At 39.9% G+C, this 72089-nt stretch overlaps 2 protein-coding genes across 2 annotated transcripts; both read right to left on the minus strand.

Annotated features, from left to right (window-relative positions):
• Nucleotides 1-8728: 8728 nt before the first annotated feature.
• On the minus strand, nt 8729-14023 carry LOC125935339 (protein RoBo-1-like). The gene is made up of 4 exons (XM_049648953.1): nt 13924-14023; nt 13319-13468; nt 10799-10930; nt 8729-9011 (listed from the first exon to the last, which is right to left on the minus strand). Exons 1-4 carry the CDS (start codon nt 13985-13987, stop codon nt 8878-8880), a joined length of 480 nt encoding a protein of 159 aa, XP_049504910.1. The 5' UTR covers nt 13988-14023; the 3' UTR covers nt 8729-8877.
• Nucleotides 14024-46430: 32407 nt separating this feature from the next.
• Nucleotides 46431-55085, minus strand: LYPD8 (LY6/PLAUR domain containing 8). Its single transcript, XM_049648952.1, has 5 exons — nt 55031-55085; nt 54526-54645; nt 52528-52695; nt 50691-50828; nt 46431-47409 (listed from the first exon to the last, which is right to left on the minus strand). The coding sequence occupies exons 1-5, from the start codon at nt 55083-55085 to the stop codon at nt 47120-47122; spliced, it is 771 nt and encodes a 256-aa protein (XP_049504909.1). The 3' UTR covers nt 46431-47119.
• Nucleotides 55086-72089: the final 17004 nt, after the last annotated feature.

Genomic DNA, 72089 nt, shown 5'->3' on the forward strand with positions numbered 1-72089 from the left:
AAATGGGATTGATTCCTTGGTATCTTTTTCTGCTGCTTCATTATTGGTGTATAGAAATGCAACAGATTTCATGTTAATTTTATATCCTATGATTTTGCTAAATTCATATATTCTAGCAATTTGTGGTGGATTCTTTAAGGTTTTCTACACAGTGTATCATGTCATCTGAAAATAGTGAAAGTTTGACTTCTTCCTTGCCAATTTGGATGCTCTTTATTACTTTTGTTGTCTGATTACTGAGCCTAAGACTTCTAATACTATCTTAAATAGTAAGGGTGAGAGTAGATATCCTTGTCTTGTTCCTTACTAGGGAAAAGGCTCCCAGTGTTTCCCCATTGAGTATGATGTTAGCTGTGGGTCTTTCCTATATGGCTTTTATGAGGTTGAGGTATGTTCCATCTATCCCTACTTTCTTGAAGGTTTTTATCAAGAATGTATGCTGTATTTTGTCAAATGCTTTTTCTGCATCTATTGTCAAGAGCATATGGTTCTTATCCTTTCTTTTATTAATGTGGTGTATCATGTTGATTGATTTGCAAATAATGAATCAGCTCTGCATGAAAGGAATAAATCCCATTTGAGCAAGGTGAATAATTCTTTTGATGTACTATTGAATTCTATTTGCCTGTGTTTTATTGAGAATTTTTGCATTCATCTTCATCAGGAATATTGGCCTGTAATTCTCCTTTTTTGTGGTGTCTTTGTCTGGTTTTGGAATCAAGGTAATACTGGCTCCATAGAATGAATTTGGAAGCTTTCCTTCCATTTCTATTTTTGGAACAGTTTGAGAAGAATAGGTGTTAACTCTTCCTTAATTGGTAGAATTCCCTTGGGAAGCCATCTCGCTTCCAGGACTCTTGTTTGTTGGGGGATTTTTGATTATTGATTAAATTTCTTTGCTAGTTATGGATCTCTTCAAATTTTCTATTTCTTCCTTTTTCAGTTTTGGTGGCTTGTGAGTTTCTATGAATTTGTCCATTTCTTCCAGAGTGTCCAGTTTGTTGGCATATAATTTATCTTAGTATTCTTTTGTAATTTTTTATTTCTGTGGTGCGGGTTGTGATATCTCCTCTTTCATTTGTGAGTTCATCTATTTGGGTCCTTTCTCTTTTTCTTTTAAGAAGTCTGGCTAGGGGTTATTCAATTTTGTTTATTCTTTCAAACGACCAGGTCTTGGTTTCATTCATCTGTTTTACTGTTTTTTGTTTGTTTGTTTCTATATTGTTTATTGCTGCTCTAATCTTTATTGTTTCCCTTCTTTTGATGGTTTTAGGGTTTATTTGCTGACCCTTTTCTAGCTCTTTTAGATGTCAGGTTAGGTTGTGTATTGGGGACTTTTCTTCTTGAGATAGGCCTTGAGATAGGCAATATACTTTCCTCTTAGTACTGCTTTTGCTGCATTCCCAAGGGTTTGGACTGTCATATTTTCATTTTCATTTGCTTCCATGTATTTTATTTTTCTTCTTTAATTTCCTGGTTAACCTACTCATTATTTAAGTTGGGTGTTCTTTAACCTCCATGTATTTGAGGGGTTTACAAATTTTTCTCTTGTGGTTGACTTTAGGTTTCATAGAGCTGTGATCTGAAAATATGCATTGTTTGATCTCAATCTTTTTGTACTTGAGAGCTGTTTTGTGACCCTGTATGTGATCTATTCTGGAGAATGTTCCATGTACACTCAAAAAGGATGTGTATTCTGCTGTTTCAGGGTGAAATGTTCTGAATATATCCATTGAGTATATCTGGTCTGGTGTGTCATCCAAAGTCATTGTTTCTTTGTTGGTTTTCACTGTAGAAGATCTGTCCATTGATATAAATTGGGTGTTAAAATTCCCTACTATTATCGTATTGTTATCAATGAGGGTTTTTTTTTTTTATGTTTAATATTAGTTGATTTATATATTTGGGTTATTCCAAGTTGAGGGCATAAATATTTACAATTGTTACATCTCCTTGATGGATAGACCCCTTAATTATGATATAATACCCTTCTTCATCTCTTCTTACAATATTTGTTTAAAAGTGGTTTGTCTGATATGACTACTCTGGCTTTCTGTTGACATCCTTTAGCATGATAGATGGTTCTCCATTCCCTCACTTTCAATCTGTAGGCGTCTTTAGATCTAAAATACATCTCTTATAAGGAGAATATAGATGGATTTTTTTTTAATCCATTCTGATATCCTATGTCTTCTGATTGGAGCATTTAGTCCATTTACATTTAGAATGATTATGGAAAGACATGTGTTTAGTTCCATTATGTTACCTGTAGAGTTGCTGTTTCTGGTGATGTTGTCTGGTCCTTTCTAGTCTTTGTTGCTTTGGTCTTCTTTTTTCCTTTTTTTTTTTTTTTTTTTCATTTTCTTCCTGAGGTAGACCTGTATTGGTATATACTTCCCTCTTATGAACACTTGCTGCATCGCAGGGTTTTTGTACTGTTGTGTTTTCATTTTTGTTTGTTTCCATGTACTTTTTAATTTCTTCTTTAATTTCCTGGTTGACCCATTAATTCCTCAGTTGGATATTCTTTAACCTCCATGTTTTGTGGTCTTCCCAATTTTTTTTCTGTGATTGACTTCAAGTTTCAAAATATGCGTGGTATGACATTCTGCTTGTACTTGTTGAGTCCTGATTTGTGCCCTAGTATGTGATCTAATCTGGGGAATGCCCCATGTGCCCTTGAAAAATATGTGTATTCTGCTGATTTTGGATTAAATGTTCTGAATATATCTCTTAGGTCCATCTGGTCCAGTGTGTCATTCAAAGTCATTGTTTCCTTACTGATTTTCTATTTAGATGATCTATCCCTTTATGTGTGTGAGGTGTTAAAGTCCCCTTTGTTACTGTATTATTATCAGAGAGGTCCTTTATGTTTGTTATTAACTGTTTTAGATATTTGGGTTCTCTCAAGCTGGGGGCATAATTATTTACTATTTTTAGATCTTCTTGATGGATAGACCCCTTTATTCTGATGTAGCGCCCTTTTTCATCTCTTGTTACAGTTTTTGTCTTAAAATCTGTTTTGTCTAATATAAGTATGGCTACTCTGGCTTTCTTTCGATACCATTTGCATGATAAATATTTTTCAATACCCTCATTTGAATTCAATCTACAGGTATCTTTAGATCTAAAATGAGTCTCTTGTAGACAGCATATAGATTGGTCTTATCTTTTTCATGCATTCTGACACCCTATGGTGGTTTGTTTATTTGTGCTTTTAGTTTTTGAGGAAGTGAGAGAGAGAATGAGTGGGGAAGGGGCAGAGGGAGAGGAGAGAGCAAATCTTAAGCAGGCTCCACACCCATCACAGAGGTCATTGTAGGGCTCTATCTTTGACCATGAGACCATGACCTCAGCCAAAATCAAGAGTCAGACACTTAACCAACTGAGCCACCCAGGTGTCCCAATTCTATGTGTTTTATTGGAGCATTAATCTATTTACATTCATAGTAAGTACTCATAGATACAAATTTAGTGCCATTTTATTACTTGTTTTGACATTATTTCTGAAGATTTTTCTGTTCCTTTCTAGTCTTTGTTGCTTTGGTCTTTCCCACTCAAATATTTCTCTTTATTATTTCCTGAAAGACTGGTTTAGTGGTCATGAACTGCTTTAGTTTTTGGTTGTCTGGGAAACTATCTTTCTTCTATTCTGATGACAGCTTAACCAGATAGATTATTCTTGGCTGCATTTTTTTTTCCCATTCAGCACATTGAATGTATTATGTCACTCTTTTCTGGACTGCCTAATTCCCATGGCTTGATCTGGTGCTAACCTTATTTGTCTCCCCTTATACGTCAGGGAGTTCTTTTGTAGCATTTAGGATTTTTTTCCTTATCTCTATATTTTACAAGGTAACTACAGTATGTCTTGCCGTTTGCCTGCTTTTGTTGATTTTGTTGAGAGTTCTCTGTGCCTCTTAGATTTGGATGTCTGTTTCTTTCCCTAGATTAGGGAATATTTCAGCTATCATTTGCTCAAATAAACCTTCTGCCCTCTTTTACCTCTCTTCTTTTCTGGGACTACTGTGATACAACTGTTATTATGCCTTATGGAGTTGCTGAGTTCCCTGAGTCTACATTTGTAATCAAATATTTTTCTTTCTCTCTTCTTTTCATCTTCATTCTTTTCCATAATTTTATCTTCTATGTTATTTATGCATTTCTCTGCTTATTCCATACTAGTGGTCATTACAGGTAGTCATTTTAGAATCTCAGTTCTTACATTTTCATTTTGGCCTGAGTAGTTTTTCAATCTTTTATTTCTGCAGTAAGCGACACTCTGGTGTCTTCTATGCTTTTCTCAAGTGCAGCTAGTATCCTTATGATTGTTGTTTTAAATTCTGGGCCAGGTGTACTACTTTAATTTTTATTAGACACCTGGCCATGACCTTTTCTTGTTCTTTCTTTTGGAGTGAATTCCTCTGTCAGCATTTTATCTAGGTCTCTGTCTTCTTCTGTGTGTTAGGAAAGCCTGTTGTGTTTCCTCCTCCTGAGAGTAATTGCTTTATAAGGAAGAGGTCATATAAGTTCCAGGGCCTGGTACTTCAGGAAGTGTCTCTGTTGTATGGTATGTGCACAGTATGTGCTGCTGTGTTTTAGTTGCTCTTTTCCTCAGGTCAGTAATCTGCAGAGTTTCTCCTTCTCTGCAGTGGGAAGTGTTGAACCTTGGCCAGAATGTGTCAAGTTTTAACTAGGTGTGCTTTGGTCTGCTTCTTAAAAGAGATGTGATGCTGTTTTCACAGGAGCTGAAGCTTTGCAGCACTGCGTGGTTAGTACACTTTGTGCATACTGGGAGTTTGTGCTTGTCTTCTGGTGTATGGGCCCTCTGCCCTGCTTCTCAGTCACACTTAATCAAGAAATGCAGCCCCTGCAGAGCACAGGGGAGCAGAGTTTGATGCCACTGTTGGCATTGTGCTGATTACTGAAGTTAGTTTAATATGAGGGATGGGGGAAAGAATTGATGTCAGCCCCCTCTCTCATCCCTGGAGAGGGGATTTAATGCTTGTTGCTGTCTGGAAAATCCTCACAGAAGATTGAGCAATCTCCTCTCATGTGTCTTAGGCATCCTTCACATCATTGCCTTCACCCTGTCTGTGTCTGGGCCTCTGGGTAGCACAGTGCACCTTAGGGTCTCTCCCAGGCAGGCTGTCTGAGTTTTAAAACTCCAAACTTTAGGGACCTGGCATGGTAGGACCTACAGTGGTCCTCTGGGGGAGTGTCTTGCTGTACTGGGACTGATGCATATTTGCCTCAGAATGGCATTTGCACCAAATTGCAGGGACATGGAGTTTGGAGTAAAGTGCAGCAAAGAGTCAGTGTCCAGATTAGCTGCCCTCAACTGGTGTTTCTGTGCCTATGCTGGGAGGTGGGGGAGGAAAATGGTACCCTCCAAGTCTTTTGTCCAAGGAGAGGTAATGCCACTTCTCCCAGATGTGCTCTTATAAGAAGTTGGAACCATCTTTCCCAGTATATGTCAGGTAATCCTCAGATCGTGCCACCTGCACTTCTGGAGTTGTCTTTTGCACTCCTCTCCACAGGAGCACTCTCAGGAATCCCCACCAGCCATGCCAAAGACCTCTAAAACTCCAGTCTTAGAACCTTCTGATTGTAAAACTCAGAAAAACCAGCCCCTCTCATTTTCCCAGTCAGTGGTTTTGGGAAAGTGTTTTCCTTGTATGATCCCCTGGGCACTTCTCCCCGGGCCCCTCTCTCTTGTCCCTCTTCATGACCAGGGCTCCTTCCCCTCCACAGCACCCACAATCCATTTCTCCCCAGTCGTTATCTCTGCACCTTTTACCTTCTACCTGGCAGTTTTTTTTTGTCAGTCTTCAGATCAACTTGTTGGGTATTCAAAATGATTTGACATTTATCTAGCTGTGTTCAAGGAATGAGGCAAGCCTAGGGTCCTTATACTACTCCACCATCTTAACTTTTCTCCCCATTTTCTATCATGAAGCAAAGGACAAGTCTGTTCTTTCAGGAGGCCCTGACCTCACAGGGGCTTCCTCCTGGAATTCAGAGACTGCTCTCTAGCCCCATATTCTTACCCCTAGAATATGGTGATCGATTGCCTCACTTATAACTGCAGTGCTCTCTTGGAGACATGATAATTGGTTATCTATATTGCTTATTATTCTTAGAGAAAGAAGTACATGGAAATATTAGCAATACTGGGAAATAATTAATTGAAGAATGAAAAGAAAATATGGGAAAAAAGAAATGGGAAGATAGTGGGTAGAGATGAGAAGGATGCAGAGAAGAAAAAGAATAATAGGTCATATCTATTAAGCATATACTGTGTACTGACACTATGCCAACCACTTTCAACTGGAACCATAGCTGAAGAGCATTTCTTGATACATAGAATCATTTACTCTATAACCCTTTGTTATGGGTTGAATTGTGTCCCCCACCAAAATTCATATGTTGAAGTCCTGACCTCTAGTACCTCAGAATGTTGCTGTATTTGGAGACAGAGACTATTTGGATGAGGTCACTAGGGTGGGCCCTAATCAGTCAAAGTGGACTAGTACCCTCATAAGAGAAGATTAAGACACAGATACTATCTTAGTCTGTCTGAACTGCTATAATAAAATAACACATACATGGTAGCTTATGAACAACAAATATTTATTTCCTACAGTTCTGGAGCCTTGAAGTCCGAGACCAAAGGACCAGATGATTCAATGTCTGGTGAGGATTCTTTTTCAGGTTCATAGACAGCCATCTTGCTGTGTCTTCACATAGTAGGAGGGATGAGGGAACTCTCTGGAGCCTCTTTTATAAGGGCACTAATGCTACCTCCTAATACGATTACTTTGATGTTAGAATTCAGATATGAATTTGGGAATATGGTGCGCAAACATCCAATCTGTTGCAGACACATACATTGTGAAGACACAATGAAAAGACACCCAAAGAGAGACGCCTCAGAATAAAACACCCCTGATGGCACCTTGGTTTCAGACTTCTAGCTTCTAGAACTGTGAAAAAATATATTTTTTGGTGTTGTTTAAGCCACCATGTTTGTGTTAGTTTGTTATGGCAGCCCAAGCTGACTGTTTCTAGGATATGGTGATCAGTTGAGAGGCACTACAGCACAGAGAATAGGGCACAGTCTACAAATTGACCATTTGGGTTGGAGTTCCCATCCTGTTGCCACTTTTTCTCAATAAATTGTATGTGGTGATAACAGTAACACTGGCCCACTAGAGCTGCTATGACCTCTTCAGGAGTTGAATCAGTACAGAGTTCCCCATTATTACATCAAGAGTTTCCTTATAAAAGGTCTCTTGTGCAAGTTCTATCTTAATATACTGCCTCTCTGGTATTTTGCTGCTGAACCATTTTCTAGCCTACCATTTCCCAAATGGGGACTTGACTTGCATACACATTCCTTCCTCAAAACTTGCCTCAGTTTACCATATTTATATACCAGCATTGACTCTACCTCCTTTTTCTTCCCTAAGCTTTCTTTAATTATTTGTGCTTAGAATCCCATGCAGTTACATGCAACCCTGTCATTGTTCTCTATGGATTAGCTCCTTATCCCTGAGGGAGGGCCCTGTGTTTATATCACTGTGCTGAGCACACAGTGGGAATGCACATGAAATATGAGGATAGGGAGTCTTGGGCAGATAAACCCTATTCCCTGTGTTCTCAAAAGCCTAGGAAAGAGAAAGTGGAAGTAGGATTCAAGAGTCTGTACCTTACTCCCTGGAGAGAATCCCAAGGAGAAGTCAAGGCCACAATCCATCAATATAGATTTCATGCGCAGACAGCCTTATAGAGTTCTGGGCTGCAGCATCATGCAGACAACAGATTGCTTCCCAGAGGTAATCACTACATGTGGGGCTTTTTTTTTTTTAAGTTTATTCATTTTGAGAGAAAGAGAACATGAGCTGGAGAAGGACAGAGAGAGAGAGAGGGAGAGAGAAAGAATTCCAAGCAGGTTTTGCTCTGACAGTGTGGAGCCCAACATGGGACTCCATCTCACAAACCATGAGCCAAAATCAAGAGCCAGACTTTTAACCGACTGAGCCACCAAGATGTATGTGGGGCATTCTTTTCTTTTACGTAACTTACTGCACCCTGTAGGAAACTGAATTTGGAGAATCAAGAGATACATCTGAGCAGGCTACCAGGTCTCTCAGTTGTGTTCAGCACCACAAAGACATCATACAGTTTGGATCCTGTAATGGCTCTTCCTGGCATTACATGCAGTATGGCTGTGACCACCCATGAATTGTGAGGACACAGCCCTCTGGACTCCTGGTACACATGCCTACCTCTTCCTTGGCATTTAGAATGAACTTCACAGATCACATCTGTCTGTATCCTTCATCCCAGACACATTCACCCTGAGTATATGTTGTGTTTCCCAGGTAAGAGAGAGTCCATTATACTTAGGATTTTACAAGCTGTGGGAAAGGAACTTTCTGAGCCCGAATTGTTCATTTGAAAGCATTTTCCTTAGCAGTGGGCAATTAAGGGTCAACAGTGGAAACTGAGAATATTAGGAAAAAGGTGTGTTCTGGAGCAAGTGTGAAGGTATGGTTGAGTGACAAAGATGAGATTACAACAATTCTTAGAAATTCTGTCTCAATTTCCTTACTTGCTACTTGGGGTGAAGAAAGAACCCATTAGAGGAATGAATAAGATTTTTTTAACCTAAAGTACTAACGAATGATTACACACATACTTAAGGAAGTTATCAACAATTTAATTCTGCATTGTCTTGGGAATGCTGGGGAGGGGAGTCATCTGACTCCAACCTTTTCAGGTTTGTAGGATTATGAGCTTGGTAACACTGGAAACTTCAAAGCAAGACTTGGAACAAGAAGGGATTATTCAAGATTGATGAGGTGATGAACATCAGCGGGGGTCTCCAGCACTTTGTTCTACACAGTAGGTACGGATTTTTATGTTATTCAATATACTTATATTCTTCAAGTTGCAGGCAGTTTCAGTAGCACAACCCATGGCAAAAATCAAAAATATAGGGTTATCTGCCAAAAGAAAAATCCAGCAGTTAGTCTTTTCTCTCATCTTGTCTCCCCTTTTCAACTACATCCTATCCTATCTGCCTCTCTTGGAGAAGAAAAGGATGCTCAGGATGCCCCAGAATCCCCTTTTGTCTTTTGTGAAAGAAGCAACAACCACAGTTCCATCTCTGTCCAGGGACCAAGCCTATTTCCCTCTGCCTCCAGTATCTCCTCAATTTAAGAGGGATCCCAAAGGGTCCCCACCTGTCTCAGATGCATGGCTGAGACTGGAGCCCCTGTGTCCTGACTAGGGAAGAGATGGCTGGAATAAAGGAAGAAGGCTGAGATCAGAACTCATGTATTCAGCTAAAAAGTCCCTGTGGTACCATTTATTTTCATTACTTTTGTTTCCTGGGGGAAAACAGAGGGAAGCAATACAGATCCCTTTTGAGATAAGATCCCTTTTCCCCAAGGCTATGAGTTCAATAGTTGTTATCACTGTGGAACCTCATCACTTGTCTGTGCTTTCCTTGACAATTTGGAGTAGAGAGACTGCCTCACTTTCAACAGCCCCATTGTTCCCCTGTATCCTTCATGACATCCCATTTTCCTTACTCGTCTCCACTTCACCTATGCAAGGGCCCCTTCATGTGATAGTCCCAGGCTCTATCTCAAAGTCTTCTCAAAAAAAGCATAACCTACTTCCATTCTCACCATACTCTCTCTCCCACCATTTAATAAGCTCTTAAAATGCCACTAATTTCATGAAACCTTTTACATGATCAGTAAAGAAGTGACAATACCCTTTCTGCATGGTCCAATACTAGGTTAATTTCCCAATTTCTATCTGAATAGTACATATCCTTCTTATTACGAATATATACTTTCCTCCTACTCAGGAAAATGGCAAAACCTTCTGCAGATTTCAGAATCACATAATTCAAAAATTAAGTGCTTAATCATGGAGTTTTGGTAATAGCAATAATGGTAGTGATGATGAAAACCAGAACTGAGGGGCCATCCTCTTCATAGCCAATGGCTCAAGGTCCATTCCAGCATATGACATGTTCCCAAGTCTCAAATTCTGGTATAAGAAGAAGTTGTGTACTCTTCTCCTCCCCTCTCCTGTGCTTTCTTCCCCTCTTCTCTCTTCTCCTGACAGATAGCTCCCTCTAAACCTTGTAGGGATAGCCAGTACTTGATCCTGTATCAGCCTTTGCTGTACATGGTGGTCAGTCTCTAGGATGTCCTGAAATAGCTCCCACCTCCTAGTATCCATATCCTTGTGTAGTCTTCTCCCATGTTGTACCAAAGTTGATCTATGCAACCAAGACGATATGACAGAAGTGAAGAAATGTCACTTCTGAGATTAGATTTCTTTAAAACTGCAGTATCTCCTTCCTCCTTCCCTCTCCTCCCCTTCTCCCTCTCTCTGTCATCACTTGTTCTGGGGAAAGCTAGCTGATACATGAGGACATCCAGGCAGCCCAGAGAGAGACCCATGTCAACAGGAACCAAGCCTGACAACCACATGGGTGATCTTCCAAGAGAGGATCTTCTGTCCTGGAGCAGGTCTTCTGTCCAAATGACCACAGGCCCTGCTGATGTCTAGATTACAACTTCATGAGAGACTCAGTCAGAACCACTCAGCTAAGCCACTCCCAGATTCCCGACCCACAGACACAATGAAATAATACATATTAATTATTTTAAACTGCCAAGTTTTGGACTAATGATGCAGCAATAGATAGCTAATACAGCTATACCCTTTGATAAAATTAACACCAAAAACCCTGAGGATATATCCATACCTATGCCAATAACTTCCACACACTTTGTCTCTGTACCAGTGCAGGTAAGAAGAACTGGGTCACAGGAAATGTCATGCACATTGTAGCAGGCAGGACATTTAATTCCATTGGGTTTTGAGGACTTCTGAGGCACTAAATGAAGAAAGAAAATTTTCATTTTAAGGACAAGAAAAAAGGAGCTGAGAGCATTATTACCACCCATCCAAGATCATGGTTATTCCAGGATTCCTCTACCCAAAATCAAAATGATTTAAAATTAGGATACCATGGAGGGTGCAGGGGTGGGGGGAAGTTTTAAGTGGGAATATATAGCCAAAAATAATCTTACAGAAATCTGGTTTATCTGCTTCTTTCATGAGATGGCCCTCTCTGCCCTGGCTGAAGAAAAAAATGCTTACATCATAGAAGATAATTTGTGATTTAAAAACTACTATTGAAGAATTATATGGTTTCAGATTTCACATTTAAGACTTTAATATATTTTTAGTTTATTTTCCTGTATGGTATAAAAGAGTGATCCAGTTTCATTCTTTTGCATGCAGCTGTCCAGTTTTCCCAGCACATTTTTTTTTGAGAGACTGCTTTTTTCCCCATTGTAAATTCTTGCCTTCTTTGTCATAGATTAATTGACCACATAAGTGTGGGCTTATTTCTCGGCTGTCTATTCTGTTCCATTGATCTATGTGTCTGGGATTTTTGTTTTGTTTTGTTTTTTAGGTTTTTTTTTCTGTTTGTTTGCTTTGTTTTGTTTTTCCAGTACCATACTGTTTTGATCACTGAAGCTTTGTAGTGTATCTTGAAATCTGGGATTATGATATTTTCAGCTTTATTTCTTCTCAAGATTGCTTTGGCTACTCAGAGTCTTTTATGGTACAAATCTTAGTATTATTTGCTCTAGTTCTGTGAAAGATGTTGTGTTTTTATAGGGATTGCATATCTGTAGATTGCTTTGGGTAGTATGGACATTTTAACAATATTGGTTTCTTCCAGTCCATGAGCAAACATAGGAAATAATTTCTTTGACATCAGCTATAGAAACATTTTCTATATATGTCTCCGGAGCAAAGGAAACAAAAGCAAAAATAAACTTGGGACCTCACCAAAATTAAAAGCTTTTGCACAACAAAGAAAAGCATCAACAAAATAAACAAGCAACCTACTAAATGAGTGAAGATATTTGCGTATTATATATCCAATAAGGGGTTTATATTCAAAATATATAAAAAACTTATACAAGTCAATACCAAAAAATCCACAAATAATCCAATTAAAAAATGAGCAGGGGACCTGAATAGACATTTTTCCAGAAAAGATACAGATGACCAACAGACACATAAAAAGATGCTCAACATTGCTAACATCAGGAAAATGCAAATTAAAACCATAATGAGATTTATACCTGTCAGAATGGCTAAAAATAAATAAATAAATAAATAACGAGTATTGGTGAGGATGCAGAGAAAAAGGCATCTTCATGCACTGTTAGTGGGAATCTAAATTGGTGCAGCCACTATGGAAAACAGTATGGAGGCTCCTCAAAAAATTAAAAATGGAATTACCATATGATGTAGTAATTTCATTACTGGATATTTACCCAAAGGAAATAAAAACACTAATTTGAAAAGATATATGCCCCCTTATGCTTACTGTAGCTTTATTTACAATAGTCAAGAAATGGAAGAAACCCAAGTGTCCATGGACTGATGAACGGATAAAGAAAATGTAATACACACACGCACACACACACACATACACACACACACACGGGGATATTACTAAGCCATAAAAAATAATGAGATCTTTACATTTGGAAAAACCTGAATGGGTACCTAGAGAGTAAATGCTCAGCGAAATAAGTCAGAGAAAGACAAATGCCATATAATTTCACTCATGTAGGATTTAAGAAACAAAACAAATAAACAAAGGTAAAAGTAGAGACAAACAAGCAAAAAAACAAAAAGACAAATAGAATAAACTAATGGTTGTGAGAAAATAGGTGGGATGGGTGAAATAAGTAACAAGAATTAAGGATACACTTATACTATGAGCACTGAGCGAAGTATAGAATTGTTGAACCATTATGTTGTATACCTGAAACTAATATAACACTGTATATTAATGTATACTTCAATTAAAAAATACTGTTAAGGGAGTGAGGAATTAAATAGCCAAGAACAAACTACTTTTCAAGTGGAATGGAAAAGCAAATAATTTAAACCTACAGACTCAGTAAATCCAGGACACATCCCAGCCACCCAGTTGTCATTCAGTCTTCCATGTTAAGGAAGGGCTTGTGCCTTTCCTTCTTGTGGTGGGATTTCGCTCATTGATTCTCACTTGCCAAATGAATGAGTGGGTAAATGAATGGGCAACTCTGTCCAGGTCTTGAGCCAAACCAGTAGGAAGCAGCTCAGAAGCAGAGACAGGTCGTAGGAAGGAACTTAGAAGGCAGAGACTTAAGGAAATGGATTGGGATAAAAAATAGGAGGGGAGGGAGAGCAGAGATGTGTTGGCACTCACCTTGGAAGTTCCCTTGGTTACAGAGCTCATCTTGGCAGCATTGGTGATTGTACACAAATGTTTGATTATCCCCCAGTGTTGCTGAGAACATCATTGGGACACAATTGCTTGAAGAACAACCTTTCTCTTCAACATATTGTAGGAGTTCCCCTGCACAGAACCAAACCCCAGAAGGAATTTCCCCTTTGAACCATACAGAGTGATGCCTAAATGGGCGGCCAGTATTGGATTCTTGCCTCAAATCCTTTTGCCTTTAGTCTTTCCCCTTCTTTAAGAGTCCTTCTGCATTGGTCCATGGTATAAACCAATGGAAGGATGGTTTGCAAGCATTTGTTACAATGGGAATGTCATATTTCAGTGGGGCTGATGAAGAACAGTGATTGCCCAGACTTTTTCCCAGAGTCTCCCACCCTCCCACTTCCCACCACCCCATAATGCCAGCCCCATAGGGGTAGAATGCTACATTAGGAAGCAGGGTAAAATAGAAGGTGCAGAGGGAAGTGAGGAACTCCATCAAGTTGCTAAAAGCAGCAACCTCCCTCACTCTAAGCACCTTCTCTGTCTCACATGACTAGAAACATGGGGAGGGGCCTGGCACAGCATACCTTTTGTCCTTAATTCTTGCTTGTATCTGAAGCAGCTTTGAGAGGCTTCACAAGTCGTCTCCATGTCAGCACTACATGCATTAAGAGAGCAGCTTGTACATTTATAACTCTCTGTGAAATGGATATAAAATTTGTTTAGAAAGTAATTCAGGAATGAAAACTGTCAGGAATCATAGTTTATGCTTCCAATAGCCAAACATATCTGAGAGCCAAGATACCATGTTACCCACGATACCCATGTTACCCATGATACCATGTGGGACCTAATGGGCCCACTTGGCCCATAGTCCCTCCCTGATGGCCACATCTTGCCCCTTAGTGCTCAGGCTCAGTCCCTTTCAACTGCCCATTGCTCTAGATGCTTAATCAGGGTTCCCAACCTTGCAGAGCTCATAACTACTCGAGAAACCGGACCTTGTCTCTCCCAAGTTGGTTTATTTTCTGTATTGTCTACCTTACTCTTCCAGTTTTGGGGAGAAAGAGGCCATTTTTTTCATTCTTACCCACAATGCTAGAAACCAAGGCAGCAAGGACACAGGTGGTAAGGAGACTCTTCAGGGCTGAATATGTAGACATGGTAGCCCTGCAAAAGGCTTAAGTGAGAGGAGAAATGTCAGGACCATGGAGCCCGGGTCTCTTGTCTAGCAACCCAAGACCTGGATAGAGTTGCCCATTCATTTATCCACTCCTTCATTTGGCAAGTGAGAATTTGTCAAACCCTGGTTTTATGACAGATATGCCTCCTGTTGGAATGCAAAGATGAAAAAGATGTCTTTGTTATCAAAGGGCCTCCCTTCCCTAGAAAGAATTCACATAGAGGATTTCTTTTTTTGCATGGATGTGGAAGATATTGGAGCTCTTTCTAAAGCTGAAATAGGAGGATTTGGCCAAGATGCAGAAGTCACAGATAGCAGCTCTCCATGTGCTAGAAAATTCTGAGCCTGCCATATTCTGAGGCAAATACCCCCTTAACCAAGGTCCCTCATTTCTTGATTCCAAAGTCACCTTCCTACAAAGAGCCATATCCAACTATATTTGTTACTTGCCAGGCCCAAGACACCTTGATTCTCTACCAAAATGGCAGAGCCAGGATTTTCAGATCCTGTCATTCTTTCTAACCTTACATCATCAATGCTCCTTTCCAAAAGCCCATTTGAATTTTGCCAATTTAGGAAGGAAATCCAAATTCCCTGCCCCACATTCCACCTACCTTCAAATTTATCCTCCTAGGAGCCTGAGGAAAAGCCTGCAAGATCACTATTTAAAGACTAGGGAGCAGTTGGAGGTCACCCACCATTTCCTTCCTGAAAACAGGTTTTCAGGAAATGACAAAACCTAATTTCACACTCTGAATTCCAGGTCTCATTTTCTATAAGTAACCATGAGCTACTTTGTCTCAGAGACAAAAACATATAAATGAAGCCTGTCCAAGAATCACCTTCAACTTCAATCCAAGTTTCTCCTGCTCGGCCTATGTCACAACCTCAAGATGAAAGATTAAAATGTTATGTGTTTCTTTCTTTAAAGAGATGAAAAGGGCTGTTTTGCAGAGAGGCTGGCTTAACACAATGACAACAGGTTTTGAAGCAAGGCATTTCCCAGCTCTGTGGCCAAGTGTTGTGTGAACCTGGGCACAAGGTTTCACTATTCAGAGCCTCAGTTTCCTGCTCTGCAGGGAAATAGTGATGCCTGCTTTGCAGGGTGGAAGTGAAGGCTTAAGGAGAGTGTGAAATGACCATCACTGTGTAAACACAATGGACTTTTCCTCTGTCCACATCAGAAATGTGAAAACAAAAATGTGCAGGTATTGTTTGAATTTGAAAGAACAAGAGACAATGGGCCTGTGGACTTGTTTAAATGTTGTATGTATGTCAATGTGGATATGAACGTCTGAGAGCCAAATCATAAGACAAGTGCATTCCATGTTTTTCCCTCTGCCATCTCAACCCACCAGACATCTGACAGATGAACAGACACCCAAAAGCTCCCAGGGGTTTAGACTATGGGTCTGAGAGGTGCTATACAGGGTCCTCTCATGCGTGGATAGGAAAAAACATTGCATCTTTCTTTCCCTATCCTGTAACTGAAATGTAGTTTTTCTTCCCAAAAATGGAGTCCACAAACCACAGAAAAACCACCAACCCTTAGAAATTATTGAGGTTTTCCCATCATGTTACATCTGCAGATATATTATTTGCCCTCATCAAGTACTTTCAGATTATGTCCTTATCAGTCCCCTGCAAGGGCCTGGTGACTGATGCATTCATAAAGAACCACATCTGTTACTATTCCGTACATTAGAGGAGTTTTCTAATTGTATTCAATACAATTGTAATTTTATAAGGTTTGATTTTTCTCATGAGAAGGGGTTCATAGGTTCTACCACCCTTCCTGGGTCACATATCATGGGACCCAGTGTTGCCACCCCACTTCTGTAAATAGCAAAAGCACCAACTTCCTCTCAAACAGAACTTTGTATCCATGTCTCCAGGTCCATGAGGGAAGTATGACCCAAGGCTATACATTTATAGTTCTCAGCCCTTTCTCCTAGTACTACCTGCCCATGAACTCCTGACCAGCTGAGGTGGCTGGAGATACAGGTGGTTTCTGGCAGGGGTATGAGGCCAGGAGGTCAAACATACAGTGTGGACTTGGTCAAGATGTTCTCTAGTTTAATCCAACTATCTGTTGTCATCTGACACTAGTCATCCATCCCACCTGACTCACGGCATGCATGGTCTAGGGCTTGAAGTGCAGGCTAGGCTCAGGAAATGATGTTCAGATGGAATGAGCCAGGTTTGTCTTCACTGGTGGAGAGCTGTGAAGCCATCACTTGTCTACATGGAGTATAGAACATTAACATAGGGGCTGGGACCACCCAACTCTGTGCCAACTTCCTGCTTCTCAGGGCAGGTCCTCAGTAAACCCTTCAGGGCTGCGGTTACTACAGGGAGGCTGCCAGAGTGCCACCCAGAGGACACCACTCCGGAAGGAAAGAGAAATAGTGAGAACACCTAAAGCATGGGAGTGTCTGAGGTTATGCCTTTTAGTTATGCCTCCCACCCACCTTCTACCTTCAGAAGTTCCCCCACAGAACCCCTTGCAGTGACCCCACTCTCTTAGATCACTTTTGCTTATTCTTGTAACCAGAAACAACATTCTGTACCATGTCTGAAATAAAAACCATGTCATGAGGAATTATCCCCATCCCGTCAGCCCAATTCCTGGTCACAGTTCTGAGAAGAACCCACTCTTTTTTCTCCCTGACATTGCCTGAGGGACAATGGGAAGGGAATAGAGAGGACTGTGGCTAAGCACACACACCTGGGAACCACTCACCGGCTTCTCTGGCTATCCATTCTCCCTCTGTAAAGTAGGGATAAGAACTGACCCCACTTCATAGATTTCTTTTCTGTGAGAGTAACGTGAGTCTACCTATACTCTCTGAGAAAAGCTCCTAACATCAGCACCAACTAGCATCTCTGTGTTCATGTCTTTACTTTGGAAGATAAGGTAGCATTTCTTATGGAGCATTTGCTTCCTAACTAGGTTCCTGGACTGTTCCAGGGATCAAAGACTCCATACCCAGACCAGCTGGATACTGGGCTATAGAGCAGCCTCTCACAAGGCCAGTCAGGAGAGGTGGCAGCCTCTTTCTATAGACATGCAGTGGTCTTGCCCTGTGTCCTGAGACAACTTTAGGCTAGAAGAGAATCTTGGATGAACCCTAAGAAGTCTCTTCTTGGAATGGAGTCCTTCTCTTGTGAGCCTTCCTCTGGTCATAGGAATCTGACACCTGATCCATGAGTCTTCAGTGGGTTGAGTTAAATTGGGGGCAGTGGTATGCCCATCACAGGAAGTACCTAACATGCCAGGAAGCCAGGGCTGAGCCCCACGATGACTGGGTAAAGTGCCAATGTTCATACAGAATTCATAGAGGGAGCCTCTCTTCCCTTATAAGTCTGAGCACTCAAAAAGGGAATGGGCACAGTTACCATGCCTCATTCATAATAGTGGACCCCAATAGAGGGCTGGAAAGGAGTGGAAGAAGGAACAGAGCAATGTGGACTAGCCTAGTCAGAGCAGCTGATCCAGGTTGGGGAGACCCTCTATCTTCTGAGCCCAAAATAACATCCTTTGTGTTCAGCCAGGGTCTAGCACCCAGTCCCTGGTCAAGGCTTTGCGATTTGGGTCAGAAATGCCCTGGGCAAGTGGAGACAGAAGCAACAGAAGGATGGGGCTTCTGACAACAAAAGGTACAGGGAGAATGAGTAGGCATTGTTTCAGGAAAAGGAACAGATTTAGGACAAAGCAAACATCCTGTCCATGCTCCTTGTTTCTAGGTATTCTGCGCTACTTGAGAACATTGGATGTAACCAGAAGGCATAGGACATCTCCTCACTTCTCTTGATCCTATTTTAGCGTGTGATGCCTCAGAGGTTTATTTGCTGCAGTGTGTGACCTTCTATGGAGAATTACCCCCTGGACCCAGGCCTACTTTACTCCCTGACTACTGTATTTGGTCAGGCAGTATGGACATGGCGTGGGCACAGAAATGAAGAAAAAAATGCCCACTTCTCTCATGGCAGTAACTTGGCAGGAGCCACAGGGCAAATGGCAACTAGGTCAGACCCATTATCCCATACATGGGAGGCCATCATCATGGTCAAATGAGATGTAAACACAACACTCAGCCGCTGAATGATCTCCTCACTGGCCTGCCCTTCCTCACATTTACTGCCTTCACTATCAGTTTTTATTCTCTGGCTTCTCCTTTTCTCAGTTTTTGGGGACCTCCAAGGTGCCATCTGCTATCTTGATTAAAAAAAACAAAAAACAAAAAAACAAAAAAAACCTAAAGAATGCATTAAGGGCTCAGAGAGGAGGCCAGCTTTGTGGAGCAGCTGGCTGGCACCTACTAAGAGATAAGGTGAAAGTTTCCACACAGTCAACATTCCAGCCAGAGAGTGGAGGACAGAGAGGTCTAGCACTGCCACCTGGGGCCTATTTGACTTTGTACTTATTGGAGTCATCCAGGGTACTTTGTCACTTATGTTTCTTTTGGTGCCAAGAGGACTGTCCTTAGGACCCCTACCTCTGCCTGCTGGCCATGATGTTAGAACACCCATTTCCTGGCCACACAGCTGGTCATGAGTAGGGTAGGAATGGGAGGCCCAAGTACAGGTGTAACTCATCCCTTACCACTCCCTGAGGAGTACAGTATTGAGAGAGGTCAGAGACCACCTTACTCCCTGGTCTAAAGGCTTCCAGGGCCAGACAATGTGGGCTTTCATCCTCGTTCTGCTGTATGACCCTTGTCTAGTGACTCAAACTCTCCTTCCTCAGTTTCACCAGTTATAAAATGGGGATAAGATGGGAGTAATCACATGGAGTGGTTGTGAGGTTTTTCATGAGTTAACATATATATAGCGCTTAGAGCAAACAGTGCCTGGCCCAAGGAAGCTCTCACCAAGAATTGCTGCCATTGTTATCATTTATTATCAACTGTGTGCCTGCATTTCTAGGCAACAGTGAATGGGCACAGACCTTATCTGCAAAGAGGGAACGTAAGAGAGAAAAAGTACAGGTGTAGAGGCCCCCTAGATATGAGGAGAATGCTCACCCAGCCCAAGCATTACACATGGTTGGCTAAGCTTGGTGCATTCTGGGGGGGAGGGGGGGGACAGAGAGAGACAAGGACCCAACTGGACCAAATTCCTGCTTTCAGGTGCCATGTTCCTGGGACAGGACCAGCATAAAGCATGTGCATATGGGGCCCCTGAGTCAGAAAATCTATTAATTTCCCACAGGTGGAAGGAGCAGTGAGCCTTACCTGGGGTCCATGAAGCCTAATGAGGCCCTCCACCATAAAGGAATCAAGAAGGCACCCAGGAAAGTTTCTGTCCACTGTGAGCCCAAGAATGTCCAGTGGCCAGGATGAGATGCAGGCAGCACTGAGACCAGGCAGCCTCTGTGGGAGGCCAGAGTTAACCCAGGAGGGGATAGTGTCACCTTCATCATCCAGGATGTAAATCTATGGTTTCCTCATCTGGGTGAAGTGGTTGAAGTGGGGACTCTTGTGGGTGGAGGTACCTTTGGGCCAGATGCAAGAGCTGAGAGAGTGCAGACGGCAGAGCCAGACTCAGGTGAAGCATTGTGGGGACAGCGTGGTCTGCAAAAGGCTTTGCCCCATCTCCACAGTCCTCCCTCATCTACCATTTTTCCTTCTCTCCTTTTATGACTCAGGCATATGAGAATTCACCTGCAGGTTCTAAACAATGGCCTCTACTCCTCAGAAACTGAAAGCCAAGTATCAACACATTACATTCAGGTCAAGGCAGAGACCAAGTTCTAAAGGGTTTCACTTTTGTTCAAACCCTTTGATCATGTAAATATTAACACATATTTTTCCTAACAGTTTGTGAGATATATATTTTTTTTCATATATACGATATATATTTTTAATATATAAAGATATGAATCTTTTTTCATATTACTGTTATATGGCTCAGCATTTATTGCTTAACATTCAATTTGGGAGAAATTTTTTCTCATTAAATACTTTTTTAATTTAATTTCAAGTTAGTTAACATATAGTGTAGTATTGATTTCAGGAGTAGAATTTAGTGATTCATCACTTTCATATAACACCCAGTGTGCATCCCAACAATTGCCCTCCTTAATGCCCATCACCCATTTAGCCCATCCCCCCATCCACTTCCCTCCAACAACCCTCAGTTTGCTGTCTGTATTTAAGAACCTCTTATGGTTTGTCTCTCCCTCTGTTTTTATTTTTCCTTTTCTTCCCCTGTGTTCATCTGTTTTGTTTCTTAAATTCCACATATGAGTGAAATCACATGATATTTGTCTTTCTCTGACTGACTTATTTCACTTAGCATAATACACTCAAATTCCATCCACTGTGTTGCAAATGGCAAGATTTCATTCTTTTTGATCACTGAGTAATATTCCATTGTATGTATGTACCATTTTTTCTTTATCCATTCATCAGTCGATGGATATTTAGGCTCTTTCCATAATTTGCCTATTGTTGATAGTGCTGCTATAAACATTGGGGTGCATTACCCCCTTTGAATCAGCACCTTTGTATCCTTTGTATAGTTACCTAGTAGTGCAATTGCTGGATCATAGAGGATTTCTATGTCTAAATTTTTGAGGAACCTCCATACTGTTTTCCAGAGTGGCTGCACTAGTTTTCATTGCCACCAACAATGTACAATGGTTTCCCTTTACCCACATTTGCACCAACATCTGTTGTTTCTTGGATTGTTAACTTTAGCCATTCTGACAGGTGTAAGTTGGCATCTCATTGTGGTTTTGATTTGTATTTCCCTGATGCAGAGTGATGTTGAGCATCTTTTCATGTGTATCTTAGCCATCTGGATATCTTCTTTGGAAAAGTGTCTATTCATGTCTTCTTCCCCTTTCTTCACTAGACTATTTGGGTTTTAATTGTTACATAGACAAATCTTGTACCTCCCTTTCTGTGAGCTCCATGGGGTGGGATTTCCATCTACTTTGTTTACTCTTGCACTCTCAGCACTTTTAATGCTAGTAGCTAGTCCTAGTTGGTGAATGATTGTTCTTTTTTTTTTAATTTTTAATTTTTTTTTTTAATTTACATCCAAGTTAGTTACTATATAGTGCAACAATGATTTCAGGGGTAGATTCCTTAATGTCCCTTGCCCATTTAGCCCATCTCCCCTTCCACAACCCCTCCAGTAACCCTCTGTTTTTTCTCTATATTTAAGAGTCTCTTATGTTTTGTCACCCTCCTTGTTTTTATATTATTTTTGCTTCCCTTTCCTTGTGTTTATCTGTTCTGTGTCTTAAAGTCCTCATATATTTGTCTTTCTCTGACTGACTACTTTTGCTTAGCATAATACTCTCTAGTTCCATCCACGTAGTTGCAAATGGCAAGATTTCATTCTTTTTTGATTGTGTATATATATGTGTGTGTGTGTGTGTGTGTGTGTGTATATATACACCACATCGTATTTATCCATTCATCTATTGATGGACATTTGAGCTCTTTCTACTCTTTCCATACTTTGGCTATTGTTGATAGTGCTGCTACAAACATTGGGGTATATGTGCGCCTTCGAAACAGCATACCTGTATCCCTTGTATGAATACCTAGTAGTGCAGTTCCTGGGTCGTAGGGTAGTTCTATTTTCAATTTTTTGAGGAACCTCCATACTTTTTGCCAGAGTGGCTGCACAGTTTGCATTCCCACCAGCAGTGAAAAAGACATCCTCTTTCTCTGCATCCTCGCCAATGTCTCTTGTTGCCTGAGTTAATGTTAGCCATTCTGACGGGTGTGAGGTGGTATCTCATTGTGGTTTTGATTTGTATTTCCCTGATGATGAGTGATGTTGAGCATTTTTTCATGTGTCAGTTGGCCATCTGGATGTCTTCTTTGGAGAAGTGTCTAGGTGAATGATTGTTCTTGGTCTAAGAACACCATTTTTTTTAAAGAAAATATTTCATACCTCTTATATAACTTTTGAAATGTATGGGAAACAACATGTGATGATAGAATTCACCTTTACGGGCCACATTTCTTGAGTTTAGCCCCTTTTTTTGTGCTTTAATATACTTTGATATTTCTCTAAAAGAAGTATAAAATACAATCAGTATCCTGAATCAAAGGAGGTGATATTACTTCTTTGGCATTCTAAGTAGACTTTTGACTAGAACCTGGGCTGCACCCACTGTAGACATGACTCAGGCTTCCACTTAACCTGACAGCATCATAAACACAGAGCTGCTCAGCTCCAAAGTACTCCATGGCCATCTCCAGCCTGAACTTCCTCAGGAAACACCTTTCCACACCTCTGATAGCTAGGTTTCTCATATGGTGAAGCAAACACACAAATATAAAATCAACCTCCTTTTTTTGGATTCTGGAATATCTAAACAAGCAGATGCCACCCAATTCCTGATGGACTCCAAAAAACCTCAGATACTGCATAGGAAGACCTCCTTCCACAGAGATATAAATAAGCAGAGGCAACACACACTTCCACATGCATTCACACACAGGCACATTCACACTCAAATATTCATATACATTTAGAAGATAAAATAAAGAGAAGTACTTGAGGAAGTCAGGGCAAATGGGCCTTATGAAACAGGAAAACTTCATGAAATAAGAAAAAAACCAAAAGCAATAATGAGGTGTAGAAATTATTTGTTAAAAATATATATAGGGAGGGCACATTTTGGGATGAGCGTTGGGTGTTGTATGGAAACCAATTTGACAATAAATTTCATATAAAAATATATATGTGTATATATATATATATATATATATATATATATAGGAAAGAGGGTGAGATGAAGTATGGGAGCAGAGGGTTGAGAGCAAGGGGTGTGGGAGCAGAGGGAAGGAAATAGATATCAGGATCACCAACCTCACCTCACTATCATTCTTGACCACACCACCAGCAAAGTGATTGGGAAAAAGGTAAATGCTTGTCTGAAAACATAAATATTTCCACCAAAGCTAGTATTGCCCACTGAACGAATAGGTCCAATTGGGTAAGGTGTAAATGCTCCAAAACACCAAGTCAATTTTCAGGTTTCATGTGTCCTAAACAAAATGTCCTAAAGCACCTGAGGTTGTGGTAGCCAGAAGCATGTTACAGGTGACAATATCCTAGATACCGTTCAGGAGAGTAACCTATTTATGGAAGAAACCCAAATGTCTCAATTGACTTTGAAATTTCTGGTCTACAAAATCACATACATTCTCTTAACCTGAACTTGTAGTCCCAGAATGCTGAACACTATAGATGAGAAGGAAATAGAAAAATGGAAGTAGAACTTGAATGTGCAGCATCAGTGATAAACAACTACAAAGTGGTCAGTCCTGTGGTGAATTTTTTTTTTCTCAACATGAGCCATAAGCAACACCATTTCAAGTTCTCTGATGCATTAATATTTTTAGAATGTTCAGTACTATAATCTGGATTTCATTGAAGCAAGTAAGGAATCTAGCCTTTGAAATTCCAGATTCAATCCCATTATAGTAACCTCAGCCCCAAATATCTCAACTAGCCATAATGTCCCTACATATTTGTACATAGATGGTGTCCCTCCATCTATATTACCAGTCTGCAAGGTAATTTGACCTCTATTCAGCACAACTGTGTAGATCTAGCTGCATTCTAGCTGGTGTTTCAGTTTAATCTCATGCACCTCAACAAGTCCATCCACTTTCCAGGCTTGTCCTGCATCTAACCCAGCAATCCAACAGCCAGAGCAGCAAGGCCACCAACTCACTAGTCCACAACTACCAACAGTTTATCCATCTGGTAGCTCACAGTCATCATGTATTAGCCAATATAGCATTCAGAATATTTCAACAGAACCTCAAAAAACTAATTGAAATCAAACTTAAACCCCCACTGAGAAATATTTCTTCAAAATAGCATTTACCCGGCTTTGAACCTCCAGCACCTCCTCCTTCATTAACAGCCAAACTATAATAGAAATCAGTGCACGATTACATGTCCCCCAAATACTAATGCGGCAATGTCCTACAGTGAACATAGTATATATATCAGTTAAAGACACCAAGAAGATGAACAAATCATGTAGAATCAGCCTTCATTTCTCATATCTACAAATCTTGGAGCATCTGCTGCCTCCAAAAATATGACCAGGCAAGTGATTATATACTCCGCCTTTATTTGTTACCACCCTGCCAAATATAAAGTAATAAGCAACAGCTCTGCAAAGTCTCCTCAAGCAGTGGTCTTTCATCTCAACAAAATATCCATTCAAAATTTTCAGGTATATAATCTAAAATTTCACCAAATGGGTGTCATCATTTTTTGAACTTTCAAATCTCCTAACCTTCCTGACTGTTGTATAGACACAGTGCATTCAGCAGCTCATGGATCCAACTTTCAAACATGAGAATAGAATAACAGAAGTGTAGAGAGTGAGCATTATTGGTTGTTATAGGCTGAATTATGTTTTCTAAAAAATCAGATTCTGAAGACCTAAACTCATTGCTGATTACCCCAAAATATGACTATATTTGGAGATAGGGCCTTTAAAAGGATAATTAGGTTAAAATGAGGTCATTAGTGAGGCCCTTAATTCAATATGACTGGTGTCCTTATAAGAAGAAGAGATTAGGACACAGTCATAGACAGAGAGAAGATCATATGATGATACAAGGAGAGCGGTCTCAGAAGAAAGGAACTGTCCAATCAGTTCTTTGATCTCACATTTCTAGTTTATGGTACTTTACTATGGCAGCCCTAGCAAACTAATACATTGGTAGATTAAAAAAAAAAAAAAGAATAGAATAGCTTCAAAGAGAACTTAAGATTTTAAAAAAGTTCTGGATAAGCTAAAATCTAGAGTCAATGAAAGAAAGAATAGGCTAAATGGAATATGCCTGAAAAAAATAAAATTTCATGTCACAAAGACTTGCTGTAGTGGTAAAGCTACACCACACAACTCCAGATTGACACTGGATACCTTAAGCAGAGACTGGACTTTTTCAAATCTCAAGACCACATTTTAATCCCCATGACAAGTTTGAATTTGTAGGTTCTGTGCCACCAAAACCCAAAGAAAAAAGACTGAGCATACAACCATAGAAGACTCAAGCCATAGATGAGCAAAGGGATTCATTGAAATGGTGCTGTCTCCACTTATTTGCCCACCCACTCTCAGTTAATTTTGAGCAGTGAGAACTGCCAAGGAATTTCTGAGCCAAAAGGCTCAATATATTCTCTGAACCCACATTCAAAGCTTAGGAGGAGTGACATAATCACCATGGCAGAATGAGAGTTTCTATTTTCCCCACAAAGAATGCTGATTTTAACAATCACCCACAAAAAGAATGCTTTTGTACTATCTGATAGTCTAGAAGAGAAGTTCCATCACACAACTGGAGCCAAAAATATCTACAATTAGATGCTTTGAAGAGGTTAAGAAGAACAGTTTCACCTTGGGGATTAAGGAGTGCACTTGTGATGAGTACTGAGTGATGTATAGAACTGTTGAATCACTATATTGTATATCTGAAACTAGTATAACATGGTATGTTAGCTAACTGGAACTTTTTTAATGTGAAAAAAAATCTAAACACACTCACACAAACTCAAGAACAGTTTCAAAACAGTTTCACTTTACCCACATCATCCATCTACCAATGGCACAGTGCCATGAGAGAACTCCTCAGCCTGTTCTTTCTACCACAGGGAATGTGACAGTGTGTCAGTGAGTACCTAGCTTCCCCAGTTATGAAGATGCTGCCCAAGAGGCCCAACTATTTCTTACTCTATCCAGAATACTGAGTCACAAACTTAAAGATAGTCGGCAATGAATAGCTGGAAAAACAGAGCAAGGGCATGGAATAAAATGTATCAAGTGAAATGCAAATCCTAATAACCCAAACTCCATAAAGAACTCTGCCCACAAGCTACTGAGGATCCCTCCAACTGGCCCATGAGCACTCCAACACACTCTGTGCCTCCATTACATATCCATTCACTCCATGATTGATTTCTTGTGCATGTCTCAGATGGTTAAGGGGCAGAACTTGGCCAAAAGTTAATAGGCATACATGGAAAGCCAACACAACTGTGTTGGATAAAGGACAAAAACCTGAAATTTCAACACCACCCTAGGAAGTGAGCAAGTGGAAGTTTGTCAGCACTGCCTGGGCATTGGAGGATCAAGAGGAGGCATAAAATCTTAAGAGAGTAATCATAAAATGAAACAAAAAATGTCTATAGATGTATCCACAGAAAAGATCTGAGAAATCCCTATAAGCCCTAACAGGTGTTTTTCTAAAACCTAAAGAAAGGTGTTTTTCTTCAGAAACCAGTCAGTAAACAGTGGAGGAGATCTTTTTTTTTTAATGCAAATAAAACAACACAAAATGTTAAGGAACTTACTTAAAAAAACAAAAACAGAAAAAGACACAATAACAAAAAAGAAAACTACAGAGAACTACTATGTTGCCTACTACAGAGAAAGAACAGAACTACTATGTTATCTATGAATAACATAGATGCAAAAACTCTTCAACAAAATATTAGCAGACCGAATCCAGCAATACATTAAAAAAGAATCATTCACTGCAATCAAGTGGGATTTATTCCAGACATGCAAATGTGGTGATGTTATCTACAAATCAATCAACATGATACATCATATTAGCAAGAGAAAGTATGAAAACCATCTAATCAACTCAAGATACCAAAAAAAGCATTTGACAGGGAGAGGTTTTGGGGAAGATGGCAGCATAGGAGGACGCTGGGCTCACCGCGTCCTGCAGATCACTTAGATTCCAACCACACCTGCCTAAATAACCCAGAAAATCGCCAGAAGACTAGCAGAATGGATTCTCCAGAGCCAAGCATAGACAAGAGGTCCACGGAAGAGGGTAGGAAGGGTGGAGAGGTGGTGCGTGCTACACAGACTGGAGGGAGGGAGCCGGGGCAGAGGGGCAGCCCGCCAGCAAAGCAGAGCCCCCAAGTCTGGCTTGCAAAAACAGAGGGGTCGGATGGAGTGTGTTCTGACAGCAAGCAGGACTTAACATCTGGAAGGTTATAAGTTAACAGATCTGCTTGGAGAATGGGAGGGCTGGAGGACAATGGGAGGGAGAGTTGTTGAGCCCTGGACAACAGAACACAGATTTGCAGGGAACAATGGCACTTGCCAGTGCCATCTCCCTCGCCCATCCCCCAGCCAAAATGCCAAAGGGAATCAGTTCCTGTCAGGGAATATGCTTGCACATCCAAACACCCAACACTGCGCTTCTATGGATCCATCCCTGCAGCGGTTCTGACTCCCATTGCCGCAGGGCCCCTCCCAGAGCAGATCTCCAAAGGAAAAGTGAGCTGAGCCTGCCCCTCCCACCCCTGTACACCTTGCGGATCCACCCCAGCTAATAAGCCAGATCCCAAGCACCACAAGCCTGGCAGTGCGCAAGTAGCCCAGATGGGGCACACCACCGCACAGTGAATCCCGCCCCTAGGAGAGGGGAAGAGAAGGTACATACCAGTCTGACTGTGGCCCCAGCGGTGAGCTGGGGGCACACATCAGGTCTGACTGCGGCCCCGCCCACCAACACAAGTTATTCAAGACAGCACGGGGAAATGCCCTGCAGTTCCTCACCACTCCAGGGACTATCCAAAATGAGGAAACGGAAGAATTCCCCTCAAAAAAACATCCAGGAAATAACAACAGCTAACGAAGTGATCAAAAATGATTTAAACAATATAACAGAAAGTGAATTTAGAATAATAGTCATAAAATTAATTACTGGGCTTGAAAAGAGTATAAAGGACAGCAGAGAATCTATTGCTACAGAGATCAAGGGACTAAGGAACAGACAGGAGTAGATAAAAAATGCTATTAATGAGCTGCAAAATAAAATGGAGACGACCACAGCTCAGATTGAAGAGGCAGAGGAGAGAATAGGTGAACTAGAAGATAAAATTATGGAAAAAGAAGAAGCTGAGAAAAAGAGACATGAAAAAATCCAGGAGTATGAGGGGAAAATTAGAGAACTAAGTGATGAACGAAAGAAATAATCTATGCATAATTGGTATTCCAGAGGAAGAAGAGAGAGGGAAAGGTGCTGAAGGTGTACTTGAAGAAATAATAGCTCAGAACTTCCCTGATCTGGGGAAGGAAAAAGGCATTGAAATCCAAGAGAACTCCCTTCAGATGTAACTTGAATCAATCTTCTGCACAACACATCACAGTGAAACTGGCAAAATACAAGGATAAAGAGAAAATTTTAAAAGCACCTAGGAATCAACGTGCTCTAACATATAAAGGTAGGCTGATAAGACTCTTCACAGATCTTTCTACTGAAACTTGCCAGGCCAGAAAGGAATGGCAGGAAATCTTCAATGTGATGAACAGAAAAAAAATATGCAGCCGAGAATCCTCTATCCAGCAAATCTGTCATTTAGAATAGAAGGAGAGATAAAGGTCTTCCCAAACAAAAACTGAAGGAATTTGTCACCACTAAACCAGCCCTACAAGAGATCCTAAGGGGGATCCTGTGAGACAAAGTACCAGAGACATCGCTACAAGCATGAAACCTACAGACATCACAATGACTCTAAACCCATATCTTTCTATAATAACACTGAATGTAAATGGCCTAAATGCACCAACCAAAAGGCATAGGGTATCAGAATGGATAAAAAAAAAAAGACCCATCTATTTGCTGTCTACAAAAGACTCATTTTAGACCTGAGGACACTTTCAGATTGAAAGTGAGGGGATGGAGAACTATTTATCAAGTTACTGGAAGTCAAAAGAAAGCTGGAGTAGCCATACTTATATCAGACAAACAAGACTTTAAATTAAAGGCTGTAACGAGATAAAGAAGGGCATTATATAATAATTATAGAGTCTATCCATCAAGAAGAACTAATAATTATAAATGTCTATGCACCGAATATGGGAGCCCCCAAATATATAAAACAAATACTCACAAACATAAGCAACCTTATTGATAAGAATGTGGTAATTGCAGGGGACTTTAATACCCCACTTAGAACAATGGATAGATCATCTAGACACACGGTCAATAAAGAAACAAGGGCCCTGAATGATACATTGGATCAGATGGACTTGACAGATATATTTAGAACTCTGCATCCCAAAACAACAGAATATACTTACTTGTCGAGTGCACATGCAACATTCTCCAAGATAGATCACATACTGGGTCACAAAACAGTCCTTAATAAGCATACAAGAATGGAGATCATACTATGCATACTTTCAGACCACAATGCTATGAAGCTAGAAATCAGCCACAGGAAAAGTCTGGAAAATCTCCAAAAGCATGGAGGTTAAAGAACATCCTACTAAAGAATGAATGGGTCAACCAGGCAATTAGAGAAGAAATTAAAAAATATATGGAAACAAACGAAATGAAAATACAACAATCCAAACGCTTTGGGATGCAGCAAAAGCAGTCCTGAGAGGAAAATACATTCCAATCTAGGTCATCTCAAGAAACAAGAAAAATCCCAAATATAAAATCTAAAAACACACCTAAAGGAAATAGAAGCAGAGCAGCATAGACACCCCAAATGCAGCAGAAGAAGAGAAATAATAAAGATCAGAGCAGAAATGAACAATATAGAATCTAAAAAAAAAACCGGTACAGCAGATCAATGAAACCAAGAGATGGTTTTTTGAAAAAATAAACAAAATTGATAAACCTCTAGCCAGGCTTCTCAAAAAGAAAAGGGAGATGACCCAAACACATAAAATCATGAATGAAAGCGGAATTATTACAACCAATCCCTCAGAGATACAAGCAATTATCAGGGAATGCTATAAAAAATTATATGCCAACAAACTGGACAACCTGGAAGAAATGAAAAATTCCTAAACATCCACATGCTTCCAAAACTCAATCAGGAGGAAATAGAAAGCTTGAACGGACCCGTAACCAGCGAAGAAATTGAATCAGTTATCAAAAATCTCCCAAAAAATAAGAGTCCAGGACCAGATAGCTTCCCAGGGGAATTCTACCAGACATTTAAAGCAGAGATAATACCTATCCTTCTCAAGATATTTCAAAAAATAGAAAGTGAAGGAAAACTTCCAGACTCATTCTATGAAGCCAGTATTACTTTGATTCCTAAACCAGACAGAGACCCAGTAAAAAAAGAGAATTACAGGCCAATATCTCTGATGAATATGGATGCAAAAATTCTCAATAAGATACTAGCAAATCGAATTCAACAGCTTATAAAAAGAATTATTCACCATGATCAAGTGGGATTCATTCCTGGGCTGCAGGGCTGGTTCAACACTCGCAAATCAATCAATGTGATTTGATCACATGTGATTGATCAATGTGATCAATCCATCACATTAATAAAATAAAAGATAAGAACCATATGATCCTGTCCACGAATGCAGAAAAAGCATTTGACAAAATTCATCATCCTTTCTTAATAAAAACCCTCGAGAAAGTCGGGATACAAGGAACATACTTAAACATCATAAAAGCCATTTATGAAAAGCCCACAGCTAATATCATCCTCAATGGGGAAAAACTGAGAGTTTCCCCCTGAGATCAGGAACACGACAGGGATGTCCACCCTCACCAATGTTGTTTAACATAGTGTTGGAAGTGCTAGCGTCAGCAATGAGACAACAAAAGGAAATCAAAGGCATCAAAATTGGCAAAGATGAAGTCAAACTTTCGCTTTTTGCAGATGACATGATATTATACATGGAAAATCCGATAGACTCCACCAAAAGTCTGCTAGAACAGATACATGAATTCAGCAAAGTTGCAGGATACAAAATCAATGTACAGAAATCAGTTGCATTCTTATACACTAATAATGAAGCAACAGAAAGACAAATAAAGAAACTGATCCCATTCACAATTGCACCAAGAAACATAAAATACCTAGGAATAGATCTACCCAAAGATGTACAAGATCTGTATGCTGAAAACTATAGAAAGCTTGTGAAGGAAATTGAAGAAGATATAAAGAAATGGAAAAACATTCCATGCTCATGGGTTGGAAGAATAAATATTGTTAAAATGTCAATACTACCCAAAGCTATCTACACATTCAATGCAATCTCAATCATAATTGCACCAGCATTCTTCTGAAAGCTAGAACAAGCAATCCTAAAATTCATATGGAACCACAAAAGGCCCTGAAGAGCCAACGTAATTTTGAAGAAGAAGACCAAAGCAGGAGGCATCACAATCCCAGACTTTAGCCTCTACTACAAAGCTGTCATCATGAAGACAGAATGGTATTGGCACAAAAACAGACACATAGACCAATGGAATAGAATAGAAACCCCAGAACTAGACCCATAAACGTATGGCCAACTCATCTTTGACAAAGCAGGAAAGAATATCCAATGGCAAAAAGACAGTCTCTTTAATGAATGGTGCGGGGAGAACCAGACAGCAACATGCAGAAGGATGAAACTAGACCACTTTCTTACACCATTCACAAAAATAAACTCAAAATGGATAAAGGACCTGAATGTGAGACAGGAAACCATCAAAACCCTAGAGGGAAAAGCAGGAAAAGACCTCTCTGACCTCAGTCTTAGCAATTTCTTACTTGACACATCTCCAAACGCAAGGGAATTAAAAGCAAAAATGAATTACTGGGACCTTATGAAGATAAAAAGCTTCTGCACAGTAAAGGAAACAACCAACAAAACTAAAAGGCAACCAATGGAATGGGAAAAGATATTTGCAAATGACGTATCGGACAAAGGGCTAGTATCCAAAATCTATAAACAGCTCACCAAACTCCACACCCGAAAAGCAAATAACCCAGTGAAGAAATGGGCAGAAAACATGAATAGACACTTCTCTAAAGAAGACATCCGGATGGCCAACAGGCACATGAAAAGATGCTCAACGTCGCTCCTCATCAGGGAAATACAGATCAATACCACACTCAGATATCACCTCACACCAGTCAGAGTGGCCAAAATGAACAAATCAGGAGATGATAGATGCTGGAGAGGATGTGGAGAAACGGGAACCCTCTTGCACTGTTGGTGGGAATGCAAACTGGTGCAGCCACTCTGGAAAACATTGTGGAGGTTCCTCAGAGAATTAAAAATAGACCTACCCTATGACCCAGCAATAGCACTGCTAGGAATTTACCCAAGGGATACAGGAGTACTGATGCATAGGGGCACTTGTACCCCAATGTTTATAGCAGCACTCTCAACAATAGCCAAATTATGGAAAGAGCCTAAATGTCCATCAACTGATGAATGGATAAAGAAATTGTGGTTTCTATACACAATGGAGTACTATGTGACAATGAGAAAGAATGAAATATGTCCCTTTGTAGCAACGTGGATTGAACTGGAGAGTGTTATGCTAAGTGAAATAAGCCATACAGAGAAAGACAGATACCATATATTTTCACTCTTATGTGGATCCTGAGAAACTTAACAGAAACCCATGGGGGAGGAGAAGGGAAAAAAAAGAGGTTAGAGTGGGAGAGAGCCAAAGCATAAGAGACTCTTAAAAACTGAGAACAAACTGAGGGTTGATGGGGGGTGGGAGGGAGGAGAGGGTCGGTGATGGGCATTGAAGAGGGCATCTTTTGCGATGAGCACTTAGTGTTGTATGGAAACAAATTTGACAATAAATTTCATATATTAAAAAAAAAGAAATTGGATTTATAATTTTAAAAAAAAGCATTTGACAAAGTACAGCAATCATTCATGATAAAATTTCTCAACAACTATGTTTAGAGAGAACACACTTCAGCATAATAAAGGCTATATATGAAAAACCCACAGCTAAAATTACATTCAATGGTGAAAAATTGAGAGTTTTTCATCTAAGATCATGGACAAGACAAGAATATCCACCATCACCACTTTTATTCAACGTAGTATTGGAAGTCCTAGCCACAAAAACAAGACAACAAAAAGAAATTAAAAATATCCAACTTGGTGAAAAAGAAGTAAAACTTTCACAAAATGCATATAACATGCTATTGCATATAGAAAATCCAAATGACTCCACCAAAAAATAGTAAAACTCGTAAATTAATTCAGTAAAGTTGCAGGGATACAAAATTAATATATAAAAATGTGTTGTGTTTCCATAACATAATAATCAAGTAACAGAAAGAAAAAATAAGAAAGCAATTTATTCACAACTGCACCAAAAAGAATTAAATACCTAGGAATAATATAATCAAGGAGGTGAAAAACCTGTACTCAGAAAGCTATAAAACTTTGACAAAAACAATTAAAGATGACACAAACAAATGGAAAAATATTCTATGCTTGTGAATGAGCAAAGTAAGTATTGTTCAAATGTACATACTTCCCAAAGCAATCTACATATTTAATCCAACTCCTATCAAAATATTAACAATATTTTTCACAAAACTAAAACAAGTAATCCTAAGATTTTAATGAAACAACAAAAGACACTGAATATCCACAGCAATCTTGAAGAAGAAAAAAGCTGAAGGTATCAGAATTCCAAATTTTAAGATATATTATAAAGCTGTAGTAATCAAAACAGTACGGTACTGGCACAAAAATAGACACATAGATCAATGAAACAAAATAGAGAGCCCAGAAATAAACCCACAATTATATAGTCAATTAATCTATGAAATAGGAGGAAAGAATATACAATGAGAAAAAAGACTTCAACAAATGGTGGTGGGATGACTGGAAAGCTATTTGTAAAAGAATGAAACTTGACCCTATGCCATCCACAAAAATAAACTCAAAATGGATCAAACTCCTAAATGTGAAACCTGAAACCATAAAACTTCTCGTAAACATAAGCAGTAATTTCTTTGACATTGGCCATAGAAACATTTTTCTACATGTCACTTCCAAAAAAAAAAAAAAAGAAAGAAAAAAGAAAGAAAGAAAGAAAGAAAGAAAGAAAGAAAGAAAGAAAGAATTGGGACTACACCAAAATAAAAACCTTTTGCACAGCAAAGGAAACCATGAACAAAATGAAAAGGCAACGTACTGAAGGGAGGAAGATATCATTAGCATTATCAAATGATATATTTGATAATGAATTAATATTTAAAATATATAAAGAACTTATGCAACTCAACACCAAAACAAAACAAAACAAAACAAAGCAAAACCCCTAATAATCTGATTAAAAATGGGCAGAGGACCTGAATAGACATTTTTCCAAAGAAGACATAAAGATGACCAATAGACACATGAAAAGATGCTCAACATCATTAGGTAAATGCAAATTAAAACCAGAATATATCACTTTACACCTGTCAGATGGCTAAATTAAAAAAAACAAAAAACAAAAGAAAAACAAAAACAAGAAATAACAAGTGTCGATGAGGAACTGGAGAAAAATGAACCCCCATGCACTCATGGTGGGAATGCAAATTGGTACACCCACTGTGGAAAACCATATGTGGTTTCCTCAAAAAAATTAAAAAAGCATTACTGTATGATCCCATAATTCTACTATTGATGTTTACCCAAAGAAAACTAAAACACTAATTTGAAGAGATATATGCACCTCTATGTTTATTGCTGCATTATTTATAATATGGAAGCCACCCAAACGTACATTGATAGAAAATAAATAAGTGGCATATGCATACAATGGAATATGACTCAGCCATAAAATAAATGAGATCTTGGCTAATCTCTGCCACTCCCAACACCTACAATGGCAGACCATTTGTCAAGGATTTTGTATCCAAAGCCAAAAAGTTTTTACCCAAAATGATTGCTGACACGGATGCAGTTGATGCTAAAAATCAGGTGGAACTGGAAATAAAAACATGACTTATTAAGCAAATGTTGAAACTTCAATACATACTTGAAGATGCCTGCAAGAATAGATGCAGTTAAAGAAGAAATCTGAAGCTAAAATCAGAAAACCAAGTTCTTGAACTATATATAGAAAACTTCATGTCAGCTTTTAGTGTATTTCAAACTGACCCCCCCAAAAAAGTAAAAAAAAAAAAAAAAGTAAGGGATTAACATCCCTTTGTTTTATGGAATTGGTGCTGATCTTTTTTTCTTTAAAACATGGATAGATTCAAGAAAGTTATAGTACTTTTTTTTTGTGGCTTAACTGAATATTTATGAAGATAATGTCAGATCTAGGTAAAATTAAGAGAATAACAGAAGACTTCCCTGAACTTGTGTATTATATGTTAGTCTATGAAAACATGCAAATGTATTGTAGAGATTTTATAATTAGAAATGCATGCATTTATGAAACTTGAAAATTAATGTTTTATGAAATTTTCATTAATTTATATGTTTAGCATTGTCTTTTACTACAGGTATAATAAAAGATACAAGAAAATAATCACTGTGTTGTGAAAGTGACCAAAATCATGCACTGAACACACAGCTTTATGTATCCTGTCCATCATGTTGTGCCTCTTCTCCACTTGCTTTTTCCTTCCCTTTTCCCCGCCCCTAAGGAAAAAATTGATTTCACACTAGTAAAAGTAATTTTAATAGTTACTCATCTGTGAGAGTAACCTCAGTTTGAATTCTTGAAACTTAACCAAAATAAGATACTTTCTCAGTTAGGACTTGTCATAGTTAGTAATAGAATTGTTGGTTTCTCTTTAATTAATTGCAAATAGAGGCTCTACATATGAAGATTTTTCTTTGCAAAAGTTTTGCACAAAATAACCCACTTGGTATCTGAAAAGATGAGCTCTGGTTACATGTTTGAAATAGGAAATTTTAAGAAAAATAGAAATTGGATGGGGAAAGTACTGGCAAACAGTAGTCACCAGCTCCATATGTTGTTTAACTTTTTTTTTAAGTTTATTTATTTATTTTGAGGGAGAAGGGGCACAGACAGAAAGAGGAAGAGAGAATCCCAACCAGGCTCTGCCCTGTCAGTGCAGAGCCCACAGTGGCGCTTGAACTCGTGAACCATGAGAGCTGAAATTAATAATAAGACACTTAACTGACTGAGCCACTCAGGTACTTCCCAAATGTTTTTATCCCAGATTTGTGTGAAATATGGAACAGACTAGATCTTTAGGAATATATATGTGAAAGTAGTCTAAATTTGACTAACCTTATGTAAACTATACCTAGGAGAAAACACAAAGAGTTTAGTCTCAAGGTTTATTTGTGGTACCCAGTGTTAGGATGTCCCTGGAAGGGGACGGCCCTCTCACCAGCCTGCGGGAAGAAACATTGCCAGCGCGCCGGAAGAAACTGAAGGGCAACCAATCACTGAGCTCCAGCACAACCCAATGGAGAGCCCCGCACGAAAGAAAGACCCACCGGAGCCTAAACCCGGAACTACTATAGCTTAAAAACCCTACCCCACCATACCCGGGGGCGACTTCCCTGAGTTCTCTCTCTCTCTCTCTCTCTCTCTCTCTCTCTCTCTCTCTCTCCCCCTGAGTCACGGAACCTCCCCCGAGATCTTAGTTCCCAAATAAAGCCTTTGACTGCTAAATTTTTTTAGCCTCTGTCTCCTATCTTTACCCTGACTTACGCCTGACCCTAACACCCAGCAGATCAACTTTTGCAAAATTCCTTTAGAATGTATTAGTATCAGAATCATGAATAAAATAGGAGAGTTTTATATGTATACTAATTGATATTTTCTCAGTATTTTATTTCACTACATCTCCCAGAATTGCCTGTACACCCAAGTACTTGCTTTGGACCGTTGTAGTCACTTTTTGATAGTGTAATGCCTGAAGTCCCTAAACCTCCCACAAAAGACCACCAGAGTCGTAAGTCAAAGCCAAGCGGCAAGGGTCGTTTATTGCAGGTTCGAACCTGGTCCTCTGCGCACTCGTCGCCGGTGACGCAAGAGGCCACGATCAGGGTTGGTATAGTGTTTTTATAGACAGAGACAAATAGCACAGGGGAGGTTTCAAATTATGAGGGGCCTGATTAGTTGATTTTAAAGTAAGGACATTTGTTGTTCTCTGATTGGGCGTCCTTTGTCCTTTGGCGGGAAGGCTTTGTCCGTTACTTGTGGCGGTAGGAAGAAAGGGGGAAGGGGGTAGGTGAGGAATGTGCTAAGCAAGCAGGTTTACAGAAGCGAGAAATGCCGGTTAGTTTATGTACAATCACTTATTCCATTACATATCAGACTACATTTAGGAAGTTTTACAGCCCATTTTACTACACAGCGGGTTACAATCAGGAAAGGTCTCACAATGCTCATAGCAAACAGCAAGCAAAACAGACTTCTCAGCAATTGTATTTCTTATCAAAGATCCATAATAAGCAGAAAAGAGAACCTAGCTTTAAACTAAGGCAGGGCTGTCATTTGGATTCAAAGCTGTTCCTTTCAATAGTTTCTAAAAATTTAGTTTGTAGACTCTATTTGGTAAGAAAATCAGTATCAGAAGTATCATTAAGATGTTAAATAGGAAAAGAAATACACTAATGTAGTTTGAGTTACTACATTTGGGCTGCTTTTAATCAGAATAATCTTATGTTTGTATTAGCGTAAGGTTCAATGAAGCTTTAGTTCTATGAATATAATAGTTATGCTGCAAACATTTTGCATTCCTTTTGTGATCTAATTTACAAACATTTAAAATTGTGTTGCAGTTTTGCTTTGCTATTTAATAAAAAGCTGTCTCATCAAAAAAAAAAAAGTAATAAAATGAAAACGTCTTGCCATTTGGAGTAACATGGATGAAACTAATGCGCAGGAAACCTTGAAAAAGAAGACCAAAGTTGAAGGAAGCGTAACAATTCCAAATTTCAAAGGTGTAGTACTATATTACAAAGTTGTACTAATTGAAACAGTAGTAACAGCACAAAAGTAGGCATATAGAACAATAAAACAGTATAGAAAACCCAGAAGTAAAGCCACAATTACATGGTCAATTAATCTTTGACAAAGCAGGAATGAATATCCGAGGAGAAAAAGATAGTCTCTTTAGCAAATGGTGTTGGGAAAACTAGACAACAAAATGCAAAGGAATAAAACTGGACCACTTTCTTACAGCATACACAAACATAAATTCTAAATGGATTAAAGACCTAAATTTAAGAACTGAAACCATAAAAATCTTAGAAGAGAACACAGGCAGTAATTTCTTTGACATCAGCCAAAACTACTTCTTCTAGCTACACCTCCATAGTCAAGGGAAATAAAAGCAAAAATAAACTATTGTGAATTAGTGCATTTACATTCAGAGTGATTATTGAGAGATATGAATTTAGTGTCATTGTGTTACCTGTAAAACTGGTGTGTCTGGTGAGGTTTTGTATTCCTTTCTAGTCTTTGTTGCTCTTTTCCCCCACTCAAAGATGGATATTTTTTTGCAGGACTAGTTTAGTAATAACAAACTCCATTATTTTTTTGTTTTTTGGGAAACTCTATATTACCTTCCATTTTGAAATACTGCTTTGCTGGATAAAGTATTCTTGGCTGCATTTTTTTTTCCCATTCAGCATGCTGAATATATCCTGCCATTCCCTTCTGATGTGCCAAGTGTCTGTGAATAGAACTTCTGTGAACCTAATCTATCTTCCCTTGTAGGTTAAGGACTTTTTTTCCCCCTTACTGCTTTCATAATTCTTTCCTTGTCCATGTATTTTTGTGAATTTGACTATGATATGTCTAGGTGATGGCTAAGTTTTTTTTCTAATTTAATGGGAGCTCTCTGTGCTTTTTGGATTTTGATACCTGTTTTCTTCCTCAGATTGGGGAAGTTTCTTGCTATAATTTGCTCGAATAAACTTTTTCCCCTTTCTCTCCATTTTATGGGAGTACCTATAATATGAATGTTATGCTTTAAGGATTTGCTGAGTTCCTTAAATCTACATTTGTGATCCTATACCTTTATTTCCCTCTTCTTTTCATCTTTGTTTTTTTTTCCACAGAAAAATCCACAGAAAACAATCCCTTCAGCATAACTTGAAGTTGGAGAATGTCAAAACCAATTTGACAATAAATTGTATTTAATAATTAAAAAAAAAAACTTCAAAAGAATTGTAAAACAAAATGGAAAAATCACCAAATCTCAGGACAAAATCTCTTACTACTACCCCACCCCCACTTAACCCTTATCTTCCCACAATTATTTATGGAAAGCAAAGCAGGTGGCAAAAAAAAAAAAAAATCCAGGGAAGAGAGAAAAGAGTAGCTAACAATGAGGCCTAAGATTCCTCTGAAACAACTACTAGAAAGACTGAAAGTCCTAAGTCTGACAATACTTAAAATAGTATCCAGGTAGATCTATTATATATCATACTAGAATAGAAGTATGAGTCCATGAAATTAGACAAGAAAAATCAATTAGATGCCTAAGAATGGATAAAGAAGTAAAATGTTATAAGCATAAAGGTAAGTTCTGAAAAATAATGTCATTTTAAAAGAAAAAATACAGGTATTCTGTTTTTTCTTCTCTGACAAAATATAGTTTTCACAGCCTCCTCTTAAGAATTATGTGAATCATTTCCATTCTACTTTCTTTTACAAATCTCAAACTAAGAAGCTGAAATTGGTATGTGAATTTAAGTAAATCACTTAAACACAGATTATAGATTATTATAGATTATAGACCCAAATGATAACATGTCAGAGTACCTGCCCTTCCAAATGTATTCAGAGAAGAATGAAAGTCAAACTTTTGAACTCAAGACTTTCAAACAATTTTATATTAATTAATACTAATTTTAAAAAGAAAACATACACAAAACCAAAAGTAACTGAAAAATAGGGAGAAAATATTTGCAACATATGCCACAGACATAGGCCTTATAATATAAAGAACTCTTAAAATTCAAGAACACAGAATTTTTTTTTTAATTATCTAAATTGGAAAGGAAAAAGTAAAATTCTTTGTTCACAGGTAGAGTTTTATCCACAGGTAGAAATTTCTTAAAAATCCACACACACAAAAATAGAGCTGATAAATGAATTCAGCAAAACTTCAAGATGCAAGATCCACACACAAAAATCAGCAGTATTTCTTTGCGCTAACAATGAGCAATCCCAAAAAGAAATTAAGAGAGAAATTCCATTTACAATTATATCAAAACTATCTTTAAACTTTGTAATAAACTTAGGCAAGTAGCACAAGACTTGCACATTGCTGGAAAAAAAGTTAAAGAAGGCCTAAATAAATGAAACGATATCTCAGATTTATGAATTAGAACACAACATGGTTAAGATAGCAAGAACCTCAAAGTGATCTACAGATTCAGTGTGTCACCACAGCCAGTTTTTGTAGAAATGGAAAATCCAACCCTAAAATTCTTCTGGGATTGCAAGAGAACCAGAATAGCCAAATAATCTTTAAAAAAAAAAAAAAAAAAAAAGGAAAGGAAAAACAAATATGGAGGACTCACTACCCAAAACTTACTGCAAAGCTACTACTTACCAACACTTATTACAGAACTTACTACAAATTAAAACAACGTGGTACTGGCATACAACAGACATATGGATCAATGTATTAGAATTGAGAGTCCAGAAATATGTTCATATATCTTTATTCACTTGATTTTTAACAAGACCATTCAATAGAGAAAGAATAGTCTTTTCAACAAATGGTGCTGGGATCACATTATATCCATATACAAAAGAATAAAGTTGGACCCCTACCTCACACATACACAAAAATTAACTCAAAATGGATCAAAAACCTAAATATAATAGTTAAACTATAAAACTCTTGGAAGAAAACTTAGAAGTAAATCTTCATAGCTGTGGATTTGCCAATGGTTTCTTAAATATGACATCAAAACCATAAGCAATAAAACAAAGAGTTGAAAAATTGTACTTCATCAAAATTAAAACTTTCTGCACATCAAAGGACTCTTCCAAGAAACTAAAAATACAAATCACAGAATGGGAGAAACTATTTGGAAATCACACATCTGATGATAGTCTAATATTCAGAATATATGAAGAACTTTTACAATGCAACAACAAAAAGGAGGGGAAGCACTTTAAAAATGAGCAAAGGACTTGAATAGAAATTTCTCCAAAGAAGATACTAAATGGTGACAAAAATCTTCAAGTATCATTAATCTTTAGGTAAATGCAAATCAACAACAATGACATATCACTCCACACCCATTAATGTGGCCATAATAAAAATAAATAAATAACAATGTTTTCTTGAAATCTTATATATTGCTGGTAGGAATGTAAAATAGTGCAATTGTTGTGGGAAAAAATTTGGAAAGTCCTCAATAACTGAATTACCATATGACCCAGAAATTCCACTTTTAGGTGTATATACCTAAAAGGGTTGAAAACAAGGGTTCAAACAAAAATCTGTACATAAATGTGCGCAGTAACATTGGCACAATATTCAAAAGGTAGGAAAAACCCAAATGCCTATCAACAGATGAGTGGATAGACAAAATGTGGTATACCTGTACATTAAAATATTCTTCAACCATTAAAAACAATGAAATACAGATATATGATACAACATAGGTGAACCTTGAAAATATTAATACCAAATGAGTGAAATCAGATATAAAAGGCTACATGTTAAATGACTCCACTGATATAAAATATTCAGAATAAACAAATCTATAGAGACAGAAAGTAGAAAGTAGATTGGTGTTTGCCAAGGGCCAGGGGAAGAGAGGAAGGGCAATGACTGCTTACTGGGTATGGGATTTCTTTTGAGAATGATGAAGGTATTCTAGAACTAGTTATCAGTGATGGTTGCACAACACTGTTTATGTACTCAATGCCACTAGCTAAAATGGTTAACTTTTTAAGTTTTATTAATGTAAAGCTCTTAAGGGAAGCCTAGTTGGCTCAGTCAGTAGAACATCTGACTCTCAATCTCAGGGTCATGAGTTCCAGCCCACGCTGAGCATGAAATTTACTTTAAAAAAAAAAAACAAAAAACAAAAGTAAAGCTCTTACATGTGGGATATTATTCATATATCCATGTAGGACAATGAGTTCTGGAAAAAAAAAACTATAAGATTTTCATTTTAAATTGGTTAGAAAAACATTTACTCTACTCATTTTTTAAAAAGGCAATTACTCTACATTTCCTAAAGCCTCCTTTTTGTTAAAAGATTATTAGAAATGTTCAATATTATAATATTAAATGCTTATTATTAATATTTAATGTTTAGTACCTGCTCAGGCTGTGGAACTTAGTATCCAATTTTGTATTATTTCATCAGTTGTTTATTTAATGCTCAATTATATTATAATTTTATTAATTTATATCATAACCATTTTATAAAGATTGAATGAAGTAAAATATGTTATTCTTTTGTAAATTTAAAGTTGCAAGACACACTACTGATATGATTACAGTGTTTGTTTCTGCACCTATTAAATCAAAATGAAAAAAAATGAAGGACCAAGAACTGAAATTCAATGGAAAAATAAGGAAAAGACATTAACAGACAAAATATGTAAGATGTATATAAAATCCTTGTAGCCTTTAAACATGTGAAAAAATATTCATACTCCATAATTAGAGAAATGCAAATTAAAACATCACTTGGGAATGGGTTACAATTTTCTTCAGCAAAATTCTTCTAACTGGTCACTCTTCTTCCATGAAGAGTGTTTCTTCCTGAAACACTGTACTTGAAGCCTTATATCTTTTAGCAACTTTGCTAGTGGCAGCACTTTGGAGGACACCAGAATCTTTGGAATCACTTGACCCAAATAGCTGGTCTCTGTAGCCTAAGAGCAACCATCTCTGAGCCCATTGTCCACCGCCCCACCTCCCACCCCAAGACATCCTTTCCCTCAAACTTCCTCTGGTGCTCAGATCTACAGTCACACCTGGATACTTAAGACCCTTGCAGAACGTCTCAAGACCATTATCACTCTCACATCCTCTTGGGGTATATTCACTCATCCAGTTAAAAATGGAATTGGTGAGAGTTACGGTGATTAGTGGTTTTAGCTTTAGTTCAGGTAATATTTTAGATCAAGAAGTATTTGGAGTTTTGGTTCAGATCATAATTCAACCAAGAGATGCAATATCCAGCCCACAAAGAAAACTCCAAACCTTCCTGCTGTCTTCCCAGCTGAGACACTGAGTAGGTGGAAGGGTCGGGTGGAAATGGTCCCCTGACTTTCCCCTTCCATGGGGCAGAGTTGTTGCTGGGAATAGCTGACCACCCCACCCCAAGCCATTGCTTTGTGTCCAGGTAGTTAAGAACTGCTCAGTTTGATGGAATGTGAGCAAAGGATCTGCCCTGTCACTTCCTGGAGGGGACAGTGGAGTTACAAGTGGATGCATGGGGCTGGAGTCGAATGGACTACAGGGATACTGGCAGAACTCAGCGGGTGGGGGTAACACTTGTTTTTTTACTGGAATAGTGGGCATGTTTATCAAAACTCATCAGTCTGCACACATGCATTTTATCATATGTAAATGATACCTGAATAAAGCTGATTCTAAATAAAATAGCCTGAGCTAAAAAGCTTTACAAACTAAAAAGTACAATGGAAAGAAAATGAAGCCATTTGTGATCAGTCCAGCTGTACAGTGTAAGTGTAGAATTCTGTGGAGCTCCTCAGCCATAAGGACTTATCCTGGAGCCTAGGCTAGGACTAAGGAAGAATTGGCAGCAAAGGGCTTTATCCCAGTGGTAAGTCCAAGACCTAGCCCAGATGACAGGGGTCTGGAGTTAAGCATGGACAACCAGGAAAAATAAGGTAGACATTGAGCAGGAGTTGTGCTCAGCTCTCTTCCCTACTCTGGGTGAGGAGTCAGGAACCATCAGTGCAAACAGAAGTGCATTTCTAGGGTATTAATTACTCTCAATTAAAGCAGGATAGCAGAGCATCTGCCTGGGCAGGTCTCCACTACTTCTCCATTTAAACTCCCTCCTTGTCCTGTCTTTTTGCTGTCTTTCCACATGACCCTGAGGTCTGGGAGAGCCTCCCAGAATGGAAACCTAACCCCACTCCTATTCATGTGCTCATGCTATGGCTCCACGGAGCCTTGGTCTAATGCCAGAGTCTTTGCAACATGCAGAGACCTCCTGCGATCTGGCCCTCTCACCCTCCAGCCACCTCCCCAATTCTCAGCATCCTGGTTTCCATTCCTGTGTGACACTTTATACTTCACCAAAAATACCACTGCTTCCTCACATCAATGCTGAGCATGGGGAATTCCAGGAGGTTCTAAGAGCAGATCAGCTCTGGTGGTGCCCTTGGCTGCCTGGATTAGACAGCCATAGGGGGATGCAGATGAGCCTTCTTACAGTCCATGGGGCCATGGTGTCAGCAGCCATGAAGTGTGCGGGGAGGGGGTGAGATGAGAGAGGGAATCCTGAGACATGGAGGTAGTGAGGTCAGCATGCCTTGAGGGAAGTGGGCCAGGTATGTGCCTTCTACATCACCATTTCTGATTGTCCCCTCTCTCCCTAGAGCATATGGAAGAGCCACTTTCAAACTAGATTCACTTATTAATGTCTAATAGGGGAACCTGGGTGGCTCAGTTGGTTAAACATCCGACTTTGGTTCAGGTCATGATCTCATGGTCCATGAGTTTGAGCCCAACATCAGGATCTATGTTATCAGTTCAGAGCCTGGAGCCTGCTTCGGATTCTGTGTCTCCCTTTCTCTCTCTGCCCCTCCCCATTCACGCTCTTTCTCTCTCTCAAAAAAAATGAATAAATGTTAAAAAAAATGATTAATGTCTAATATTTACTCATTGCCAAGATGAACTATGTTGGCAGCTCTCACAAACCAATGTGACAGGCATTATCACTATCCCTGCAGTTCAGGTAGGAAACTGAGGCACAGAAAGGTGAGATCTGCTGCTCAGTGTTCTAGGGCTGAAATCTGAAGCCATACTCTGGTTCTATAGACCATATCCTTTATCATTGAGTCATACTGCCTCTGAGACAGAGACTTTGAGGTGCCTGTGGATAAACTACTTCCTCTCATGACATGTGATTTACTTCTGGCCAATATTATGAGCATAAGTGTTGGATGCAACTGCCAGGTTTGGCCCCTGGAGCATACTGTGTGGCTCTCTAAGCTCTCTCTCTCTCTTTCTTAACTTGTAAGCCAGATAGATGCAGAACACTTAACTGAGAGCCCAAGAAGTTCCATGGGGGAACCATGGGGTAAAAGTAGCCTGGGTTCTTCCTCACTCTCAGAGGATAGCTTCCCAGGACATCTGCCTAGTCAGAAACATCTGTACAAGTTTAAGTAACTGAGAAACAAACTGTGGTTATTAAATTCCTTTGTATTAAATATATTTTTGACTAAGACCTGTTTGTTATAGCAGCACAATTTAGCCTATTATTAATGGCAAAGGGAAGAAATCTGGCAGATACTATCTCAACCAAGCAATTAAGGTTAACACCAACTGTGATACAACACATCAACATCATATACCTCCCAATAAGATGAACTGAGAAAGACACAATATTTCTGTGGCATTCTTGCCAAAAATGTGTAACTTCAATCTTATGATGAGAAAACTTCAGGCAAGTTTAAATTGAAGGACATTATGAAAAATAACTTTCCAGTAAAGGAAAAACTCCAGAACTGTCACAGTGTGTAGGAGCCTGAGGAGACATAGCAATTAAATGCAAAGAATTGGATCCTGGGCCAGAAAAAAGGACATTAGTGAAAATTGGTGAAATGCAAAGGTCTATTACTTAGCAATATTGTGTTAATGCTAACTTCCTAATTTCAGTAATTGTAGCATGTTATGTAAGATGTAAACATAAGAGGAAGGTGGATGAAGGGAGTGCTAGAATTCTCTGTGTTGTTTTACAACTTTTTGGTAAGTCTCAAGTTATCTCAAAATAAAAAATAAATAAAATAAATACACGAATAAGAATGTGGTGATGAGCTACTGCCATATGGTAGCTTTGCTCTTGATACATTGTCATCAAGCCTGGACAATCAAGACCCACATTGGTTTATACACCTTCAAAAAAATTTTATTACAGAAAACTCCATTCTTCCAAGTCCATTTCAAGACCCACCTTATTTATTAAACTTGGACTTCTGTGTCTATTGGATTGAATACCTTTCTTGTTCCTTGGGTATCTGATATGGAGTCAAAAACTCTGTCTTTCATTGTAGGTTCTCAAGAAGAGGGACTGGGGCTCCGTAGCTACGTTCCATTCTGTGAAGGCTATGAAACATCTGGTCACCTGGAGCACCAACAGCATTATGTCTCTGCCTGTGAGGTTAGGCAGGGGAGTCTGCCATGATTCAGCATCTCCTCTGCACCCCTCTTTGGGCCCTGTGGACAATGTCACTGTGGGCCTGTGACCATATCAAGGACCATAACTGAAGAGCCAGATATCAGTCCTAGGGTTAACACAGGGCATTACAGGCATGACTGTGTGCAGGTGGGGATGGTGACATGTCAGTCCCCAGAAGTGCGGGGCTTTAGGCAGAAAATGCCAATAAGGTGAAAGGGTCTGTTTCTCAGAAGCAAGATGAGAAGATTAGGGAGGTCCTGGGAGCCCACACACTAAGGTGCACAGGTTTCAAATGCAAGAAACTGGGTTGTGGTGCTGGACAGCAGCTGAAAGGAAGCCCATCCCAGAGCACATCAGGACAGATTTGGCCAGCCAGTGTACCAATGCTTTAATAAGGGAGAAAAATGTGGCTGTCACAGGGCTTTGCATGGAAGGCTGTGACTGCTATTTACTGAGCAGTTAACAGGGGAAGGGTGAGGCATTTGAGGACGGCAGTTGAATCTCAGAGTAGCAGCCTCGGCAGAAGGAGGCTGGCAAAGGCTGCAGGGGTGAAAGAGACTTTGGACCCCATATCTGGGGTGGTGGGCTCATTGGAGATGGGTGTTGAGGAGCTGCCAACAGGAGGGGTGGTCAAGGTTGCATTGGGAATGGCGGTTGAGGAGGTGTTGGCACTGTCTACGCACTCAAACTTTCGGAAGATGACTCCTCCAATTGTCCGGTTCTTAGAAGATAGGAACTGACAGGTGGAGTTACTGATGTTGGAACAGCCTTTCAGCACAAGCGTCTTAGACTCTGTGAATGCAATGGAGACAGTAAGGACTTCACCTCCCTTTTTGTGCTTCTTCCACAGGCCTCTCAGCAACCTGAAACCTGTTTTAAATCTAAAACAAGAGCTTAGAGGAAAGACCTAGGATCAAGAACACCAAATGGAGGGGCACCTGGGTGGCTCAGTCAGTTAAGTGTCTGACTCTTGATGTTGGCTAAGGTCATGGTCTCATAGTTTGTGAGTTCCAGTCCTGCATCAGGCTCTCCACCAACAGCACAGAGCCTGCTTCAGATCCTCTTTCTCCCTTTCTCTGTGTCTCTCCCTCTCTCTGCCTCTGCGCTCGCTCTCTCTCTCTCTCTCTCTCTCTTTCAAAATAAATGAACATTAAAAAAACAAAATCACACCAAATGGTAATAGCAGAGGGGCCACATAGGTCAGAACACAGACCCCCACCTAACTCCAGAAGAAACTGAAGCTCCAGAAGGTGGATGCAAGCCTGAGCTCACAGAAATAAGCCTGGGACTCAAATCTCCAGTGTTTACTTGAGGAGCTGACAGGTGAAAAAATCCAGGGATGGGCTCATCCCCTCTGCTCTCAGTCCAGGAAGGTCTTCTCCCAGACTCCCCTCCTCCAGGTTCTGCTTTCCATCCCCACTTTTCTTTAGACCTGAGTTCTCTCTGCCAGAATTTTCTCTAAGAAAACTAGAGGTGATCTTAATTCTAAATCTGAATTATATTGTATTTAACCCTGTTAAAGGTGCAAGTCCTAGGAAAATGCCAAGGGAATTTGCAAAGAAGATGTTGTTGTGATTGCAACTACCATTATTGAGCTCATAGTATGTGCCAGTATTGCTCTAATGGCTACAACTTAAACAGCTCCAGGGAACAGACAGTTCACAGGGGAGGAAAAACCTGGAAGGGACTAGCTACTTATCTGAACAAGGGCTACAAACTTGCTTTGAGAAGGAAGGAAAACTCTCCAAATCCCTTTGAAGAAAACAATGACTTACTTTTCTATAGAAAATAGCAGTGCTGGAGATTGAATTAGAGTGAGCTACAAAAATGTGTTGCTTGGCACATGTCTACAGTATTGGGGGGGGAGGGAAGTGGGCAAAAATAAACAAACAAAAAAACACCCCTACATGTATGGCCACTTTGATCTGTCTGGCCTTCAGATTAAGTCAAATACTATGAATTAAAAAAAAAAAATCTATCCTTGGCACCAAATGATACCTGGTAACAAGCTGAGTGGAAAGAGAAAGTCTTTCTGATGTTGTTGTTATCTTTAGACATAGTTTAGAATTAAACATCAGAACTGTGTTTAAATCCTAGGGATTTTTAAATTTTTTTTGAAAATCCTTATATCACTAAATGAGAGAAGTCAATGTGAAAAGGCTACATACTATGTGATTCCAAATATATGATATTCTGATAAAAGCAAAATTATGGGGAGAGTACAAAGATCTGAGGTTTCCAGGGGTAAGAGATTAATAGAGGATTTTTAGGGCAGTGAAACTACTGTGTGTGATGCTATAATGGTAGATACATGTCATTATACATTTGTCAAAACCTATGGAATATGCAACACAAACAGTGAATCCTAATGTAAACCTTGGACTCTGGGTAATAATGATGTGTCAATGTAGGTTCATAGATTACAACAAATGTTCGATTTTGGTGTGGAATGTTGATAGCAGGGGGAGTCTATGTATGTGTGGGAACACATATGGGGTATGTGGAAATCTCTCTACCTTTTTCTCAACTTTTCTGTGAACCTAAAACTCTTCTAAAAAATCTTTAGAAAAGTAAAAAAAAGCTTCAAGATACGTGTGATGTTTGACCCCACTGAAAAATCTGCAATTACATGTAAACATGGATTTCCAATACTATAATTGTCATTAACAAAAGTTGAAATTAAATTGTACTTGAGTGTTGGTGTTCTTAAACTATTTTTATTCTAAGCCGTATTGTGACGGAGACTCACTGGCTGTTCTAATTTTAGCTTCATGTCTCTTCCTTTCCTGCTGGCCCACCACTAGACATCATTAGAATGCATTTCCACCCTCCAATGCAGTTTGGGTTCTGGCCAACAGAATGTGAGAAAGTGACTCATGTACCTCCAGGCCTTGCCTATAAAAACCTGCCTGCCTGGGTGCCTGGGTGGCTCAGTAGGTTCATGAGTTTGAGCCCCCCATGGGGCTCTCTGATGTCAGTGGGGGGCCCACTTTGGATCCCCTGTCTCCCTCTCTCTGCCTCTCTCTCTCTCTCAAACATAAACATTAAAAAAAAAAGACTTTCCTGCCTTCCTCTACTCCTTCTCTTTCCCCCACCTATTGGTGAGATTCAAAGAATATAGCAGGCAGCTGCCAAGTCCTGGGTAGGTGGGAACCAGAGCCTCGAGATGGAAGAAACACAGGCCCCAAAACTCTGCAATCAACTGCCATATGAGCAAAAAACAAACATCTGTTACATTGAGCCAGAGGATTTAGAGGTTGCTTTTTAACAGTAATAAACATAACCTAACTAATAAATGTATTATTCTTTAAATACTTGGGTATAGTATTAGCTTTGTATTTTATAATGGTTAACTTGTGGGGCTCCTGGGTGGCTCAATCAGTTTAGACTCAGACTCTTGGTTTCAGCTCAGGTCATGATCTCATGGTTTGTGAATTCAAGCCCCACATCAGGCTTTGTGCTGACAGCAGAGAACCTTCTTGGAATTCTCTCTCTCCCTCTCTCTCTGACCCTCTCTTACTCTCTCTCTTCCTCTCTAAATAAATAAATAAATAAATAAATAAATAAATAGTTAACTTGTGTTTCATAATGGTTAATATCAAATTACTTCTATAGCAAAAAGCAAATTGTTGGCTCTTAAACCCAATCTAACTCTTTCAGTCAGGTGATCCATGTTGTCATAAGCCGACACTTCTCAGTGACAAGTAGAGAGAAAAGTGTTAAGTATTAAAAGGAAATAAAAGCAAACACACACCTCCACAGAACAACCCAACCTAGTAAAGAAATAAATGCCAGGAATGACACAATGCACTTAAACAGGCCTGGCTTGATTGTAAGCCACAGTAGAACAAGGTTCAAGAGGTGGACAGCCCAGAAGGAATGGTTCTGGACTAAGGTGGCAGAAATAGCAAACAGCTCAAGGCTACATTAACAGCCTCACTATCTCAAAGACATTCTGACCTTGTCTTTTTATCCTACTAACCTCCCCCAGCCTTCTTTTGTTAACCTAGAACTTATTACCCAACACTTGATAGGTTTTCAACTCAAGTCTCATAAAAGGACCCAAGACGTACCAGTCTTAAATTCTGCAACAAGACTAACACACCGTTCTTCTTTATAACATTTCCTGGATTTCACACTACAGGAAGTTTCATTAGATCCGTAACATGCAAGACACTCTGTGTTGTTGGACACATCTTCCTGTAGAGGAGCTGGGAAGAATAAGAGAAATTTAGAACAGTGTTAAAACACAGAACATGGCACCGCCTTGTACTGAAGGAGACAAGCAAGCAAATATGCTGGCCAGAGAGAACTTGAGAATGGGCAATTGCATGAAGACACTAATCATCCCAGCCAAATAGTTACATATCCCCCCAAAACAGTTATAGCACACAACCCCACACACTTGCCCTTACAAACCATTCAGTCTTTAAGAACTATGGTCAGTGGTTGTGTTGGGCTGAGAAGAAAACCAACCGATGTCAACATTAGCCAGCTATGATGAACATGCCAATAAGTGTATAGATGTTACTAAATCTTTCTCTGAATAGGGGTACCTGGGTGGCTCAGTCTGTTAAGCATCCAATTTCGGCTCAGGTAATGATTTCACAGTGAGTTTGAGTCCTGTGTTGGGCACTGTGCTGACAGCTCAGAGTCTGTCAGATATATATATATATCTGCCTCTCTCTCTCTGTTCCTCTCTCCCCAAAATAAATAAACCTTTAAATAAATAAATCTTTCTCTGAATAAATGAACACATGCCATTACTTACCAAAATTATACTGAGACCCAGTTCTGCTATTAATGACCTATGCTAGAACTATGACCAATTAACCTTGCCTTTGTGGCTATGTTTTCTTCTCCTTGAAAAAAGAGCTTTGGTAGGAGGGGCATCTGGGTGGCTCAGTCAGTTAAGTATCCTACTCTTGATTTCAGTTCAGGTCAGGATCTCATGGTTCATGAGTTCAAGCCCCACATCAGGCTCTGCACTGACAGCAAGGAGTCTGCTCGAGATTCTCTCTCCCTCTCCATCTGTTCCTCTCCTGCTCTTTCTCTCTCAAAAATAAATAAACACTAAAAAGAGAGAGCTTTGTATGGACCAACAGTTGTCAAATTATGGTCCAAGAACTACTGGGAATCACCCAAAAATCTTTCAGGGAGTCCACAAGGTCAAAAACATTTTCATGATAATACTAAGATGTTCGTTGCCTCTTTCACTCTCTTTCTCTCATGAATGTACAGTGGAGTTTTTGAAAGGTTACATGACATGAGAGATTGCAACAGATTAAATAAATGCACAAGCAAATGCAAAGAAGACAACTGGGTTGCCTTCTATTAAGCCAGTAACCAAACATGTTTGAGAAAATATGTAACAATGCCACTTTTCTTACTAAATATTATGTTTTGTTTTGGAAGATATGCTTTTTTCTATTTAAAAATGTTATTAATGTTCATATGTGGGTTTATTATTTTTTAGGAACCTCAATAAAGATTTTTAAAATTTCTTTTGGACATTTTTTTAATTTTTAAAATTTCTAATACAGTAAATACTGATCATATGGATCACATAAATCAAAGTTCTCTGGAGTTTGCCATAATTTTTAATACCTACAGTCTTAAAATAGGGCCTGAAACCACATTTTAGAACTACTAATAAGCATCTAATTCCATCCAACTTGGAGTGCTGTGATTTCTGTCTGTACTTGGAAAAGAGGAAAGCATGAGAGTAGTGGTGGTTTTCCCATTTTCCTGTAATTGTTGTAATTGTTGTAAGTCAGCTATTTATATTACTTAGATATGTACTGAAGCTCTTGGACCTGAGATGTCCCCCAGAGAGTGAGAACCACAGGTGGCAAAGGAAGGGACAGGGCCAGGTAGACAGAGGGAGGATGGCACATTGCCAGCACCCACCTAGAGCATCACTGGTGTCATTACACTCCTTCCCTTGGCAACACTGGCTTGTAAAGTGAAAACGTTCTTCACCAGACACATGGACAGTGAAAGCTTCAACCATGTCTCTTCCTTCCCTGCAGTTCTCTGCAGAGCAGGCCTTATCCTGATATAATGCAATGGCTGCCGCTGCACAAAGACAAACACAGAATATCATCCCTGGGTGCTGAAGCTTCAGAGAGGGCAGAGACCCTGAATAGTGACTGCTTTAGGAAACAGTAGAAACATATCCTCAGTTCAATGTGATTTCAGAGACACTTGGGAGAGTTTCCTGCAAAAAGAAAAAATTTTCCCCATGAGGTAGTTCCTTCCTTTAGCAGGAGACTAGCAGAGGTGCAGGCTAAACTTCAGGACAAAGACTGATGAGCAGCTTGAAAATGGTAGTTTGGGCCAATATTCCAGAGTGCACTTATCAGTCTTAGCATCTTGAAAAATAGCCAAGCAGATCTGATGGTCCTAAGTGCAATCTGATGTTAAACCTGAATACAGTCAAGCTTTTAGATCAGAGCTATCTGATATGGTAGTTAGTAGCTATATGTGGCTATTTAAAATTCAGCTCTTCAGTCATATAACCACATTTCAAGTGGCCAATAACTACATGAGGCTACTATATAAGACAGCATTGATGTAAACTTTTCCATTATTGAAGAAAGTTCTACTGAGCAGCATGGATCCAATTTATAGGAAAATACCAGAAATAGGGGAAGAAAGAAATGACACCACAAAGAAGCAATTAACCAAAGCCAGAATATGAGACAACTATAGGACAAATGGTCCAGTTTCTCCAACAAATCAGTGGGATTGAACAACAACAACAAAATGATGATTGATTCCTGTTATAAAACAAATTGGACATATTAGATCTGACAGCAAAATACAGTGTGGGGATTTTGTTTATATATAAATTCTAATACATTAACTATAACACAACATCTGAAACAATTGAGAAATTTTTAAGATGCCCTGGCTACTACAGAAAATTAAAGAATTCCAGCTAATTTTCTTAGGCATATAATGGTATGGTAGTTACATAAAAAGAAAAAAAAAAAAGTCCTTATGAGAGATGAATAGTGAAGTATTTTTAGGTGAAATTACATGATATCTAAGTTTGCTTTAAAATACCATTGCATGGGCACCTGGGTGGCCCAGTTGGTTAAGCATCCAATTTTGGCTTAGGTCATGATCTTATGGTTCATTAGTTCAAGCCCCACATCAGACTCTGCTCTGGCAGCTCAGAGCTTGCTTGGGATTCTGTCCCTGCCCCCATCTCTTTCTGCCCCTCCCCCACTTTCTCTCTGTCTCTCTCTTTCTCAAAAAAAAAAAATAAGTAAATTTTAAAAACAAAAGAAAAAATAAATTTCAAAAAATAAATAAAATATTATTACAAAAAAAGGCAAAATGTTGATAATTATTGACACAGGATAGTGGTTACATGGCAATGCATTATATTCTTCTTCTTGCTTTTGTGCATATTTGAAAATGCCCATAATAAAAAGTTAAAAATAAATCTAAGTGCTCTGAGAGAGAGGTAACAATCATGCCAGGAAAACACCCTGGGAGGGAGTATGAGTGAAAGTATGTTGGGTCTGGAACAGGAATGAGCACTGAAACAGAGAAAATTGGGGAGGAAAAATGGAAGAATGCAAGCACCCAGAGCAAAGTTCCTGCTTTGCGGTTTACTAAGAGGTTCCCCTGCTTCTCACATCCACTAATTCAGGTACAGAATGAGATTTCAGTCAAGGGCAGCCATTCCAAAAAGCCACAAGGGCTTGCCTGTTTGCTCCTGCATTCTCATCTGACTTCTGAATTTTGCTTCTTCTGGAAGGCATATCCATGAGCCCATCTCTCTCTTTGCACAGCTGGGCCTTTCCTCAGCCTTCCTTTCTTCCCTCGCCACCCTATCCAGCTCCTGCCCCATGCTAATCCCAGAAATGGGGGGTTATAGCATCCCAGACTCACCTAGAGAAGAGTTGGCCAAGAAACTGGTACAGCTGACATTGGCACTTGAGGGACACCTAGTGATGTTGCTGTTGACACAGGAGTTTGTCAATGAATTACACTGCACACAACTGAGGGATTCTGGGGAGACAAGATGTCCAACATTGTCAACATTCAGGAGACACTTATAGAGTGTACTATGGACAAAGCACCACATCCATCTCAAGCTAAAGGAATAGCTGGGAGGTATCCCTTCCCTCTGGCATCCCCCAAACTTGAAGCTGTGAGATATAGCCACCCCCATTAGTTTCTCACCACTGTCCACCATTTCCCAGTGGGAATAACCACAGCACAGAGCCCCAGCTCCACTGACACCAGTGTGCACAGAGAAGTCTCCCATTATCCACTGACCAGACTTTGACATGAGAGGCCACATGAGAGAACCCCAGAGCACCAAGAACAGAAGACCTTGATGAGGTGTGAAAAGAGGTCTTTATTCCCAAAGGGTGTCATTGTTTTCCCTCACCTACAGCTGTTACCACAAGTGCCGCGATGATACAGGTAAGGAGGATGCCTTTCATGGTGCTGGATCTGGTGTCTCACAAGGACAAGGACTGTGGCTGTACAGCTCTAAGCCTGAAGAGACACAAATAAGGCAGTCTGGGGTCTTGGAACATCCCCTAATTGTAATCATACTTTGATAAGCCCAGCACACAGCCCATCCTTGTGAAAGAAAGAGTCAGCATTCTTAGCTGTGAGCACAGATTTGTGATGCAGTTTCTATGCTGTCCTTTTATGTGCATCAGTCTGGGATTTCCCCAATTCTGGATGCCTGCAGAAACATCTACACACAGATACAAAACGCAGCCTGTGCATTTCCTACGGAGCCACTTCAGGTACAAGATGGGCAAGCAGAAGATTGCCAGCCCCACTGGGAATGGGATCCAAGAAGAAAGCTGGGCTTTCCTGTCCCAGAGCATAATGTAATCCTCTAGCTAATATCTGGCCTCATACACATAATTGAGGGGCTTACCGTTGTCATCACCACCCCAGTGGGCAGACACCTATTGAGCACTTTATTCTGAGCACTCTGTGTTCTTTAATTCATGTAATGCCTCCACCCTAGCAGACAGGAACTATTATTAGCATCGCCCTCATTTCATAGGGAAAATCAAGTCCCAGAGAGGTTAAATAAATCACTCAAAGTCAAGGTCACATTCTTGGGAGGTGATAGAGCTGGGATTAGCTAAGGCCCCTAACCACCACCCACACTGCCTCAAACTCATGTGAGTACCAGAGCCCCAGGCCTGAACACAATCAGGCTACAGGACTGAACCAGAGGCTCCAGCACAGCAGTCTTTCTGTATCCACCAATCATCTGATAGCTACAGTTTCTCTGTATTCATTAGGATCCTGAATCAGAGCTCCCAGAATTTCATCTTGCCCATGTATCAAAGGAGCAAGGAGGGGAAGTATCTGGCTCTGCACGGAGTCCTTCCTGATTGTTAGCTCATTTACCCTATAAACAGTAGCCACAAGCTGCATGTGGCTATTTGAATTTAGATTCATTGAAATGTTGAAAAAAAAAACAGCATTCTGTTTCTCAGTCACCTGGCTAGTGACCGCTTATTGGCCAGCACAACTTTGGAACATTTCCTTCATCACAGAAAGTCCCAGCGCACAGTGTTGCTTATTGCTCTGCTCAGCAGGTGGCAAACTTATAGACAGAGATAATGAATGCTGCCCAAATTCACTCAGCTTGTTAGGTCAAAATTGGGACTTCATTCTGAATCCTTTAAGCTCCAAAGCTGAGTTGCACCATGATAGGGAGAACTGACCTTCACCTGGGAGCTGCAGCCCACCTCTCACCTCTTACCTTTCCACACTACATACATGTACACACCACACACACCACTTCAACTATGATCTCTTAGTTGACTTATTAGGGGTTGGTGAAAATGAAAAGAAACTAGTTCAATCAGGGGAGGCAGATGGGCCCATATATTATCTAATGGCCACAAAATATTAAAAAAAAAAAAAACAAGGAGAAAAATTAAGTATGTCTAATTTGAAGCTTGTGGCAGATGTTCTCTTCATTGCACCCTGCATGTCCCCATGCCCGATGACCCCTCCAGGCTTCAGGAACCCCAGTAGGGAGATAGGCTCATGGGGGTGAGCCTCCTGGGAAGGGTCTTCTCAAGCCTTGTGAGTGTGGAAGAGGATGGAAAGGGAGGTAAAGAGATGAGCGTAAAGAGGCCATAGCAGCCATGCCTGGTACATAAATTGCTTCTCCTTGTGGCATAAACATGATTATTAGCCTCATTTTCATAGGGAAATAAAGGAGGCCCAGAGAGATCAGGATCCAGTCCAGGGACACATGGCAGAGAGTCAGAGTCTGGAGTGGTGAGAACTTGGGCCCTGCTTGCCACCTCTGAAGCCAGTGAGGTGGAGGTTGGGAAAGGGAGCCTCATATGGAAAATGTGAACACGCAGCATCTAAAAAAACCCTTTGCAAAGTACTTCCTTCCACTCATTCTATAATTGGGTATTTTCAATAGCCTGAGAGGGTTCTACCACAATTGCTTTCATTTTATACACAGGCAAGCAGAGTTCAGAGCAGGTATGAAAAGGACAAAGCACATACCATGAGCAAACCCCACAATGCACACATCTCTCCTCACCAGCCTTCCCTTTCCTGAGTGTTGCTAAAGAAGCCAGAGCCATGAGAATGCCCTGGACCGCAACCACCCCCACAATGCCCTTCCCTTGGTTTCAGCTCCTCTCAAGGTGGGACACCCTCCCCCCACCCACAGCTTGGCTTCAGCCCCTCACCTTCAGAGTCTGTCCTGGAGACTGCCCACAGAAGGTGGATCCCAGCAGAGGATTAGAGCAGGTGTGTAAAGGGCCTTATATAGCAGGTGACTACACAATCAGAAACCACAGCTACCTGCAGGGAGGGGCTTCTGGGTCAGGCTGGACTCTGCCCAGCCACAGGGCCGGCCACAGGGAGCTTAATCCTTTGGCAGCTGTGCAGTTGGTCAAATATCTGAGGCTTCCAGAATTTGAGTGCAACTTTGGTTAAGGCCTGCCTTTGGCAAAGCATGCAAGAAGTAAGATGTGTCTCAGGCATGGTCTTATGTTGGCTGTGGCCCACAGAATGGATTACAGTATCTGTTAATAAATCACAAGCCTCACATTATACCAGCTTGATAAAGCAGTCACCTTGATTAGTCCATTTACAGATAAGGAAATGAAGGCACAGGAGAGAAACATAAGAGACTTGCCCAAGATCACACAGCTCAGGCAGAGTCAGAACTCAGAATCAGGTCACATAGAGTCCATGCAGCTTAGGAAAGAGGAGTCAGGCCCCATGGGGCCTCAATAAGTCTCAGAGTCCTTTAGCCAAGATGAGGGAAAACCCACTGTGCAACCTCACAGGGTAGAGGGGTCACAAAGCCCTTGCTTGCAGCATATCCTACACACCTGTGTGAGGGGCCCACAAGCATTTCTGCTGCCAACACCAACACTCGAATTCATCCAGCCTCACCATCAGGGAAGCCACTATTGATAAGAACCTGGGTCAGCACCTCCCAGCAGCATCACATTGTGCCATCGATGCTCCTGGCATTGAGAATAAACTGGAGTTACCTGCTCTTTTCTTCTTTCTGCTGTCCCTGCCACCTCAAGACACATATGCATGCACATTCATGCACACACTGACATACACACAAACTCAGACATATATTCACACACATCATAAACCACAGACACACACACACACACACACACACACACACACATGCATGAACATCCATACACACACACACACACATACACACCACATCACACCAATATCCCCAGCCTGCAGTTAAACTTGGAGTTCCCCGTTCTTGAAAATATCTTTGTTTTTTTTAAAAAAAAGTATGTATGTATGTATGTATGTATGTATGTATGTATTTTGAGAGAAAGAGAGAGCGTGAGCCAGGGAGGAGCAGAAAGAGAGGGAGACAGAGGATCCCAAGCCCTGACCCGGGGCTCCAACTTGAGATGGGGGGCTCCATCTCACAAACCATGAAAACATGACCTGAACCAAAATCAAGAGTCAGATGATTAACCGACTGAGCACCCAGGCATCCTGAAAATACTACTTATCCATTTGACCTACTCTGTCACTCAGCTTTCCCTCCTTTTCCCAAGCTCATGCTTTCATTCAACAAACATTTTTTTTTTTTTTTGCACTATGCATCAGGTCTGCTCCAAGCATTTGGGAGGTATCTGAGCAAAGAGACAGAGACTGCCCTCCTTGAGTGTAGTCATGAATGTGAAACAGAAAACATACATAAAGTGATAAATAAGCAAATTACAGAGTAGATTAGAATGTGGTGACTGCTCTGATGAAAAGACAGAGAAAAGCAAAAGCAAAGGTGAAGGACCAAGCATGCTGGGGAACACAGGATTCAATTTTAAATAAGGAGGTCTGCATTGGTTTCATGAAGAAGGTGAAATTTGGGTCATTTTTGTAAGCAGAGCCTCTGACCATCCCTTCTTTTCTCTTGCTCTCTCCTACCCTCAGGATGGCTATAACAGCATTTTCCTAAACAAAGGTAAGTCCCTCCCTTACAGAATCTGTTATGTCTTCACTCCAGCCACCTGGGACACCCCATTAGGAGAGGTGGTAGCAGGAGTAGCCAATGGGATGTGGTGAAAGAAAAGGCCTATGCATTGGACTTTCCCCAGCCTAAGATGGGGGATTTGAAAGGCACAATAACAGCCCCAGGGACCACTCTGTTAACACACTGAAAACTGACAGGAGAATCAGGCTAATCTACATTAATCCTTCTCAGAAGGCACCAGATGCCCAGGAAAATGGGCCAAAGGCAACTAGGAAGGTCTGGATCTGAATGCGGTCTTTGCCTTTCTTGCCACATAAGTTACTTATTAATCTGTCTCACTGGGCCTGAGTTCCCCAACTATAAAATGGGAACATCAGACCTCAACGAAATGCTTGTTCGTTATTTATTTCCTTCTTCATTCCTCACCCCATCCCATTGTGTTGTTTCTAATGTCATATAACAACAATGACATGGGAGGTGGGGATTGATCTTGAGTGATTTGGTTGCAGCCCTGGAGCTCAGCTGTACACAGCCATTCACAGCAGTCCTGGATTTGCCCTACCCAAGGTCTAGACAGTATGTAGATGGGTATCATAACCCCCCTTGACAGATAAGGATGCTGAGCCCCAAAGAGGCCTCTCTGTTAGGCCTTCAGACACCTGGGCCAATATTCTTTCCACTCCAACACAGCTCATGTAGGGCCAGCCTCGGCTCCAGGGTTGGGAACATTGACCCACCTTCCCTCCTCCCGTTCTATTCCATAGTCAGCATGGAACTATCAGAACTAAAAAGCTGGAATCAGTCACGAAACATTATAAAAACGCATGCCCTAAAGCAGACACTCCTTCTGACTAGCCAAGAAGTCCAGGGACCCAAGAGAAGAAAGACCTCAACACACAATCTAACTTTTGCTCCTAAACTAAGGACACTGGGCAAGCCTCAGGCACCCTGGTTCTATTATCACCTTAGAAGAGAACAAAGCTGGCTGTCCTCATGACCATTCAGCAGGGGTAAGCTAAAACTCACCCAGATATTGGAGAGCTTCTTTGGGGTGTGAACCTGAAAGCCATGTGGAAAATGGGTTTCCTAAACCATCAACAAAGCTTGACAATGAGTTCTCGGAGAAGTGCACTCCATTTTAGAATAAATTTGCAGAGGTAGGCAGGGTCAGGGCAGGACATCCAGAACAGAAACTCCAATAGAGATCTAAGCCAAAAACTCAGCTAAATGTCCTTCACCCATGTTCCACCTGCTCTCCATCTGTGTTTGCTTCAGGGAACTTTGATTGCCTGGCTTGTTCCTCCAGCTTGAAAACGTGAAAATGAGCTAAAATCATTAAATTACTCTTCCAAGTATTCCTGATCTGCAGACACCACTCAGGGAAAATGGGAATGCTCTAAGAGATAGGCCTCCCCAATAGTCCATGCCCTGTGCAAGATAACAATCCCTGAGTCTTGGGTTCCCTATCTGTCAAATGGAGACAGCAATACCACCTACTTCTTAAGAGCTGTTCTGAGGCTTAAAGGAAATCACTGACATTCTGTATGTACTTATCATGTTGAAAGGGCTCCAAAAATGATGCTTCCCACTGCTGTCACTTTATGAGCTTACACCAGTGACATCATAGCCCGGGAGAATACACAAAGCCACACAGAGCAGGGGCTAAGATGAAGCCTGACCTCAGAGTGCTCCTCTGTCACTTACCAATTGATTGAGCTTAAACAGTTCGTTTAAGACTCATTCTCTGAGTCTTGGTTTCTTCACCTGAAAGAAAGGGACATCCACAATACCCAATGTGTTACAAAGATTAAGAGGAAAGCCATGATGCTTTTTGCACAATGCATACACTATTATAAATCTAGCCCAAGAAAATGTGGCTATTATCATTAATTTAGTCACTCAAAGTTTACCTGGTCTTCCTTTGTGGCAGGCAACCTGTCTAGTACTAAATAAAGAATTATCTCAGGAAATTTTCAACATGACCATTTCCCAATAGACTCCTGGCTCTAAATGCAAGGCCTTTTGAAAGAATTGTTGCATCCAACATTATATAAAATCAGTTTGTTTGCATGATCTACTCTTGTGGACCTCCACTGGACTGATGAGGAAAAACAAAACCAAACAGACAGGCCTGGCTTGACACCTGGCTACACCAGTTATCAGGTCTGTAACCTTGTTTAAAATTCTCAGCATCTCCATCAAAACAAAAGGAGAAAAATGTCTATTTCACACAGATACTGACTCACATAGTGGCTGACACACAAAAAGCACTAAATTAAAATGGAGGCCCCTTTCCCCAAATCCTTTTTCTGACAATTAAGACCTAAATGTCCTCATTTATTCAAGAAAATATATGTTAGTGCCTTTATGCCAAGCTCTGGATAGTGGGAATACAAAGCCCTTGCCCTCTCTAAGATTTAAGCTGATAACAACTACAAACAAACAAGAAAACATTTTTTTAATACAAGTAAACAGGCAAATAAAGATAATTGCAAATCGAAGACTTGAGATGGAAACAAAATGGTAGCTGAGATAGGAAGGAATTGGGTTAAGGCAGGGAGACATCTCTGATAAGTGAGAAAGAACCATACAAAGACAAGGAGGTCAGATGGCTCCCAGAAGAGGACAAAAAGCATGATCAAAAAAAGGCTCGTTGGTGAAAGACATGCCTTGCTTAAGGGACTGAGCAGAGGAACACCAGTTTATGGAAGAATCACAAGGTTAGTATTCACCCCCTCCTGAGCTCACTTCAATATTTTATGTTGGTTCTTACAAGAAGCTTAGATTAGGTGCAAAGAGCACTAGACTTGTTGGCAGGATATGGGTGTTCAAAGTTAGTTTTGTAATTTACTAGCTATTATGTTAACTTTTCTCCATGAATCACAACTTCCTTATCTATAAGATGGTAAAATTAGTAATAACTACCGAGAAGAGAATGGATGGTGACCTCCTGCCCTCATCTACAAAACATAAAGAGAAATAATTCTCCACTGGCTACATCATTTCTAACAAATGAGGTAGGTGAGCCAGACTAACCAACATCCCTTAAACATCATGCCAAGGTTATTGCGTCCATGTGGAGCAGAGTCAAAGTCATGTTGACAGGAAGATGTGCTTTCTTTATATAAGACTGAATTACATTGTCTTGGGAAGAATATTAACACCCACTTTTGCCCTCTGAGTAATGAGTGAGGTAAACTGCAGGTACTTCCACTATTGAGGAGTCTGAACTGGATCTGTTTACCTACCTCCTTTCTCATCCTTCCACTCTTCAGAACCAGAAACCCTGGACAGAAAATGGCCTCCATTAGCAGCTGTTCAGAGCCCAAAGTGATGGTACTGGGGAGACTCCTGAAAGAAACAAAGCATGAGGTAGTTCATGTCTCTTGGTATTCAGTGGAGTTGAATTTCTCTGGAGAATGGGAAGTGGAGAGAGAAAGTAGAAGAGTGGAGCCTTCATTAAAAGAGACAGAGGGATAGAAATTAGGGAGAGGTGAGGAGAGATAGACACAGAAGAAAAAAGGATAATTCAGGACCTTCCTTCCCTCCTTCTGCCTCCTCTGTGAGGCCCAGGACAAAAGTGAGTTGACTCAGGATCTTTCTAGATGTAGCTGTCTGCTGTTTCCCACCAATCTGTCACAGAATGCTCCTCCACCAATAGGCAAAACTGGCCAATTTCATTAAAGTGTGATAAATAGTTTCCAATCACTCTGATGGTGATAGTGATGACAAATGATAGTGCTGTTTTGTAGTGTGTATGTTTTTCTTTTACTATACTTTCTTTTAAAAATAAAATCTAGAAACCCTATGGAAGTTCCAGATGTTTGTTTGGGAGTCTAGGACATGAAACTCATTCTTCTGTTCAGCCAACATGTTCTAAAAACAGCATCTAGAATGGAGAAGAGTTAGGAAAGACTGTCAGGACTAAAGGAAGGGGAAAAAAAGTACAAAGGCAGCTGAAAACAGACAAGTCATGAGAATATCTCCTGTAGCTTGCTTCCAAGGCTGTGTCTATTAACTCATGGGTATAAGGACAGGATTTCCATGTCCTTGTGACTCATTCAAATGGAATGTTTATTTAGGAATATGATACCATTTCAGACATATTAAATGAGCTATTAAAGGATGAAACTATGAAAAGTCTATATTGATGTTGGTGACAATAATAGTGTATGGAACATAAAGCTGGTTTCTATTTCTGGTTCTCATGGGCTGTGTGACTTTGTCCCATGTCATCCCCCCTTTTGTACCCCAGGAAAGTACTATAAGTGAAGAATTCAGTCTAGTTTCAAGTGTGTTATTCTAACAAAGCTAACCATTCTGGGGCTTCAGACCCCAGAGTTCAAGTCTTTTCTCTGAATTCAAATGCAGTCATTAAGATTAAGAAGATGGGAAAAGTTAAAATGGTAGAGTAGGAGGAGGACCCTATGCTTGCCTTATCACTTGAACATAGCTAGATAAATATAAAATCATTCTGAACACACAAGAAATCAATCTTAGGACTGAGAGACAAGACTCTACAACAAGAGGGAGAGAAGAGGCTACATTGTGGAAGGTTAGGAGGTGTAGAGATGTGATTTCGGGGAGAAAAGGGTTGTGGCTGCTATGGAGGGGAAGGACCCCTGATCATGGACAGAGGAGAAAGAGAGAGACAGAGAGAGACAGACAGAGAGAAGTGCACAGAGGATTGCACAGGGAAAACACTTTCCCAAAATCATTGTTTAGGAAAACTAGAAGGGCTGATTAGCATGAGGCTTTACAGCCAGTAAAGCTCAAAGACTGACATTTCAAGTCTGCCATGGCTGGGTGGAACCTAGAGGGTGCATTGGTGCTCCTGTGGAAAAGGAGGGTAAAGACCTGGGAGCAGAAAAGACAATTTGAGGATACCCTGGGATACACTAGAAGACAAGTTACCCCCTTATTGGAACACATCTGGGAGAGGTGGCACTGCCTCTAAGGGGGCAAAAGAGCTGTTATGTGTTATTGTACTGCCCAGTCCCTTAGCATAGGGGCAGAGACACCTGCTCGGGGCAGCTAACCTGGACATCAGGTTTTTGCTGCATATTATACACCAAGATCCTGCTAGATGGTGTGACTGCTCTTCTGGGACAAATACACACTAGCCCCAGCAGAGCAACACCTTCACCAGAGGATCAGCATAGGGTCTGGGCCAGGTCCCTAAATTTGGAGTTTGAAACAGTCAGCATGCCTGAGATAAAACACAGTTGTACTATGCTTCCATGTGGGCAGATTGCCTGTACATAGAGTGAAGGCAGGCATCTGGGACATTAGGGAAGACAATTCACTCTTCTATAAGGGCTTCCCAAACAGCAGCATGCACCAACTCCCCTCTCCAGGAACAAGGAAGAGAGCTGTTACCATTTTTGTCCTCTGTCCATCAGCATGGACTGACATCAGTGAGCAACACAGCACTAATAGTGGAGGCCTGAGCTGCCTACACCATATCCCACCCCCTGCATTCTGCAGGTGCTAAAGCAAATGTGCCTGAGAAAAAGAGCAATGGTCCCCTCCACAAGAAGACCAGAAACCCCCCCCCCCCACACACACACACCAAGTCTACTGACCATAAAGTGCTACAAAGTTTCAGCTCTAGTCAAAATAGGATTAGAACTCTTTCAACAAGCAAATAAGAGCATACATAGTTAAAACTCACCACACACTAGCCAAGGTCCAAACACTATCCACAGGAGACAAGGAGAAAACCTACAGAGGCCTAACTGAGGAAAAGAGCAGCCAAAACACAGCACAGAGTGCACACAGCATACACCAGAAACATTTCCTGAAATGCCAGGTCCTGGACAGTATAAGACTCTTCTTAACAAAGCCATTACTCTCAGGAGCAGGAAACAAAATGGGATTTCCTAACACAGAGAAAAGACAGAAACCTAGACAAATGCCAAGATGAAGGAATACATCCCAAAAGAAAGGACAAGCGGAGGGCATGGCCAGGGATCAAATAAAAACAGATATAAGTAATATGCCTGAGCCAGAATTTAACAACAATCATAGGTGTACTTAGGTGGCTCAGTTGGTTAAGCATCGGACTTCAGCCCAGGTCATGATCTCACAGTTTGAGGTTGAACTCCACTACAGGCTTTGCATTGACAATGTGGAGTCTGATTGGTATTCTCTCTCCCTCTCTCTCTGCCCCTTCCCCACTCATGCTCTCTCTCACTCAAAATAAATAAATAAACTTAAAAAATACAAAAAAATAAAAACAACAACCATAAGGATATATAGAAGACTTCAGGGAGTTCCTTATGGCAGAGATAAAAGACGTAAAAACTAGTCAGGCCAAAATTCAATTTAATTTAATTTAATTTAATTTAATTTAATTTTATTTTATTTTATTTTATTTTATTTTATTTTTTTAATATAATCTATTGTCAAATTGGCTAACATACAATGTGTATAGTGTGCTCTTGGCTTTGGTGCTCATCCCAACAGGTGCCCTCTACAATACCCATCATGTATGTTCCACTCTCCCCCACACCCATCAATCCTCTGTGTGTTCTCTGTATTCAAGAGTCTCTTATGGTTTGCCTCCCTTCCTCTCAGTTTGTAACTATTTTTCCCCTTCTCTCCCCCATGGTCTTCTGTTAAGTTTTTTAAGTTCCACATATGAGTAAAAACATATGATATGTGTATTTCGCTGACTGACTTATTTCACTTAGCATAATACCTTCTACTTCCACAAACGCTGCTGCAAATGCCCAGATTGCATTCTTACTCATTGCCAAGTAGTATTCCATTGCATATATAAACCACATTTTCTTTACCCATTCATCATTTGATGGATATTTAGGCTCTTTCCATAATTTGGCTATTGTTGAAAGTGGTGCTATAAACATTGGGGTACATGTGCCCCTATGCATCAGCACTCCTATATTCTTTGGTAGATTTGTAGCAGTGTTATTGCTGGGTCATAGTGGAATTCTACTTTTAATTTTTTGAGGAACCTCCACACTGTTTTCAGGAGCAGCTACACCAATTTGCATTCCCACCAACAGTGTAAGAGGGTTCCCATTTCTCCAAATTCTGGCCAGCATCCGTTGTTTACTGAGTTGTTGATTTTAGCCACTCTGACCAGTGTGAGGTAGTATCTCAGCATGGTTTTGATTTGTATTTCCCTGATGATGAGTGACACTGAGCATGGTTTCATATGTCTGTTGGCCATCTGGATGCCTTCTTTGGAAAAGTGTCTAGTCATGTCTTCTGCCCATTTCTCCACTGGATTATTTGTTTTTTTGGATGTTGAGTTTGGTAAATTCTTCATGGGTTTTGGATACTAATCTTTTATCCAATATGTCATTTGAAAATATATTTTCCCATTATGTCTGTTGCCTTTTGGTTTTGTTGATTGCTTCCTTCGTGGTGCAGAAGCTTTTTATCTTCATGAGGTCCTAATAGTTCATTTTTGCTTTTAATTCACTTGCCTTTGGAGATGTGTCAAGCAAGAAATTGCTGCAGCTGAGGTAAAAAAGGTTGTTTGCTTTCCCCTCTAGGGTTTTGATGGTTTCCTGTCTCACATTTAGGTCCTTCATCCATTTTGAGTTTACTTTTTATTATGGTGTAAGAAAGTGGTTTAGTTTCATTCTTCTGCATGTTGCTGTCCAGTTCTCCCAACACCATTGTTAAAGAGACTTTTTTCCATTGGATACTCTTTCCTGCTTTGTCAAAGATTAGTTGGCCATACTTTTGTGGGTCCAATTCTGGAGTCTCTATTCTATTCCATTGGTCTATGTGTCTGTTTTTGTGCCTATACCATGCTGTCTTGATGATTACAGCTTTGTAGTAGAGGCTAAAGTCTGGGATTGTGATGCCTCCCGCTTTGGGTCTTCTCTTTCAATATTACTTTGGCTTTTTGGGGTCTTTTATGGTTCCATACAAATTTTAGGACTGTTTGTTCTAACTTTGAGAAGGATACTGGTGCAATTTTTATTGGGATTGCATTGAATGTGTAGATTGCTTTGGGTAGTATTGACATTTTAAAATATTTACTCTTCCAATTCATGAGCCTGGAATGTTTTTTTTCCATTTCTTTATGTCTTTCTCAATTTCCTTTATAAGTTTTCTAAAGTTTTCAGCATACAGATCTTTTACATCTTTGGTTAAGTTCATTCCTAGGTATTTTATGGCTCTTGGTGTGATTGTAAATGGGATCGATTTCTTGATTTCTCTTTCTGTTACTTCATTATTGGTGTATAGAAATGGAACTAAATTCTGTACCTTGATTTTGTATCCTGCAACTTTGCTGAATATGTGTGTGAGTTCTAGCAGCTTTTTGGTAGAGTATTTTGCTTTTTCAATGTAGAGTATCATGTCATCTGAGAAAAGTGAAAGTTTGACTTCTTCTTTGCCAATTTTGATGTCTTTTATTTCACTTTGTTGTCTGCTGATGCTGCGACTTCCAAAACTCTGTGAAATAACAATGGTGAGAATGGACACCCCTGTCATGTTTCTGATCTCATGGGGAAAGCTCTCAGTTTTTCCGCATTGAGGATGATATTAGCAGTGCGCTTTTCATCTATGGCTTTTATTATGTTTAGGTATGTTCCTTCTATTCTGACTTTCTGGGGGGGGCGGGTTATGAAGAAAGGATGCTGTATTTTGTTAAATGATTTTTTCTGCATCTATTGACAGGGTCATTTGGTTCTTATCTTTTCTTTTATTAATGTGATATATTACATTGATTGATTTGTGAATATTGAACAAGCTCTGCAGCTCAGGATGAATCCCACTTGATCATGGTGAATAATTATTTTTATATGCTGTTGAATTTGCTTTGCTAGTATCTTGTTGAGAATTTTTGCATCCATTTTCATCAGGGATATTGGCCTGTAATTCTCCTTTTTCGTGGGGTCTCTGTCTGGTTTGGGAATCAAGATAATGCTAGCTTTGTAGAATGAGTCTGGAAGCTTTCCTTCTGTTTCTATTTTTTGGAACAGCTTGAAAAGGATATTATTAACTCTGCTTTAAATGGCTGGTAGAATTCCCCAGGGAAGCCGTCTGGTCCAGAACTCTTATTCATTGGGAGATTTTGGATAATGGGTTCCATATCTTTCTTGTTATTGGTCTGTTTAAATTTTCTATTTCTTCCCCTTTGAGTTTTGGTAGTGTGTGGGTGTCTAGAAATTTGTCCATTTCTTCCAGGTTGTCCAGTTTGTTGGCACATAATTTTTCATAGTATTTTCTGATATTTGTTTATATTTCTGAGGAATTCTTTGCAATAAGTCCATTTTCATTCAGGATTTTATTTCGTTTGATACTCTCTATTTTCTGTTTGAGAAGTCTGGCTAGGGGGTTATCAATTTTGTTTATTTTTTCAAAAAAAAACCCCACATCTCTTAGTTTCATTGATCTGTTCTCCTGGTTTTTTTTTTTTTTTTTTTAATTTATTTTTGGGACAGAGAGACAGAGCATGAACGGGGGAGGGGCAGAGAGAGAGGGAGACACAGAATCGGAAACAGGCTCCAGGCTCCGAGCCATCAGCCCAGAGCCTGACGCGGGGCTCGAACTCACGGACCGCGAGATCGTGACCTGGCTGAAGTCGGACGCTTAACCGACTGCGCCACCCAGGCGCCCCTCTCCTGGTTTTTTTTTTTAATTTTTTGATTCTATATTGTTTATTTCTGCTCTGATCTTTATTATTTCTCTTCTTCTGCTGGCCTTGGGGTTTCTTTGCTGTTCTGCTTCTAGTTCCCTTAGGTGTGCTGTTAGAGTTTGTGTTTGGGATTTTTCTTGTTTCTTGAGATAGGCCTGGATTGCAACGTATTTTCCTCTTAGGACTGCCTTTGCTGCATCCCAAAGCATTTGTACTGTCATGTTTTAATTTTAATTTGTTTCCATATATGTTTTAATTCTTCCTTAATTGCCTGGTTGACCAATCCATTCTTTAGTAGAATGTTCTGTAACCTCCATGCATTTGGAGGTTTTGTAAACCTTTTCCTGTGTTTGATTTCAAGTTTAATAGCATTGTGATCTGAAAACATGCATGATCTCAATTCTTTCATATTTATTGAGGGCTGTTTTATGACCCAGTATGTGATCTATCTTGGAGAATGTTCCATGTGCACTCGAGAAGAATGTGTATTCTGCTGCTTTAGAATGAAAAGCTCTGAATACATCTGTCAAGTCCATCTGGTCCAGTGTGTCATTCAGGGCCATTGTTTCTTTATTGATTTTCTATCTATGTTATATGCCCATTGTTGTAAGTGGAGTATTAAAGTCCCCTGCAACTACCACCTTCTTACAAATAAGATTGCTTATGTTTGTGATTTATGGTTTTATATATTTGGGTGCTTCTGAATTTGGTGCATAGACATTTATAATTGCTAGCTCTTCTTGATGAATAGACCCCATAATTATGATATAATGCCCTTCTTCATCTCTTGTTACAACCTTTAGTTTCAAATATAGTTTGTATGATATAAGTATGGCTACTCCAGCTTTCTTTTGACTTCCAGTAGCATGATAGATGATTCCCCATCCTCTCACTTTCAATCTGAAGGTGTTCTTGGGTCTAAAATGGATCTCTTGTAGATATCAAATAGATGGGTCTTATTTTTTTTATCCATTCAGGTACCCTATGTCTTTTGACTGGAGCATTTAGTCCATTTGTATTCAGTGTTATTATTGAAAGATACGGGTTTAGAGTCATTGTGTTATCTGTAGGTTTCATGCTTGTAGTGATGTCTCTGGTCCTTTGTGGTCCTTGCAATGTTCCATCCTCAGGATTTCTTGTAGGGCTGGTTTATTGGTGATGAACTCCTTCAGTTTTTGTTTGTCTTGGAAAACCTTTATCTATCCTTCTATTCTGAGTGACAGCCATGCTAGATAAAGGATCCTTGGCTGAATATTTTTGCTATTCACAACATTGAATATTTTCTGCCACTCCCTTCTGGACTGCCATGGTTCTACTACTCCCCTTATGTGTATAACCTTGTAAGTTAAGGCCCATTTGTCCCTAGCTGCTCTCAGAATTCTCTCTTTATCTGTATTTTGCCAGGTTCACTATGATATGTCATGCAAAAGATCGATTCTTTTTATGTATGAAGAGCATTCTCTGTACCTCCTGCATTTTGATGTCTGTTTCCTTCCCCAGATTGGGGAAGTTCTTAGTTATGATTTGTTCAAGTATACTTTCCATCCTTTTCTCTCTCTTTCTACTTCCAGAACTCCTATGATATGGATATTATTACATTTCATTGAATCACATAGTTCTCTAATTCTCATCTCATGGTCCAGAATTTTTTTCTCTCTCTTTTTCTCACATTTCTCTTTTTTCATAATTTTATCTTCTATTTTGCTTAATCTCCCCCTGCCTCTTCAATACTCACTGTGACGGCAGCTAGTTTATTTTGCCCCTGATTTACAGCATTTTTAATTCATCATGACTACTTTTTAGTTCCTTGATCTCTGCAGCTATAGATTCTCTACTGTCTTCTATTCCTTTTCAAACCCAGCTATTAATCTTATGACTATTATACTGAATTCTTATTTAGTTATATTGTTTATATCTGTTTTGACCAATTCTTTAGCTATCATTTCTTCCTGGAATTTCTTTTGAAGAGAATTCTTCCATTTCATCATTCTGGCTAGTTTTCTGTCTCTTATGTGTTTTAAAAGCTTTTTATGTGCCCTGCACCTGTGAGCACTACTATATTAAAGAGGGGTCATACACTGTCCAGGATCTGGCCATTCAAGAGGTGTTTTTGGAGAATGTTACTTGCTCTCTTTTGTTGTGACTTTGTTTGCTTTATCTCCCTACTCTTACTGATGTTTTGGACCCTCCATCAGGTGTGTTTTGATTTGTTCATTGAAGCAGCTCTGGAAAGGAAAACAAGCAAATAAAGCCAAAACAAACAAATAATAAAAATTTAAAAACAAAAACAAAAAACCAAAAACACCAGCTACAACTCAACCACAGGATGGGGGTGGTGTTAATGGAAGGGGTCTTGTCCCATACAAACAGAGAAATGACAAGGGTAGGGAAAAAGAAAAGAAAAGAAAAGAAAAGAAACTTCACCAGAGAAACTATACAGCTTAATCCAGAGAGAGAGACAGGAAAATAAAGAAGGAGATGTAGAACAGGTATAAAGAGAATAGATTAAATATGTCTGCTTAAACAAACAAACAACCATAATAACCAGACTAGAGAAGGGAAGAAATAAGGAGAAACGGAAGAAAAAAAATAGATAGATATAGATATAGATATCTGTGTCAGATATCTATATCTGTGATATAGATATCTGTGTCTATCTATACACACACACACACACAGATAGATAGATAGATAGATGATATATATAGCTATAGCTATAGCTATAGCTATAGATAGATAGATATAGATAGATATAGATATAGATATAGATATAGATATAGATATATAGAAAGAACTGTGCAAGAATTAAATAAGAAAATGTAAAACTGCTGGGTGCCTTGGAACCAGTTCAGTGCTGGTCTGGAAAAAGGACTGTCTAGTTCCTCAGCATCAATCCCACTCCAGTAGATAAGCAGTTACCAGGTGTGGAAGGGTGTGGTTTAATGTAGGTGGGTTCTGCCTCCATGGTGGGCCCACTGTCCTTTCCATGAATTCCTCCTTGCTGGCAATGGGAAGAAATAGGGTGACACCCCAGTCTCTCCTCCATGGACCAGGTGTCCCAAGCCACTCTGTTTAGGCTGTCCTCATTGTGCCACAGGTGTGAATGAGGAGGTTTGTCCCACTCCACCAACTCCCAAACCTCCCTTGCCCTTGGCTTGGATTTAAACCTGATGTCTTAAAAGGTCCTTCCCATGTGCCCTGGTTCCGGGGGAATGCTGCTCCGAACCACCAACAGGTGTCTTAATAGTGCCAAGGGTGTTGTTTTCCTCTTTGGCCAACTCCCACACCTCTCTGGCTCTCAGCTGGGATTTAAACCCTGATATCTTTTTTTTTTTAACATTTATTTAT

Source organism: Panthera uncia (assembly GCF_023721935.1).
Source record: "Panthera uncia isolate 11264 chromosome A1 unlocalized genomic scaffold, Puncia_PCG_1.0 HiC_scaffold_17, whole genome shotgun sequence".
NCBI lineage: Eukaryota > Metazoa > Chordata > Mammalia > Carnivora > Felidae > Panthera > Panthera uncia.

Coding starts and splice junctions, on each gene's coding strand:
- LOC125935339 (XM_049648953.1), bottom strand. CDS start 13,987: ATGGAGACGACTTGTGAAGCCTCTCAAAGCTGCTTCAGATACAAGCAA. Junction 13,469..13,923: donor GCAAGAATTAAGGACAAAAG/GTATGCTGTGCC, acceptor GGTTCTGTGCAG/GGGAACTCCTACAATATGTT. Junction 10,931..13,318: donor TAACCAAGGGAACTTCCAAG/GTGAGTGCCAAC, acceptor TTCTTCATTTAG/TGCCTCAGAAGTCCTCAAAA.
- LYPD8 (XM_049648952.1), bottom strand. CDS start 55,085: ATGAAAGGCATCCTCCTTACCTGTATCATCGCGGCACTTGTGGTAACA. Junction 54,646..55,030: donor ACTTGTGGTAACAGCTGTAG/GTGAGGGAAAAC, acceptor TTGTCTCCCCAG/AATCCCTCAGTTGTGTGCAG. Junction 52,696..54,525: donor CTTGGCCAACTCTTCTCTAG/GTGAGTCTGGGA, acceptor GTCTTTGTGCAG/CGGCAGCCATTGCATTATAT.